At 32.7% G+C, this 72,089-nt stretch overlaps 2 protein-coding genes and 1 long non-coding RNA gene across 3 annotated transcripts in view; 1 reads left to right on the forward strand and 2 right to left on the reverse strand.

The window, feature by feature from the left end:
* Positions 1–38,341: 38,341 nt before the first annotated feature.
* On the reverse strand, positions 38,342–39,442 carry LOC130589803 (uncharacterized). Its single transcript, XM_057391390.1, has one exon. The coding sequence runs from the start codon at positions 39,440–39,442 to the stop codon at positions 38,342–38,344; it is 1,101 nt and encodes a 366-aa protein (XP_057247373.1).
* An 18,152-nt stretch (positions 39,443–57,594) lies between these two features.
* Positions 57,595–59,476, reverse strand: LOC125497761 (uncharacterized). Its single transcript, XR_007274712.2, has 3 exons — positions 59,233–59,476; positions 58,636–58,731; positions 57,595–58,047 (listed from the first exon to the last, which is right to left on the reverse strand). It is a non-coding gene; the product is annotated as an uncharacterized LOC125497761 (long non-coding RNA).
* Positions 59,477–71,686: 12,210 nt separating this feature from the next.
* The window catches only part of LOC130590395 (protein FAR1-RELATED SEQUENCE 5-like), a 2,998-nt gene continuing 2,595 nt past the window's right edge, over positions 71,687–72,089 (forward strand). Inside the window, exon 1 of the mRNA XM_057392728.1 lies at positions 71,687–72,089. This exon is cut by the window's right edge and continues 208 nt beyond it. The gene's annotated coding sequence lies outside the window, so the exon portion shown is untranslated.

Below are 72,089 nucleotides of genomic sequence, written 5' to 3' on the forward strand. Positions count from 1 at the left end.
ATAACAACTAGCATCACTCAAATGATTTAAGGGAATTAGACTCCTAAACATAATAGGAGCCCTATATCATTCAACAACGAAAAAAAAATTATAAAGCAAATGATGTGTATGTGGATAGTAAAATAAATTACAAGTCTCAAAACACCCGAATCTGACTTGTACTTGTTGAAAGATTCGATCTTTTTATGAAATAGGGCATAAAGATTGAATCTTTATCTTGAATAGGCTTTGTTGTTAGCTCGAGAACTAGAGGATCTCTCATTAACCTCTATTAGAAGATGCACACAAACCTCAATTTGTATATTCAATGCAATGCACTCGAATTGTTCAATTAAAACATACATACCAGATTTTATTACTGATATAACGTGCATATATATATTACACTACAACTAAGAAGATAAATAACAAAGGCTCCTTGTTATAGCAAAACAAGCAAAGCCACGCCCACACAAAGCTAAGCATGAATAATCTTATCTATGCTAGGACTCCTAACAACTTAACAAATCAGCCTTTATGAGAACTATATCACACGACAATCTACGATAGAAATTGAACACTGCTAAGTAAACCATAAGAACTAGCAAGACTCAAATGATTTATGGGGAATTAGACGCACAAACATAATAGGACCCATGTAATAGCCCTGTTTTTAAGAACCTTTATTTAAAAGCTAAAAGTGGACAAGACCATCATTCTTAATGGTTAAGAAAGCTTGTGGTTAAGCATTTTCATTCTTAATAGTTAAGAAAGCAAGGTTGTGGATAAGTACTATCATTTTTAGTGGTTAACAAAAAGGTTGTGGATAAGCACTAACATTCTTAGTGGTTAAGAAAGCTTGTGGATAAGGCACTATCTTTCTTAATGGTTAAGAAAGGTCAAAGAGGATAAGAACCATCATTATTATTGGCTAAAAGGTTTGGAAACCAATAGATAAGTTAGAAAGTCCTTGAGAGCCTTAAACATTAAGATTATGAAAATCGTTTGGAGATTGTTTTATCGGGTAGCGATGAACTTCCAGTTAAAGAGCCATTTGGGATTGAATCCGAGCTCGAACCCAACCAAACTGATATATGACATGCTTGGGATGTCTTAAGGTTAAAATGGTCATTTATCCCCAAGAATTACGTGCTAATAAGGTAAATTGCTTACATAGTAAAACCTGGCCAGCTAAATTACAGCTCAGACCTATCCTCAAAGAAAGCTGCTTAGCAGCTACTTAAGTGTCGATCTCTCAAAGACCTTTTTATGCATGAAACCAACACCTTAGGCTAACACCTCAAGCAAGAATCACCAAAAACTCCAAGAAACCGACCTTCTCCAGAATTTCCCTCCTCCTGGGTACCGCCAGAACAAGCTATAAAAGACTGTTCTGGTTTTCGTCTCTTTTCTCTTATTTCTTCCTCTTGGACACCCACTTTTCTTACATAGAAACTCTTTCAACATCCATACAAAGTAGTTCAAGCTTTGTTCCAATCTTTAGACCATAAAATCATATAGAAAACCTTGTGGAAAGATCACTTAAGTTGCTGTAAGTTCAACAGTTTACACCTCTTTAATATCTATAAGCTTGTTGAAACTAATCTTTAGCATTTTCTAATTTCAGGGGAAGCTGTAGGAGTAGTTAACCAAGTGGATTAAGGAATTTCGTGGCTTTAAGCATCCTTAGTTAAGGTACACACTTAGTTTGGTTTTACCCTAGAGATTTCCATACCTATAGTTAGGTGATTGTTTCTTTCTAGTGTAAAGCATGTTTATGAAATGAATTTACTTATGATGTGTATTTTATTATGTTTATATTGAGAATATTACATAAGTATAACATGCTAAGGTTCATTAGAGATGTTTATTTGACCTAAACAACACTTATACACTAAGTATTACGATTATGTTCTTAATGGAATGTGTTTAGTACATGGACTTGTGGAGTAAGTATGATGATTAAGGTGGAATTGTTATGTTATTGTTGTTGTGGAGTTGTTGTGGTGGTTGTGGTGAAGTTGTTGTGGAGTTGCTATTGTTGTTGTTGCTCTGTTGTAGTAGTGTTGTTGGGTTATTGTTGTTCTGTCATTGTGGTTGTGGTGGAGTTGCTGTGAAGCTGTTGCCTATTGTTGTTGTTGTATCGTTCTTATTGGATAGTCGTTGTTGATGATGCGAGGGAAGTCCTAATCTTAGAATTGGGAAACTGTTATAATTATTGTAGTTGGAGTTGATATGTATGAAGTCGAGTTATGAGTTATGGGAATGACTTCATTAATTTCTATTTGCGGATTCAGTTTTATTAGCATAATGGTTGCGTTAGAAGAAGATAATTAGAATAGTTAAGATTGGTTGTTGATTATTGTTATTGTTATGAGGTGATTATTGGAGGATGATTTTGGAATGGAGTATCATTCGGAATTATGAAGGAGATTATAATGTTGGAATTGTATATTGGTTAAGGATTTGAGTGCAACATAGAAATCAGTTTATTGAGGTTTATTTACGAGTCGAGCTAGCTTTATATTCTCAATATAATTGTTGGTAGCACAATTAGGTGCTTGATTTAGGTACATTGTGAGTTATTTAGTTTGTTTAGTTATATAATTTGGAATTATGATTATGAATTGGGATGCAAGTCGATGTAGCTAATATCATCGAAGTTATAGTATTAATTAAGGATTAAGGAAATTAGAATGTTAAAGGTTGATAATTTGTGAATTGGGAATTAGTTTAAGTTTGGTTATTGATTATTGATGTTATCGTGAGATGGTTGTTGGAGAATGGCTATGTAGACGTATATAATTCAAGATGATATGGGAAATCAAGTTATGATGCTTGGAGGTTTCGTATAATTGTTATAGAGTTGAGGTAACCTTTGGGTTCACAAAATATATTTAAATGCTCCCGTGGGCGTTATATTGAATTTTGGATATCATATATCGTTTGTGGTAATGGCCATGATTATAGATACATCTCTGTGAGTTAGTTGTGAATTGCTATTGGATTGTTATAAAAGTATCATTTTGTTCAATTATCGAAATCGTTCGAAAATACTATATTTCTCAAAATATGATTTGGTATGATAATGAGGAAATGATTCAGATATGAGTTAAGACCAGATAAGGTCGAATATGGTGTTATGTTATGAGTATTGAGGATTCAAGTATGAATCATTAAATATCTTATTTTATAAATATGAAAGTGAGGCATGAATAGGCACCCCGAGTTAGGGCGGGTAGAGTCCCTAGCTGTTGCCTTCCAGGAGGGCGAATTCCTGGCGTTATAGGACATGTCCGGGTAAGTCTTGCAAGCATAACAATAAAAGGCTGGGTGACGACCCTCAATAGTTTGGAGACAGCTGGTACTGCGTGGTCCCCTCTCCACTCGCGTTCATGCCAAACGATCTGATTTTGTGAAAATATATCAACTAAGTTGAGTGTGATTATCTGTACTATAACTATGTGTTAGTTTTCAAAATACACCTAAACTTGTATTTTCTATTACACAGTTGTACTCAGCTTTGCTGATGGTGTTGTCATTTCTGTGGCCTGTCACTTGGTGGGTGGCAGAGTCAAACATTGTTGTCAGGTTTGGTGTTGTAGCTCAGGATTCTGAAGTGAAGCAAGATAAAGATGTCGTCGTAGCTTATGAATTGAGTTTGTATTTTAGATAGTCAATTATGGAATAGTCTCTGATATATTTCATTGTATATAATATTTGGGAATCTAGTTGAGATTTTTTTTTTTTTTTTAAGGATTTTGTTTTGTAGGCCAATAACCCACAGGTTCAGGATGGTTTTGTAGGTTATGTTTCCGCTGCGAGTAAATGTTTAATTCGAGGTTTATTAAGCATTAATTGTGATTAGTGAATCATAAGTTTGTTTACCTAACAGCTCGGGAAAACGGGCTGTTACAACCCATGTATCATTTAACAACTAAAAAAAAATTATAAAGCAAATGATGTGTTTGTGGATAGTAAAATCAATAATAAGTCTCAAAACACCTGAATCTCACCTGTACTTGTTGAATGACTCGATCTTTATATGAGATAGGGCATCAAGATTGAACCTTTATCTTGAATATGCTTTGTTGTTAGCTCGCGAACTAGAGGATCTCTCATTAATCTCTATTAGGACATGTACACAAACCTCAATCTGTATATTCAATGCAATGCACTCGAATGTTTAAATTAAAACACACATACCAGACCTTATTACTGATAGAACATGCATATATATCTTACACAACGACCAAGAAGATAAATAACAAATATTCATAGATAACAAATGATGTGTTTATGGATAGTAAAATCAATAACAAGTCTCAAAATACCCGAATCTCACTTGTACTTGTTGAAAGATTCGATCTTTATATGAAATAGGGCATAAAGATTGGATCTTTATCTTGAATAGGCTTTGTTGTTAGCTCGAGAACTAGACGATCTCTCATTAACCTCTATTAGAAGATGCACACAAACCTCAATTTGTATATTCAATGCAATGCACTCGAATTGTTCAATTACACCATACATACCAGATTTTATTACTGATATAACGTGCATATATATATATTACACTACTACCAAGAAGATAAATAACAAAGACTCCTTGTTATAGCAAAACAAGCAAAGCCACGCCTACACAAAGCTAAGCATGAATAGTCTTATCTATGCTAGGACTTCTAACAACTTAACAAATCAGCCTTTATTAGAACTATATCCAGGGCCGGTTAAGTGGCTGTGCAACCAGCCCAGCCGCACAGGGCCTCCAAATTAGTAGGGCCTCCAGATTATCTTCAGCTAATATAACTAAATTGGTGTATAATAGAAACAAAGTTGTGTTGCAGCATAGTGGTAGAGCGTCTTATTGCAGTTCACTGTTTTTAACATGTCCCATGTTCAAATCCCAACAGGGCTGTTTTAAGATACTTTTGTTAGCTAGCTTCCTTCTTCAATATTAATGCAAAATTAAAGGTTTCTCCTTTATAATTGGTTTATTCCCAATATGTGATTACATTGGTTTTGTGAAAAGTAAAATTACATAATATTATACTCAGATTATATATTTCATCTTTCATATATTTTCTACTTTCTTAGTTCATTTTTACTTACATCATTTTTCATTTTTTAAAATTGTAATTATTTGCATAATGTTTTTTTTCTCCCAATAATATGAGTTTCATTTTTTCTTTTGTATATCTCTCTCTTCTCCTTAAAACATGTTCTCAAACTCAATAAAGCAAGATTTAATAAAATAGGAAGTGATAGTTTTTTTTAAAATATTTTTTAGGGCCCCTCTTATAGTTTTAAAATAATATTTGCACGGGACCCCCAATTTGTTTAGGACGGCCCTAACTATATCACACCACAATCTACGATAGAAATTTAAGACTCCTAAGTAAACCATAACAACTAGCAAGCTAAGACTCAAATGATTTATGGGGAATCAGAGTCATAAACATAATAGGACCCCTATATCATTCAACAACTAAAAAAAAAAATTCTAAAGCAAATGATGTGTTTGTGGATAGTAAAATCAGTAATCAGTCTCAAAACACCCGAATCTCACCTGTACTTGTTGAAAGATTCGATCTTTATATGAGATAGGGCATAAAGATTGAATCTTTATCTTGAATAGGCTTTGTTGTTAGCTCGAGAACTAGACGATCTCTCATTAACCTCTATTAGGAGATGAACACAAACCTCAATTTGTATATTGAATGCAATGCAATCGAAATGTTCAATTAAAACACACATACCGGATTTTATTAATGATTGAACGTGCATATATATATTACACTACTACTAAGAAGATAAATAACAAAGACTCCTACCTATAGCTAAACAAGTAAAGCCACGCCTACACAAAGGTAAGCATGAATAGTCTTATCTATGCTAGGTCTCGTAACAACTTAACAAATTAGCCTTTATAAGAACTATGTCACACGACAATCTAAGATAGAAATTGAATACTCCTAAGTAAACCAAAACAACTAACAAGACTCAAATGATTTAAGGGAATTAGACTCCTAATCATAATAGGACCCTTATATCATTCAATAACAAAAAAAAAGAATTATAAAGCAAATGATGTGTATGTGGATAGTAAAATAAATAACAAGTCTCAAAACACCCTAATCTCACTTGTACTTATTGAAAGATTCGATCTTTATATGAAATAGGGCATAAAGATTGAACCTTTATCTTGAATATGCTTTGTTGTTAGCTCGAGAACTAGAGGATCTCTCATTAATCTCTATTAGGAGATGCACACAAACCTCAATTTGTATATTCAATGCAATGCACTCGAATGTTTAAATTAAAATACACATACCGGATCTTATTACTGATAGAACGTGCATATATATATTACACAACGACTAAGAAGATAAATAACAAAGACTCCTAGTTATAGCTAAACAAGCAAAGCCATGCCTACACAAAGATAAGCATGAATAGTCTTATCCAAGCTAAGATTCGTAACAACTTAACAAATCTGCCTTTATGAAAATTATATCACACGACAATCTAAGATAGAAATTTAAGACTCCTCAGAAAACTCAAACAACTAGCAAGACTCAAATAATTTAAGGGAATAAGATTCATAAACATAATAGGACCCCTATATCATTCAACAACTAAAAAAAATATTATAAAGCAAATGATGTGTTTGTGGATAGTAAAATAAATAACAAGTCTCAAAATACCCGAATCTCACTTGTACTTGTTGAAAGATTCGATCTTTATATGAAATAGGGCATAAAGATTGAATCTTTATATTGAATATGCTTTGTTGTTAGCTCGAGAACTAGAGGATCTCTCATTAACCTCTATTAGGAGATGCACACAAACCTCAATTTGTATATTCAATGCAATGCACTCGAATTGTTCAATTAAAACACACATACCGAATTTATTACTGATAGAATGTGCATATATATATATATATATATATATTACTCAACTACTAAGAAATGCTAAACAAGCAAAGCCATGCTGAAACAAAAATCAGCATGAATACTTTTATCTAAGCTAGGACTCCAAACAACTTAATAAATCAGCCATTATGTGAACTATATCACACGACAACCTAAGCTAGAAACTTAAGACTCCTTAGTAAACCATTACATCTAGCAAGACTCAAATAATTTAAGGAAATTAGACTCATAAACATAATAGAACCCCTATATTATTCAATAACTAAAAAAAATAATTATAAAGCAAATGATGTGTTTGTGGAAAGGAAAATCAATAACAAGTCTCAAAACACCCGAATTTCACTTGTACTTGTTAAAAGATTCGATCTTTATATGAAATAGGGCATAAATATTGAATCTTTATCTTCAATAGGCTTTGTTGTTAACTCGAGAACTAGAGGATCTCTCATTAACCTCTATTAGGAGATGCACACAAACCTCAATTTGTATATTAAATACGATGCACTCGAATTGTTAAATTAAAACACACATACGTAACTTTATTACTAATAGAACGTGCATATATATATATATATATATATATATATATATATATATATAAATATATATATATATATATATATATATATAATATATATATATATATAATATAATATATATATATATATTATATATATATATATATATATATATATTACTCAACTACTAAGAAGATAAATAAAAATATTCATAGAAATGCTAAACCAGCAAAGCCATGCCAAAATAAAGATCCGCATGAATAGTCTTATCAAAGCTAGGACTCCTAATAACTTAATAAATGAGGCATTATGATAACCATATAACACGACAACCTAAGATAGACATTTAGGACTCCTAAGTAAACCATAACAACTAGCAAGACTCAAATGATTTAAGCGAATTAGACTCATAAACATAATAGGACCCCTATGTCATTCAACAACTAAAAGAAATATTATAAAGCAAATGATGTGTATGTTGATAGTAAAACAAATAACAAGTCTCAAAACAACCGAATCTTACTTGTACTTGTTGAAAGATTCGTTCTTTATATGAAATAGGGCATAAAGATTGAATGTTTATCTTGAATATGCTTTGTTGTTAGCTCGAGAACTAGAGGATCTCTCATTAACCTCTATTAGAAGATGCACACAAACCTCAATTTGTACATTCAATGCAATGCACTCGAATTGTTCAATTACACCATACATACCAGATTTATTACTGATAACATTAACTGTGCATAATTATATATATGTACACTAACTACCAAGAAGATAAATAACAAAGACTCCTTGTTATCGCAAAACAAGCAAAGCCACGCCTACACAAAGCTAAGCATGAATAGTCGTATCTATGCTAGGACTTCTAACAACTTAACAAATTAGCCTTTATGAGAACTATATCACACGACAATCTACGATAGAAATTGAAGACTCCTAAGTAAACCATAACAACTAGCAAGCTATTACTCAAATGATTTATGGGGAATCAGACTCATAAACATAATGGGACCCCTATATCATTCAACAACTAAAAAAAAATTTCTAAAGGAAATGATGTGTTTGTGGATAGTAAAATCAATAATTAGTCTCAAAACACCCGATCTCACCTGTACTTGTTGAAAGATTCGATCTTTATATGAGATCGGGCATAAAGATTGAATCTTTATCTTGATAGGCTTTTTGTGTAGCTCGAGAACTAGACGATCTCTCATTCACCTCTATTAGGAGATGAATACAAACCTCAATTTGTATATTGAATGCAATGCACTCGAAATGTTCAATTAAAACACACATACCGGATTTTATTAATGATAGAACGTGCATATATATATTACACTACTACTAAGAACATAAATAACAAAGACTCCTACCTATAGCTAAACAAGTAAAGCCACGCCTACACAAAGTAAGCAGATAGTCTTATCATGCTAGTCTCGTAACAACTTAACAAATTAGCTTTATAAGAACTATGTCACACGACAATCTAAGATAGAAATTGAAGACTCCTAAGTAAACCAAAACAACTAACAAGACGCAAATGATTTAAGGGAATTAGACTCCTAACCATAAGAGGACCCTTATATCATTCAGCAACTAAAAAAAAGAATTATAAAGCAAAGATGTGTATGTGGATAGTAAAATAAATAACAAGTCTCAAAACACCCTAATCTCACTTGTACTTATTGAAAGATTCGATCTTTATATGAAATCGGGCATATAGATTGAACCTTTATCTTGAATATGCTTTGTTGTTAGCTCGAGAACTAGAGGATCTCTCATTAATCTCTATTAGGAGATGCACACAAACCTCAATTTGTATATGCAATGCAATGCACTCGGATTGTTCAAATTAAAACACACATACCGGATCTTATTACTGATAGAACGTGCATATATATCTTACACAACGACTAAGAAGATAAATAACAAAAACTCCACTACAAAAAAAATTGGCTATAGAGGCACATCATTTGGCCGACTTGCCTCTAAAACCCCCTTTTACCATCACATAAACATGGTTGCCTCTAATTATATGGTTTTTAGTGTCAAGTATATTCTGGTGCCTCTAAAGATACATTTTAGCATCAGACGAATGTTGGTTGCCTCTAAAACCATGTTTTTAGCATCACATGAATATTGGTTGTCTCTAAATCCATATTTTTAGCATCACATGAATTTAATTGTCTCTAAACCATTTTTTTTAGCATCACTGTAGTTAGTTGTCTCTAAAGCCATGTATTTAGCGTCACATGACTTTAGTTGTCTCTAAAGCTATTTTTTCAGCATCAACTGTAGTTAGTTGTCTCTAAAGCCATGTATTTAGCGTCACATGAATTTAGTTGTCTCTAAAGCCATTTTTTCAGCATCAACTGTAGTTAGTTGTCTCTAAAGCCATGTATTTAGCGTCACATGAATTTAGTTGTCTCTAAAGCCATTTTTTCAGCATCAACTGTAGTTAGTTGTCTATAAAGCCATGTATTTAACGTCACATGAATTTAGTTGTCTCGATAGCCATTTTTTTAGCATCACATAGATTATTGTTGCATCTAAATATTTTTTAGTGTCAATTGAATTGTCGTTAGTGGTGTCAAAAACTGATCTGACTGCTAGGTCAACCTGATATTGACCTGATTTGAACCTGGTCGACCTGTGAGGGTCAGTCTCTAGACATGATCGAAACCTAACCTGATTACCCAGACCTGACCGTAGTGGTGTCAGAAACAGATCTGACCGCTGGTCAACCTGATTCTGACATGACTTGAACTTGGTTCGACCTGTGAGGGTCAGTCCTCAAACCTGACCTATTTTCATTTTCTTTATGAGGATCCACCCCTTGCGTATTTATTTTGGTTATTTGGATCAAAAGCAATATAATATTTGGTTTAGGTTTTCAGCATTCATGACTAGTTAGTGTATGTTTCTTTTATAAAAAAGGTATGAGAAAAAATATCTCAATTATAACTACTTTTTAAAAAATCATAACTAAAAAATTAATAAGATAATTATCGAGCTCCTCATGAGTTAATCAAGTTGAGTTGGGTCTTGCTTGACTCCACTCGTTTTGCATTTAAGTCAAGTGAACTTGAGCTACTTGTGAGCATCTAAACTCGATTAGCCCGTAATTCAAGTCCGATATGTCTACACTACTAGATAAAGAGTGTTTTCTCAAAGCTTTTCCTCAATATTCTGGACGGAAAAAAGTGTTGAGAAATTGATTCTCAACGCAATGTAAAAGCGTCGAGATTTCACGCGTGGAGAATTCTCGCCGCGTCTAGTTATGACTTGTGACACTGTTTTGTGTTGAGTTTCTCGACGCTTTTATGCGTCTCGAAATGTGCTCTAGACACATTCCAGCGTCAAGATTATTTTACCTCCACAAATAAATTTTTTGAGCCAAAAGAGCTCTCAACACGAAAAAGTGTCGAGATTTTAACCTAGCTAGAAAATACATCTACAAACAGTAGAATGCATGAGTTTATAATCAATAATAATTATAATAATAATTACTGTTTAATTGGATATGGATCAAAGATAATATATTATAATTAAGCGATTCAATAAAAAATATTTAGGTAGAAATGACTAGTATAGAATAATATTAATTATTAAATACACTAAAATATTATGTTTCATCACAAATAAAATAAGTGAATTAGATAATGTCTACTATCAACTTCCTTAAACCTTACAAAAAAAAACCATAACAAAAGAAATATATCTTTTACAAGGCCTTTTCAAATCATTAATAGCTTTACGAGTTGTATTAATTTGATGGATCCTTGGCTTCTTTTCCTTCACCATCATCTTGAACCTTGAAAAAAAAAACAGAATAATGACATAAGTAATCTTTCCTAATTGGTTGGTGGAACTCATTAAACTGTATTAAAGTATGTTCTTTGCTACAGTTAAAAAATGTTCTCTGTTGTCCAAAGAAAAAATGACTCCATTAAAGTAGTTAATAACTGCTGCATAATATGCTCTCTGCAACAGTTAAAAGATGTTCTCTGTTGTCCAACAACATATTATGAAGATAGCAAAAGCACACTTAAATACATTAACTGATCTTATAGTCATGAAAACACAACCAAAGAGCGGAGGAGAACACCCACAAGGATTGCAAACAACAAGGACTCAAAACTTCAACATAGATTATCTCCATGCTCGTACTTTCAGTTATCTTCTCAGAAATTTTTTGCTCTAAAATCCCGATGAACCAGCCTAAGGTCCATTCTTATGGCTCACTTAGGCCTGTTAAATCAGCAAGAATAGCAGAGCAAGCAACAAGAACTCAAGAGCATGAAGAAGAAAATGTGGAGTCAACAATGCCCAACACTAATAATTATGCACTGTTAAATCAACAGAACTGCTGCCAATATCTTGTATATAAGTGAGTATTCAGGAAAAAGCAACTGGATGATGATCATCGCTACCCACAATTAGCTTTGTTCAGCAGCAGCAATCAGCAACTTACTCTAGCCTAGACAACTCTTCTTTGACCTCGCATACAAGCCAAAATTGTTCAAAACGACAGGAGTTCTCTATAATATGTGAATTATGTGAGTATCATTCTGGTTGTGTGACCATCTTAGCCTAGAACAAAGAGTTAAGATGTTCCTTTCCAAAAGCATTCACTATTCCAATCAGACTTATTCACCATCATCACTAATTCCCCAGGAAAGCACTAATCTTAGCCTAGAAAAAGGAGTATAGTAATATCAAATGCTCAACTACAAACTAGTATAGTATATATCACAAAGGAACTCGTTGAGAGTCCAAAAGTTTTGTTCAAAAACTATACCAATTTCAGTGCTTCTTATCACAATTCTTGATTGAAAATGACCCTGCATAAGTAGAATCTACTCTGTTTAGGCTCAAAATTTTATGTGCAATTAGCAGTAAGAAAATTACCAAGTAATATATATATCACAGTTTAGAATATGCTTTATATCCTTGGAGGTGTTTATAACCAATATCCATAATACTGGTTCTATTTGCAGCATTTCTTGATTGAACATGAACCCAGGATCACCATCCAAAAGTTTAGTCAGTAAACACTACAGTGCCAAAGGAGAAATAGCTTAAAACACTCCATGATGGCTATTACAGTTACTGGAGAAGTTTGTTTACTATTATATTTGATTAGCCTTGCTGAACTAGAATTATATGTTCATTAAATCAATTGAAAAATCAAAGTGCTTGGATGTTAGATAAGGTAAGCTTTATTGAAGAATCTTTGATTCACTAGATGCCATATTTTGTGTCATAAGTAACAGAAATCCAGAAGCGGAAGGGCCAAACTAATCAAGTCCATCAAGCAGTGAGTCATCAATTTCCCTAAAAGTAAGTGCTATTTTGGTTTAAAAAGATTATAAAGGAATACCAGGAGAGGAGGAAGTCTTCACAAGTCACAATGTCCACCTAATTTTATAATCTTTCTTTCTTTTGATAAGTACTAAAGGATATAACAAAGAGACCAAGGGAAGTACTTAAAAATGAGATTTAATTCCCTATAGTCTAACAACATTCAACCAACGGCCACAAAAACGAGATTCAATTCGTAGCTCCTCTCTGTATACCATGGCAACAATCAGTCAACCAGATCATTAGAAAAGTCTGCAACTTGATATATCTCCATAACACTTTTGGTCCCATTAACTCATATAGTTTCTCTCAGCAGAGTAACTGGAAAAATCGGCCCTCACAATCCCCACACCAGAAAAATTGGAAGGAGGGAACTGACAGCGATCCAGCATTTTTTGGCAGGAAATAATCATATCAACCAAATTAACTCTGTAGATTACATGCTTTGAAGGCTTTTCTAGCATATGACCTTGTGCAAACAATGAAAAATATCAAAGTAGGAGTTGAAGATGATACATAATCTATGTAATTTAATTTGACTATTGATAATGGTACTCCATTGCAGTTGATCATTAAAAAAGAAGCAAAGATTAGCTAAAGGTGGGGTGAAAGAGTAAAACAAGAGACTATGATTAGTCAAGAGTCAAGACAGTGTGGAAACAATCATCATTACACTAGTAATTAGTAAAGACAGATAAATCTTCTCAGGAGAATGTAGAGGCTTTAAACGACAAACAAATGATTAAGATTATTATGGAAAGATTTAGATGACATATTCTGTTTAATTAGTACTTAGAACTAAGCATGGATCAACTTAACTAAATCAGCAGGAAATAATTCAAATCAAGTAGATAATACCCTGAGAGCAGAGCAGCTGGACACAATTCAAATCAAGTAATGGATTCTTTCTAATGCACAAAAACAGTGAGCCAGCATCTCACACTCATACTTCAACAACTTAAAAGTCACTGAAACATGTTGATAATGAGAAGCTTAAATAACATTTTGATTGCTCTAAGTATGATGATATAAGAGACGACCATTATATATCTTGATGCTTTGAACTTGAAGTTCTATTTTCCTTACCTATCAAAACATTACAAAATCAAACAAGAGCTACAAATTAGAGAGCAAGTATAAGATATTCCTAGTTCTTATGGGTTGTTGAAGGTTAAAATCAAAAAATAGATAAGACTAGAATCAGTTAATGGAGATGATGCAAATTCAGACAAAAACAGATCGTAGTTACAGCAAATTTTCGAAAGAAATTTAGAACCCAAAACAAAATTTGAACTCAAGAAACTCGAATCATTGAACGAAATCTAAAAAATCCAAATAAATTCAATAGAATTCCCCAAACTTCTAAAAAAAAAATCGAATTCCCTAGATCTGGAATATTAAACCCTAAATTCAAACGAAAAGCCCCAAACCCCTGTAAAATCGAAGCAAAACGAAAACCTATAAATCGAATAAATTTGTACAACAAAAAAACAGAAATTCAAACGAAAAGCCTGAAAAATCGAGAATTCAAACCAATAAAATCCCCATAAAATAATCAACAAACAAATCGAACGAAATTACAAAATTAAAAAACTTACAGGAGGAACGACGTTCGTCGCTGCTTGGAGATGAGAGAGAAAAAAGGGGGTGAGTTGAGATAGAGATTGAGAGAGACGAGGAACAGAGAGAGAGAGAGGGGAACCGGATGAGCTGAGAGTGGATGATGAGGGAAAGAAAGGAGTTCTAGAAAGTTAGTGAAAATAAAGCGCTTAAACTCTTTTCACCAAAAAAAAACAACGCTTAAACTCCCGCTTGTTTTCACCAAAAAAAAAAAAAACTCCCCCTTGTTTTTTTTAAATGACGGTTAAATATTATTAAAGACGTCTAATAATTTCAGCTCTTATCAGATTAGATCAGGCAAAGAGAACGTATCCATAGTTTTTGACCCAGATATGTTCGATATATTGTTTCTAAGAAACTTTATGTAGTCATTACTAAAGATATATATTTAGATAACTTATTCAGAATTTATGCAATCATCATTACCCGTACCCATAGGGTTCGATAGGGTATGGGTAGGGTCTAAGGTCCTTAATGAGTATAGTGTAATTTTTTTCCGAAATATAATAAACCTTCAATATACATCACAAAATATCATTTCTATATAGATTTTTTTGCAAAACTACGATCGAAAAGTGAGAGTTAGATTGAGAATTGAGAAAGTAGAGCGGCAAATTTTGTTTCTACGAAAGTATATAGAAGATTAGAAGTTTAGAGTTTTTCATATATTAGTTTATATTAGAACTAAAAATGATATATTTTGAAATTAAATGGTAAATGTTACAATTGAAGGTGTATCTTTTCGAAATAAAGTTGTTAATATTTACAACAAAATCATTAATGAAAAAACAAATTCCTCTTTGAACATCATATGTACACCTTTTAATTTGCTTTTCATAGTTTTCACGATTTTCACATGATCTTCTTCCTATATATTGAAAATTTTTAAAAATATACATATATAATTTTTTAACTGAGTATGTGGGTAAGGTTTTGGTAGGGTCTGGGTATGAGAGGAGTGGACCCTTACCCTTACTCTACCCGATAGCTATTTGACCCATACCCTACCCATAGTCATAACTCATACCCATAGGGTAAAAAAAATCAAGACCCATACCCTTAAATTAGGGTAAGGTAGGGTAGGGTAGGGTTTGGACAGGGTCCAGGGTAAACAACCATCTCTAATAGAGAGCAAGCTGAATGACGTGGCTTTGTTTTCCGTAATTTCTTTTTCTTTTTCTTTTACTTCTTATTTCTCTTTTTCATTTTATTTTTGTTTTTATTCTTTTATTTCCCTTATTCCCTTTTAATAAGAATTTCTCACTCTTGTCTCATCTTTTACAGCTTTCCCTTTGATTTCATGCTTTAGTTCATTTTTTCTTTGTTCTTTCAATTACTTGTCTTTTAAGTCATGTTTTGCTTTTAGTTTCCTCAATTCATGTTAGATTTAGTTTCAATTTCATGCTCTAGCTTTCAATTTCCATTAATTGCTAGTTTAATCGTTCTTTTGCTTGTTCATCTCAATTTCTAGGATAATCCTAGGATATTCTCTTTTGAATATGAATTTTAGCCATGAGTGAGTAGCTTCCTTTGCTAGAGGAAGTAAAAGAATCAAAGTATTGCAATGATTGCATGATGAGTACTTGATAAGAGTTAATTGATTGATTGTGACATTTGATTTCCAATATTCATAAGGATATGAGTAATCAACCTAAAATTAGGTCTAAATTGGATTATTACTACTATGTTTAGCAAGGGATTGTGAATCTAGAAGTCCATACTTGATTGATTTGAATTGAAACCTCTAAATCTACGACACTCATAGCGGGATACACATTACCTCACATTTTCACTCGCTTTCTCTCACCTCACATACATATCAAAATACTCACCCTCACACCGACACTATTCTCTCTTTCAATCTCTTTCTTTCACCTCACCTTCACTCCTCCCTTCGTTGCCCTTCATCTCTCTCACTTCACCGTCTCCTTCATTGCGATTTCGGTAAGTTCTTTTTCTCCAATTTGGTGCATCTCAACTTTTTTTTTTCTTCGAATTTTCTGGATTAAGTTCGAAATTTGGGATCTTAAATTATGTGGGTTTGGGGCTTTGAATTTTGAGGGGTTTTGTGGTAAAATTCTGCTTCGAGTTAGTTCGAATTTTGGCATTGACTACTTCGAATTTTCTGGATTATATTCAATTTACATTATGTTATACAGGATGTGGGTTCATATTTGAGTTTTATTTGGATAATCTGATATGTTTACGATTCGCTATTAACAGTGGCGATCATCTGCAACTAACAATTGGGTTGGTGTAAATTTTCTTATATGATATAAATTTTCCTGATCTAATATGAATTCTTCTTATTATACTTCATTGGTTTTAAAGTTATAATTAGTCGAATCCGATGTGATTCGATTTGATTTTTTCGTATCTAAACTGAATATTATTACACTCTCCGTCCCATAATTTTTAGTGCATTTGAGTTATTGACACTATTCACATGCAGAGATAATCTTCTATATATTGATCAACATATAAAAGTAAATAGAGTCATGTGGGGTCTTGTTTGAATTGTCTTAATGAGTATAATATTAATATCCAATTGCAATAATTTTTACAAATATGTAATCACATATATTTATAACATAAAATGTGCGTTGAGAAGCGTATGAACCGTGAAATGCACAAAAAATTATGGAATAGAGGGAGCATCAAATTTCAAATTTTCTAATCTTAGGTAGTTTGATCAATTTTGATCTAATCATTTTCAAAATAAGCATTATAGTGCTTATATACGTTGAAAAGAATGCACCCTTAGGTTGCGTTTGTTCAACTTAATAATAACAACTTGTACATTTTTCTTTTATAACAATAATAATATTATTATTACATAATAATAATGATGATAATAATAAGTAATAATTATTATTATGATAAGTAATAATAATAATAAGGAAGAGTCCCAAATAAATTCAAATTTAGATTATTGTTGTACAACTGAAATTTCAAAAACACTTTTTTAAAAAAAGGAAATTTCATAAACACTTCGTTTGAGAATTGAAAGAAAAACCCTAGTCCCTCATTTCATTTCCCCCCAATTCCCAGCCAAGCCGTCTTCTCAATTGTCCTTCATTCTCTCTCTTTGACTCTCGGCGACGGCGTGAAATCTCGTCACTAACGCAAAAACTCAAGGTATTCTTTCTCTCTCCTCTATTTCCCCCAAATTCAAAACCCTAATCCTTCATTTCCCTCACCAATTTCTCGTGTTTATAGGTGAATCGATCGAAGTGTTTCTCTTCCCTTACTCCTGCAGCGACGGCAGTGGTGATGGGGATGGTTCGGCGGTGATCGACCGAGTGGCGTCGCATCTAAATTGTCAGTCTACAATGAAATTATCATCAGCCGCCACTACGTGGTCGTTTTATCAGTCCGGTCTCTCGCCGGAGACCCATACAGCACTTCGCAGCCCCTGTTCCCCCCTCTCTCTCTCTCTCTCATGTTATGATATAGTTTCTCCTGTTCGTCGATGTTCGTCAGGTTGTTGCCATTCGCTGCTTTGCCGGCGAATGCCTCCGCCTCCACGCCGAAGCTCCACTGATGTGCACTGAAGTTTCGAAAATCTCCCTCGACCCCTCTGTTTCTCGGTTCTTCTCTGTCTTCGCTGCTCCTAGTAGAGCAGAGGTAAATTTCCTCTTTTATTTTTTTTTTTTTTTTTTGAAAGAGGAAATTTCTTTAAAAAAAAAAAGGTAAATTTCCTCTTTGTTCTTAATTCAAACCCTTTTCTTTGTAATTCAAGACCAAGTTGTTTGTGTTGTTGTATAGTTGTTGTTCTTGTTATTGTTGCTGTCGTTTATGGAACCGTGCTCTACTATGTCATTTTCTTGTTGTTGTGGTGGTTATTGTTAGATTATATTGTTGTTCTGTTATTGTTGTAGGGTTTTTATGAGCGTTTCAGTTGGATCTCCTTCTGAAACTGCTATGTTTTCTGATTATAAGCCTTCTTCCGCTTTTCTTTTTCCTGGTCAGGTGAAGTTTATTCACTCTTTTCATTTCGAAATTTCATTTTTGTTGGGTATCATTTGATGATGTTCTGAAATAAGGAATTTGATGAACTAATGTGGCTTGAAAGTTGTTTTTAATCTCATCATGAAAAGCGAAAAAAACTAATATTTTTTTTTGTTACATTGGCTTCGAATCTGTTGGTAAATGTTGATGTTTGAGATTTGTGGAATATTTTGGCTTTTATTACTAATTTTTTCCACGACAAGCTGCTGCTAATTGATTGTTGATTGTTCTGTTGCGGCCATTGCTCACTGCTTCTATTTTTTTGCTTATTTATTTGTTCCTGCAGTCACATTCAGCTCTTTGTCCCTTCTTAAACGGCTATCCTTTTGTTTAGATTATCGATTTAGCCCATCGAAGCTGTTTAGATGATTAATTTTCGCGCAGCTGCAAATTGTTAAGGTTAGTACCTCTCAGTTGACTTTAGTTCTCTAAGTTTGCTGTGTGATTTTGGTATAGAGTATAAAAATAGGTTTCCACTGTTAGATTATGTGGTATAGAGTTATGCTTATCTTATATGCATTTATGATTTTAAATTTTTTTGATCTTATCTTTGGGTAACAAATGTTTTTTCTTTTTTCAATCTTTTGGTGCAGTTATGTGTTCATGGTGTCATATTGGAGCTGTCAAATTAAGGAAAATAAGGTGGTTTGTGGATGATGTGTTTGTAAATGATGTGTTTGTGGATAGGAAAATATATTAGGACCCCTATATCATTCACCAACCAAAAAAAGAATTATAAAGTAAATGATGTGTTTGTGGATAGGAAAATAAATAACAAGTCTAAAACACCCGAATCTCACTTGTCCTTGTTGAAAGATTCGATCTTTATATGAAATAGGGCATAAAGATTGAATCTTTATCTTGAATAGGCTTTGTTGTTAGCTCGAGAACTAGAGGATCTCTCATTAACCTCTATTAGGAGATACACACAAACCTCAATTTGTATATTCAATGCAATGCACTCGAATTGTTAATTTAAAACACACATACCGAATTTTATTACTGATAGAATGTGTATATATATATATATATATATATATATATATACTACACAACTACTAAAAAGATAAATAACAAATATTCGTAGATATGCTAAACAAGCAAAGCCATGTGGAAACAAAGATCCACATGAATAGTCTTATCTAAGCTAGGACTCCTAACAACCTAATAAATCATCCATTATGAGAAGTATATCACACGACAACCTAATATAGAAATTTAAGACTCCTAAGTAAACCCATAAACAACTAGCAAGACTCAAAACACCCGAATCTCATTTGTACTTGTGGAAAGATTCGATTTTTATATGAAATAGGGCATAACTATTGAATCTTTATCTTGAATAGGCTTTGTTGTTAGCTTGAGAACTAGAGGATCTCTCATTAACCTCTATTAGGAGATGCACACAAACCTCAATTTGTATATTGAATGCAATGCACTCGAATGTTTAAATTAAAACACACGTACCAGATCTTATTACTGATTGAACGTGCATATATATCTTATACAATGACTAAGAAGATAAATAACAAAGACTTGATGAGTGCTTATTGTTGTATATTTATACCCTCTTATATGATGTTTTTAGTGTCGTCTGTTAAGTTATCTTGGCTAAATATTATACTTTTGTAATAGTTTGGGTTTGGTCACTTGTTTATTATTTTAGTGCTTAAAAGATGTATTTATATCTATTTTATTTATCAAGTGATGACCCATTTATACTAAAGGTCTAAAGATGTGTTTAATTCGTGTTTTATGAAATGTGCAGGGGGTTGTCGTATTTTGGCCATATCTCACTCATGCGGAGTCGAAACGAGACGATTTGAGTGGCTATGGAAAGCTGAGTTCGAGCCCTACAACTTTGTGTGAAATAGAAAAGAGCTAAATCAATCATATAGTGGGTCGAAATTGCAGTACAATGTAGCAGCCCTTATTTGTGTAAAATAAACAACCTTTGGGCTTGACCCACAGAACAGACTGAGCAAAGAGTATTAGGGCTTGCTAATCAATCCCATAAAAGAAAGCAGCAGCAAGGAGAATGGGGGGCGAAAGGTGACAGATTTCGCACAACACAAACACGAGTTTTAGGTTTAGCCGCATAGTTAGTTTCTCTGTTTCTATCTTGAACTGTTCGAGCTTTCTCTTTGCCGGCGGAGTGACAACGGCGGCGAAGTCAAGTGAACTTGAGCTACTTGTGAGCATCTAAACTCGATTAGCCCGTAATTCAAGTCCGATATGTCTACACTACTAGATAAAGAGTGTTTTCTCAAAGCTTTTCCTCAATATTCTGGACGGAAAAAAGTGTTGAGAAATTGATTCTCAACGCAATGTAAAAGCGTCGAGATTTCACGCGTGGAGAATTCTCGCCGCGTCTAGTTATGACTTGTGACACTGTTTTGTGTTGAGTTTCTCGACGCTTTTATGCGTCTCGAAATGTGCTCTAGACACATTCCAGCGTCAAGATTATTTTACCTCCACAAATAAATTTTTGGAGCCAAAAGAGCTCTCAACACGAAAAAGTGTCGAGATTTTAACCTAGCTAGAAAATACATCTACAAACAGTAGAATGCATGAGTTTATAATCAATAATAATTATAATAATAATTACTGTTTAATTGGATATGGATCAAAGATAATATATTATAATTAAGCGATTCAATAAAAAATATTTAGGTAGAAATGACTAGTATAGAATAATATTAATTATTAAATACACTAAAATATTATGTTTCATCACAAATAAAATAAGTGAATTAGATAATGTCTACTATCAACTTCCTTAAACCTTACAAAAAAAAACCATAACAAAAGAAATATATCTTTTACAAGGCCTTTTTAAATCATTAATAGCTTTACGAGTTGTATTAATTTGATGGATCCTTGGCTTCTTTTCCTTCACCATCATCTTGAACCTTGAAAAAAAAAACAGAATAATGACATAAGTAATCTTTCCTAATTGGTTGGTGGAACTCATTAAACTGTATTAAAGTATGTTCTTTGCTACAGTTAAAAAATGTTCTCTGTTGTCCAAAGAAAAAATGACTCCATTAAAGTAGTTAATAACTGCTGCATAATATGCTCTCTGCAACAGTTAAAAGATGTTCTCTGTTGTCCAACAACACTATTATGAAGATAGCAAAAGCACACTTAAATACATTAACTGATCTTATAGTCATGAAAACACAACCAAAGAGCGGAGGAGAACACCCACAAGGATTGCAAACAACAAGGACTCAAAACTTCAACATAGATTATCTCCATGCTCGTACTTTCAGTTATCTTCTCAGAAATTTTTTGCTCTAAAATCCCGATGAACCAGCCTAAGGTCCATTCTTATGGCTCACTTAGGCCTGTTAAATCAGCAAGAATAGCAGAGCAAGCAACAAGAACTCAAGAGCATGAAGAAGAAAATGTGGAGTCAACAATGCCCAACACTAATAATTATGCACTGTTAAATCAACAGAACTGCTGCCAATATCTTGTATATAAGTGAGTATTCAGGAAAAAGCAACTGGATGATGATCATCGCTACCCACAATTAGCTTTGTTCAGCAGCAGCAATCAGCAACTTACTCTAGCCTAGACAACTCTTCTTTGACCTCGCATACAAGCCAAAATTGTTCAAAACGACAGGAGTTCTCTATAATATGTGAATTATGTGAGTATCATTCTGGTTGTGTGACCATCTTAGCCTAGAACAAAGAGTTAAGATGTTCCTTTCCAAAAGCATTCACTATTCCAATCAGACTTATTCACCATCATCACTAATTCCCCAGGAAAGCACTAATCTTAGCCTAGAAAAAGGAGTATAGTAATATCAAATGCTCAACTACAAACTAGTATAGTATATATCACAAAGGAACTCGTTGAGAGTCCAAAAGTTTTGTTCAAAAACTATACCAATTTCAGTGCTTCTTATCACAATTCTTGATTGAAAATGACCCTGCATAAGTAGAATCTACTCTGTTTAGGCTCAAAATTTTATGTGCAATTAGCAGTAAGAAAATTACCAAGTAATATATATATCACAGTTTAGAATATGCTTTATATCCTTGGAGGTGTTTATAACCAATATCCATAATACTGGTTCTATTTGCAGCATTTCTTGATTGAACATGAACCCAGGATCACCATCCAAAAGTTTAGTCAGTAAACACTACAGTGCCAAAGGAGAAATAGCTTAAAACACTCCATGATGGCTATTACAGTTACTGGAGAAGTTTGTTGACTATTATATTTGATTAGCCTTACTCAACTAGAATTATATGTTCATTAAATCAATTGAAAAATCAAAGTGCTTGGATGTTAGATAAGGTAAGCTTTATTGAAGAATCTTTGATTCACTAGATGCCATATTTTGTGTCATAAGTAACAGAAATCCAGAAGCGGAAGGGCCAAACTAATCAAGTCCATCAAGCAGTGAGTCATCAATTTCCCTAAAAGTAAGTGCTATTTTGGTTTAAAAAGATTATAAAGGAATACCAGGACAGGAGGAAGTCTTCACAAGTCACAATGTCCACCTAATTTTATAATCTTTCTTTCTTTTGATAAGTACTAAAGGATATAACAAAGAGACCAAGGGGAAGTACTTAAAAATGAGATTTAATTCCCTATAGTCTAACAACATTCAACCAACGGCCACAAAAACGAGATTCAATTCGTAGCTCCTCTCTGTATACCATGGCAACAATCAGTCAACCAGATCATTAGAAAAGTCTGCAACTTGATATATCTCCATAACACTTTTGGTCCCATTAACTCATATAGTTTCTCTCAGCAGAGTAACTGGAAAAATCGGCCCTCACAATCCCCACACCAGAAAAATTGGAAGGAGGGAACTGACAGCGATCCAGCATTTTTTGGCAGGAAATAATCATATCAACCAAATTAACTCTGTAGATTACATGCTTTGAAGGCTTTTCTAGCATATGACCTTGTGCAAACAATGAAAAATATCAAAGTAGGAGTTGAAGATGATACATAATCTATGTAATTTAATTTGACTATTGATAATGGTACTCCATTGCAGTTGATCATTAAAAAAGAAGCAAAGATTAGCTAAAGGTGGGGTGAAAGAGTAAAACAAGAGACTATGATTAGTCAAGAGTCAAGACAGTGTGGAAACAATCATCATTACACTAGTAATTAGTAAAGACAGATAAATCTTCTCAGGAGAATGTAGAGGCTTTAAACGACAAACAAATGATTAAGATTATTATGGAAAGATTTAGATGACATATTCTGTTTAATTAGTACTTAGAACTAAGCATGGATCAACTTAACTAAATCAGCAGGAAATAATTCAAATCAAGTAGATAATACCCTGAGAGCAGAGCAGCTGGACACAATTCAAATCAAGTAATGGATTCTTTCTAATGCACAAAAACAGTGAGCCAGCATCTCACACTCATACTTCAACAACTTAAAAGTCACTGAAACATGTTGATAATGAGAAGCTTAAATAACATTTTGATTGCTCTAAGTATGATGATATAAGAGACGACCATTATATATCTTGATGCTTTGAACTTGAAGTTCTATTTTCCTTACCTATCAAAACATTACAAAATCAAACAAGAGCTACAAATTAGAGAGCAAGTATAAGATATTCCTAGTTCTTATGGGTTGTTGAAGGTTAAAATCAAAAAATAGATAAGACTAGAATCAGTTAATGGAGATGATGCAAATTCAGACAAAAACAGATCGTAGTTACAGCAAATTTTCGAAAGAAATTTAGAACCCAAAACAAAATTTGAACTCAAGAAACTCGAATCATTGAACGAAATCTAAAAAATCCAAATAAATTCAATAGAATTCCCCAAACTTCTAAAAAAAAAATCGAATTCCCTAGATCTGGAATATTAAACCCTAAATTCAAACGAAAAGCCCCAAACCCCTGTAAAATCGAAGCAAAACGAAAACCTATAAATCGAATAAATTTGTACAACAAACAAACAGAAATTCAAACGAAAAGCCTGAAAAATCGAGAATTCAAACCAATAAAATCCCCATAAAATAATCAACAAACAAATCGAACGAAATTACAAAATTAATAAACTTACAGGAGGAACGACGTTCGTCGCTGCTTGGAGATGAGAGAGAAAAAAGGAGGTGAGTTGAGATAGAGATTGAGAGAGACGAGGAACAGAGAGGAGAGAGAGGGGAACCGGATGAGCTGAGAGTGGATGATGAGGGAAAGAAAGGAGTTCTAGAAAGTTAGTGAAAATAAAGCGCTTAAACTCTTTTCACCAAAAAAAAAACAACGCTTAAACTCCCGCTTGTTTTCACAAAAAAAAAAAAAAACTCCCCCTTGTTTTTTTAAATGACGGTTAAATATTATTAAAGACGTCTAATAATTTCAGCTCTTATCAGATTAGATCAGGCAAAGAGAACGTATCCATAGTTTTTGACCCAGATATGTTCGATATATTGTTTCTAAGAAACTTTATGTAGTCATTACTAAAGATATATATTTAGATAACTTATTCAGAATTTATGCAATCATCATTACCCGTACCCATAGGGTTCGATAGGGTATGGGTAGGGTCTAAGGTCCTTAATGAGTATAGTGTAATTTTTTTCCGAAATATAATAAACCTTCAATATACATCACAAAATATCATTTCTATATAGATTTTTTTGCAAAACTACGATCGAAAAGTGAGAGTTAGATTGAGAATTGAGAAAGTAGAGCGGCAAATTTTGTTTCTACGAAAGTATATAGAAGATTAGAAGTTTAGAGTTTTTCATATATTAGTTTATATTAGAACTAAAAATGATATATTTTGAAATTAAATGGTAAATGTTACAATTGAAGGTGTATCTTTTCGAAATAAAGTTGTTAATATTTACAACAAAATCATTAATGAAAAAACAAATTCCTCTTTGAACATCATATGTACACCTTTTAATTTGCTTTTCATAGTTTTCACGATTTTCACATGATCTTCTTCCTATATATTGAAAATTTTTAAAAATATACATATATAATTTTTTAACTGAGTATGTGGGTAAGGTTTTGGTAGGGTCTGGGTATGAGAGGAGTGGACCCTTACCCTTACTCTACCCGATAGCTATTTGACCCATACCCTACCCATAGTCATAACTCATACCCATAGGGTAAAAAAAATCAAGACCCATACCCTTAAATTAGGGTAAGGTAGGGTAGGGTAGGGTTTGGACAGGGTCCAGGGTAAACAACCATCTCTAATAGAGAGCAAGCTGAATGACGTGGCTTTGTTTTCCGTAATTTCTTTTTCTTTTTCTTTTACTTCTTATTTCTCTTTTTCATTTTATTTTTGTTTTATTCTTTTATTTCCCTTATTCCCTTTTAATAAGAATTTCTCACTCTTGTCTCATCTTTTACAGCTTTCCCTTTGATTTCATGCTTTAGTTCATTTTTTCTTTGTTCTTTCAATTACTTGTCTTTTAAGTCATGTTTTGCTTTTAGTTTCCTCAATTCATGTTAGATTTAGTTTCAATTTCATGCTCTAGCTTTCAATTTCCATTAATTGCTAGTTTAATCGTTCTTTTGCTTGTTCATCTCAATTTCTAGGATAATCCTAGGATATTCTCTTTTGAATATGAATTTTAGCCATGAGTGAGTAGCTTCCTTTGCTAGAGGAAGTAAAAGAAATCAAAGTATTGCAATGATTGCATGATGAGTACTTGATAAGAGTTAATTGATTGATTGTGACATTTGATTTCCAATATTCATAAGGATATGAGTAATCAACCTAAAATTAGGTCTAAATTGGATTATTACTACTATGTTTAGCAAGGGATTGTGAATCTAGAAGTCCATACTTGATTGATTTGAATTGAAACCTCTAAATCTATGACACTCATAGCGGGATACACCTCATTACCTCACATTTTCACTCGCTTTCTCTCACCTCACATACATATCAAAATAGTCACCCTCACACCGACACTATTCTCTCTTTCAATCTCTTTCTTTCACCTCACCTTCACTCCTCCCTTCGTTGCCCTTCATCTCTCTCACTTCACCGTCTCCTTCATTGCGATTTCGGTAAGTTCTTTTTCTCCAATTTGGTGCATCTCAACTTTTTTTTTTCTTCGAATTTTCAGGATTAAGTTCGAAATTTGGGATCTTAAATTATGTGGGTTTGGGGCTTTGAATTTTGAGGGGTTTTGTGGTAAAATTCTGCTTCGAGTTAGTTCGAATTTTGGCATTGACTACTTCGAATTTTCTGGATTATATTCAATTTACATTATGTTATACAGGATGTGGGTTCATATTTGAGTTTTATTTGGATAATCTGATATGTTTACGATTCGCTATTAACAGTGGCGATCATCTGCAACTAACAATTGGGTTGGTGTAAATTTTCTTATATGATATAAATTTTCCTGATTTAATATGAATTCTTCTTATTATACTTCATTGGTTTTAAAGTTATAATTAGTCGAATCCAATGTGATTCGATTTGATTTTTTCGTATCTAAACTGAATATTATTACACTCTCCGTCCCATAATTTTTAGTGCATTTGAGTTATTGACACTATTCACATGCAGAGATAATCTTCTATATATTGATCAACATATAAAAGTAAATAGAGTCATGTGGGGTCTTGTTTGAATTGTCTTAATGAGTATAATATTAATATCCAATTGCAATAATTTTTACAAATATGTAATCACATATATTTATAACATAAAATGTGCGTTGAGAAGCGTATGAACCGTGAAATGCACAAAAAATTATGGAATAGAGGGAGCATCAAATTTCAAATTTTCTAATCTTAGGTAGTTTGATCAATTTTGATCTAATCATTTTCAAAATAAGCATTATAGTGCTTATATACGTTGAAAAGAATGCACCCTTAGGTTGCGTTTGTTCAACTTAATAATAACAACTTGTACATTTTTCTTTTATAACAATAATAATATTATTATTACATAATAATAATGATGATAATAATAAGTAATAATTATTATTATGATAAGTAATAATAATAATAAGGAAGAGTCCCAAATAAATTCAAATTTAGATTATTGTTGTACAACTGAAATTTCAAAAACACTTTTTTAAAAAAAGGAAATTTCATAAACACTTCGTTTGAGAATTGAAAGAAAAACCCTAGTCCCTCATTTCATTTCCCCCCAATTCCCAGCCAAGCCGTCTTCTCAATTGTCCTTCATTCTCTCTCTTTGACTCTCGGCGACGGCGTGAAATCTCGTCACTAACGCAAAAACTCAAGGTATTCTTTCTCTCTCCTCTATTTCCCCCAAATTCAAAACCCTAATCCTTCATTTCCCTCACCAATTTCTCGTGTTTATAGGTGAATCGATCGAAGTGTTTCTCTTCCCTTACTCCTGCAGCGACGGCAGTGGTGATGGGGATGGTCGGCGGTGATCGACCGAGTGGCGTCGCATCGAAATTGTCAGTCTACAATGAATTATCATCAGCCGCCACTACGTGGTCGTTTTATCAGTCCGGTCTCTCGCCGGAGACCCATACAGCACTTCGCAGCCCCTGTTCCCCCCTCTCTCTCTCTCTCTCTCATGTTATGGTATAGTTTCTCCTGTTCGTCGATGTTCGTCAGGTTGTTGCCATTCGCTGCTTCGCCGGCGAATGCCTCCGCCTCCACGCCGAAGCTCCACTGATGTGCACTGAAGTTTCGAAAATCTCCCTCGACCCCTCTGTTTCTCGGTTCTTCTCTGTCTTCGCTGCTCCTAGTAGAGCAGAGGTAAATTTCCTCTTTTTTTTTTTTTTTTTTTTTGAAAGAGGAAATTTCTTTAAAAAAAAAAAGGTAAATTTCCTCTTTGTTCTTAATTCAAACCCTTTTCTTTGTAATTCAAGACCAAGTTGTTTGTGTTGTTGTATAGTTGTTGTTCTTGTTATTGTTGCTGTCGTTTATGGAACCGTGCTCTACTATGTCATTTTCTTGTTGTTGTGGTGGTTATTGTTAGATTATATTGTTGTTCTGTTATTGTTGTAGGGTTTTTATGAGCGTTTCAGTTGGATCTCCTTCTGAAACTGCTATGTTTTCTGATTATAAGCCTTCTTCCGCTTTTCTTTTTCCTGGTCAGGTGAAGTTTATTCACTCTTTTCATTTCGAAATTTCATTTTTGTTGGGTATCATTTGATGATGTTCTGAAATAAGGAATTTGATGAACTAATGTGGCTTGAAAGTTGTTTTTAATCTCATCATGAAAAGCGAAATAACTAATTTTTTTTTTTGTTACATTGGCTTCGAATCTGTTTGTAAATGTTGATGTTTGAGATTTGTGGAATATTTTGGCTTTTATTACTAATTTTTTCCACGACAAGCTGCTGCTAATTGATTGTTGATTGTTCTGTTGCGGCCATTGCTCACTGCTTCTATTTTTTTGCTTATTTATTTGTTCCTGCAGTCACATTCAGCTCTTTGTCCCTTCTTAAACGGCTATCCTTTTGTTTAGATTATCGATTTAGCCCATCGAAGATGTTTAGATGATTAATTTTCGCGCAGCTGCAAATTGTTAAGGTTAGTACCTCTCAGTTGACTTTAGTTCTCTAAGTTTGCTGTGTGATTTTGGTATAGAGTATAAAAATAGGTTTCCACTGTTAGATTATGTGGTATAGAGTTATGCTTATCTTATATGCATTTATGATTTTAAATTTTTTTGATCTTATCTTTGGGTAACAAATGTTTTTTCTTTTTTTCAATCTTTTGGTGCAGTTATGTGTTCATGGTGTCATATAGGAGCTGTCAAATTAAGGAAAATAAGGTGGTTTGTGGATGATGTGTTTGTAAATGATGTGTTTGTGGATAGGAAAATATATTAGGACCCCTATATCATTCACCAACCAAAAAAAGAATTATAAAGTAAATGATGTGTTTGTGGATAGGAAAATAAATAACAAGTCTAAAAACACCCGAATCTCACTTGTCCTTGTTGAAAGATTCGATCTTTATATGAAATAGGGCATAAAGATTGAATCTTTATCTTGAATAGGCTTTGTTGTTAGCTCGAGAACTAGAGGATCTCTCATTAACCTCTATTAGGAGATACACACAAACCTCAATTTGTATATTCAATGCAATGCACTCGAATTGTTAAATTAAAACACACATACCGAATTTTATTACTGATAGAATGTGCATATATATATATATATATATATATATATATATATATATATAATATATATAACTACACAACTACTAAAAAGATAAATATCAAATATTCGTAGATATGCTAAACAAGCAAAGCCATGTGGAAACAAAGATCCACATGAATAGTCTTATCTAAGCTAGGACTCCTAACAACCTAATAAATCATCCATTATGAGAAGTATATCACACGACAACCTAATATAGAAATTTAAGACTCCTAAGTAAACCATAACAACTAGCAAGACTCAAAACACCCGAATCTCATTTGTACTTGTGGAAAGATTCGATTTTTATATGAAATAGGGCATAACTATTGAATCTTTATCTTGAATAGGCTTTGTTGTTAGCTTGAGAACTAGAGGATCTCTCATTAACCTCTATTAGGAGATGCACACAAACCTCAATTTGTATATTGAATGCAATGCACTCGAATGTTTAAATTAAAACACACGTACCAGATCTTATTACTGATTGAACGTGCATATATATCTTATACAAAGACTAAGAAGATAAATAACAAAGACTTGATGAGTGCTTATTGTTGTATATTTATACCCTCTAATATGATGTTTTTAGTGTCGTCTGTTAAGTTATCTTGGCTAAATATTATACTTTTGTAATAGTTTGGGTTTGGTCACTTGTTTATTATTTTAGTGCTGAAAAGATGTATTTATATCTATTTTATTTATCAAGTGATGACCCATTTATACTAAAGGTCTAAAGATGTGTTTAATTCGTGTTTTATGAAATGTGCAGGGGTATTGTCGTATTTTGGCCATATCTCACTCATGCGAAGTCGAAACGAGACGATTTGAGTGGCTATGGAAAGCTGAGTTCGAGCCCTACAACTTTGTGTGGATAGAAAAGAGCTAAATCAATCATGTAGTGGGTCGAAATTGCAGTACAATGTAGCAGCCCTTATTTGTGTAAAATAAACAACCTTTGGGCTTGACCCACAGAACAGACTGAGCAAAGAGTATTAGGGCTTGCTAATCAATCCCATAAAAGAAGAAGCAGCAGCAAGGAGAATGGGGGCGAAAGGTGACAGATTTCGCACAACACAAACACGAGTTTTAGGTTTAGCCGCATAGTTAGTTTCTCTGTTTCTATCTTGAACTGTTCGAGCTTTCTCTTTGCCGGCGGAGTGACAACGGCGGCGAAGTGTCGTTTGATTGCATTGTTTTTAATTAGTTTCTCTTAAACAAATTCTGGTAATCTTGTTCCTTTTGCTCAGTTTAATTTCTTTAGTTTTGCTGTAATAGCTTTGCCGTTTTATTTCAACTCTATAAAGTAGTATTATGTCTTGATACTTCTTCTGAATTATATATAGCATTTGCAGTTTTACTTATCTTTCTTCGTTGATTAGATTACTGCACTTGGTTTATTTGTTACCTGTTCTGCATCCAAACGTATTAGATGAGAATGAATGTTATGCAATCCAACTTTATTAATTTATAATACCAATCAAATTCATTGCTTAAGTTAGTGGTATCATGGTTTTGTCTTAGTTTGACTTTGATTTGTTTACTGCTTTTGCTGTTGTCATTGCTGCGTGCTTTGCGTCCTAATATTAGTAAGATTTTACATTTATCTACTTGGTCTTAGTTGTAGTTCATTATATTAGTTTACAATATTCTAGATTCTTGAAATTTCATTAATCATTCTCGTCTAACCTTATAATTGAGTGGGTAATACGAATTAATAACAATATCCTTGTGGGTTCGACCCGTATTTGCTCGTATACTACTTTAGTACACCGTGCACTTGCGGTATTAGTTTTTATTCATACAAGTTTTTTGGCGCCGTTGCCGGGGATGTCTAATATTGAGTTCTATTACTCATTTGATATTATTAGGCCTGGTTTTTTTTTTCCAGTTCATATGTTTATTAGTAGTAGTCGTAGTTAGTATGCTTCACTAGTGTTCGATTTCATCATTACATGATGTAGTTTAGTTTTTAGTGTCTTTTGTAGGTAGTTAGTTATATTGTCACTTAGAATTTTTCTTTATTAGTTAGTTTATTTTAGTAGGTTGAGTTCTAGTTTTTGTCAAGATTTATAATTTATTTTCTAAAGGGATTCCATAATGACATTAAATTCTTTTCCACAATATGATGGTGAAGTATTTTGGAAATATTTTGAGAGGCTTAGAAATGTCATTGTCATGGTGGTCATAACTTGGAAAAATGGGAAGTATGCCAATTGATTTATGAGGGTCTTAATGGTGAATATAGAGCCACGGTAGAATCAATATGTGAAGGAAAATTTCTGTCAAAAACCTTAGATGAAGGATGGACATTCTTTGAATGGTTAGCTCAAGAAACGTATGAGTGGGAAAATGCTATGAATAATGGGGCTCTAGCTACTTCTTTATCATATTGCTCATCTTGTTATGCTTATGATCATAATATCAATAATTGTCCTTACTATTACTACAACAATATAATGCTAGTTATCATACTTCTACATAGAGTAAAGGGGCGTACACTCACTCTGTAATAAATACCTCTCCGTCATTTAGCCATGAAAACTAGCCTAGAAGAGTCATACCCCTCTAATGAGTCACAAATCTCACCTAGTAACAATATGGATGAAAGGTTAAATTCTCTTGAAAATTTGATTCAGGTCCTAGCTAAAGACACAGAGAAGTTGAATGAGGTAATGAATAATGAAAATGAAGACAAAAGAACTAGTGAATTTGACCAATGTTATGTGGGTGATGAGTCTAGTTCTTTGCCTACTCCTTATTTTTCAGATTACTTATTAGAACCTATACAGATTAATGAACATCAAGTATATCCTATTTCTAATGAGACTTGTTTAATGAAAAATGTGGAAGAAAATATTAAGTTAGACCAAGTTGAGTCATTTGTTTTTGAGGATTCTGTAGTGAATGAAACTTTAAAGATGGAGACTAGTATTGAGGTAAAGAATGATTTCCTTATTATGAATAAGCAAATTAATGAAAACTAGCTTAAAAGTTTCTATACTACATGTATCACTCTTGACGATAAAGAGGATAATATTGGTGATGCTATAGAAGATGTTGAGCAGAATGAGTTGATTGACTCTGAGCGTGATGATTTAAGTAGTAGGGATGATTGGAATTTGGTGAACCTCCTAAATCTTCCACTTTGAAGAATACCCTAAGTTTAAAGCTAGTGATTTAAAGTATGCTGAACCAAATTCTGTACAAGAAGCTAAGCTAATGCCTGCTCACATTCTGTGATGATTCCTCCATCTTATTTTAGCCCCCTCCAATATTCCTTTAAGCCTCTCAAGTATTGTATGTTCAGACTTGATGTTCTTAAACTCCTAGAACATAAATTTAGCTCAAAGAAAGAACCTGCATTTAGATCATTTGAGAGACTAATGCATGATAATAAAGATTATATACGTGCTCTAGGTAATTTTGAATGTTCAACGCCTACTAATCATCCTGCTGTCCAGAATGTTACTAACCACTATGACTATCTTATGATAATCAGGAGAACTCATCTTCATAATTATTACTATGATTATTCAAAAGCCTTTGATAAACTGATCAGAACATTGACTGTGATTTCTATGTCTGTTATATCATGTTCTTATTGTCACTTTTCTGAGTTATGTTCACAGGCTTTTGATAAGCTTCTTCGAGCGTTAACAGCGTATGAGTTGGCATAATATTTGGCATCTGAGGTCATAATCACCTAGCAAGAATATGACGATTTAGTAAGAAGTTTCAGAGTGAATCATTACAGGGGCAACAGTTTAATTAAAGAATATTTTGAGTTTCCTGAAGGGAACATAGACGAAAACATAGCATGTTTGCTCAATATCATGACTGATTCTTCATGTGTAGTTTCTTGGATACATCTCAGCATCAAAACCGGGTATATTCGTTCTTTGCTTAAGTTTTCTTTACTTTATTTATGTTCTACTATGAATAAAGTCTATGACTACTTTGTGTGTTTTGTGTTCTATGTTCTGTTTTTCGCTCTACATTTATGGCTTACATTGAGGCCAATGTAAGAAATAAGTGTGGGGGAGTGGCCACTATTTACCAAATTTTGAAATTTTTGCTTAATATGACTGGATATGCTGGAAGATAGAAATTTTTGCTCTGTTTGTGATAATATCATCTGGGATCATCTTGGATTTTGTTGGTTATGCTTGCTGGAAATTATATAGATGATCTACAGGTTATATAAACATTATGATTTGTCAATTTTATGGGGAAGTGCTGTCGAAATTTCTGCAAAATAGGCCTCCATATTACTTTGTCTTAGCATAATTTAACATGTACTTATGGATGCCTGGTGTTGCTGTCTTTTATTACTAGTGTTATGCAATTTCATTATACTTTACCCATTAGAAATATGAGTGCAAATAGCAAGTTAGCCACCTCTCCACCTCTTTAAAGGACTAACTAATAAGATAGTTGACAATAGACTCTAACCTTACAAAAAATTTCTTAAATTCTGTTTACTTAAATTATCAATCAAAAAAAAAAAAAAAATGTTTTTGAAGTTATGAACTCGAAGACTTTATCTCTAGCAACTCCTAAATATACCTTAATAATGCTATGCTCATATGTAATCTAGCACACTATTTTTATTGGCTTAGATGCGGGGTATGGAGGAAAGCTTTTATAATTTAATCTACTTAACTAGTACCTCTTACTTTCCTTGGTGACTTTTTCACTGCTCTTGGTTACTGGAGAATTACTTGACTTTGTTAAAGAAATGAGAGAACAATGGTAAAACAAAAAAATGGATTAGTAATCCCTAAAGGTGAGACGTTGAACCATTGTAAAACCAGAGTGATATTAATCAGTTCTTGAAATAAAAGAACTTGTTGGAAAAGCAAATTAAAAATCCTAAAAAGCAAAGCAAAAAGCAAAGTATCGAGTACTCCTTTGAGACCAATGGGTGGCAACTGCAATGTCATATGAAAAGGAACGATCCTTGTACTGGTACTAAGTGCTAATGTACAGGAAGGTAAGGGAGAATCAACTGGAACAATAATCAAGTCCGACTAAAGTACCTCATATTCGAATGTCAATACACTTGCACTTGAGCACCTAGATTACATGTGGGATCAAACTAATTATAAAATGTTTCTTGAGTGTAATAGCTCCATTGTGTTCATAACTTACTAACCTAACGAAAACGTTTTCATGACTAACTTGTGATTTCTGAAATTAAAGTATTTTAGTCTATTGTCATGCTTATTGGTTTACTCCCTCCGTCTCTTTTTATTTGCTACATTTTGCCATTTAGAGGTGTCTCAATTTATTTGCTACATTTGCCAACATTACTACAAATGATAATAAAACAAATATCCAAAAGTTCAGCCCAAAAAATTAGCCCACTTAATCAATTTCCCTAAACCTACCCAACCCACCTAACTCAATTTATTACCCCACTTCCTCCATTTAAACCCACCCCAACCCCCCTATAACTACTCCCTCCAAAACCCTAATCTCATAACTTCCGTCATTTTCTTCTCTCCCTTCTGACTCTCTCTCTCCTTCTGACTGTCACTTTCCTCTCTCTTCTTCTTCTTCAAACCCTCAGATCTAGGGTTTTTTACTCCAAAATTGTTGAAAAAAACAGTAGATTAATTATCTACTCTTTTCTGCGATCATTATAAACCTAGATTTTGTCATTTTGGAGTGATTTCAGAAACGAGTCCCCTGTTTCTTCGGTATTTTTGAGTGATTTTGGGTATTTCATGGATGAGTTTACTCCGAAATCAAAGAAACGGCTCTTTGATTTGATGGACGAGTTAGATGCGGAGGCTAAAAATTCTAGGGTTGCAAAAAAATCGTTGGATTTTGGTTCGTTTTGTTGGTCTTGTGGCGCGCCTTCAAGAAAACCACCAGATCTTGAATTTGGTGGTGTATTTGAGGGCAAAAAACCTGAAAAATTGGAAGATCCACCTCCGGAAGGCTTTAAATCATGGCGAGCTTACCTCTCTTGGTATAAAAACCATCTCGAAATGGTTTCGGAGAGTCCCCTTTCAAATTTTGACTCAGATCGGTCCACTCCTTAACTTAAATCTTTGTTTTTAAAATTTTAGGAAGTTTTTTTAACTTGCTTTGCCTGTGGGGTTGCGTTTGATTAGATTGCATGTTTAGGTTTTTGTGTTTTTTTCATGTTTTAGCCTCGATTTGTTTATACGCATGTTGTTTATGCCTCGATCTGTTTATAAACTTGTTTATTTTGCCTTGATTTGTTTAATTTCTGTTTATTTTGCTTGATTTGTTTAATTTCTGTTTATTTTGCCTTGAGTTGTTCTGTTTATATGATATTTTCACTTGATCTGTTAAAACATGTTAATTTAAGCCTTGAGTTGTTTGTTTATATGATATTTTCCTTGATCTGTTATATATGTTGATTTTAGCCTCATTAGTCTGTTTATATGATATTTTCACTTGATCTGTTAAAACATGTTAATTTAAGCCTTGAGTTGTTCTGTTTATATGATATTTTGCCTTGATCTGTTTATATTGTTGATTTTAGCCTTCATTAGTGTTGTTTATATGATATTTTCACTTGATCTGTTAAAACATGTTATTTAAGCCTTGAGTTGTTCTGTTTATATGATATTTTGCCTTGATCTGTATATATATGTTGATTTTAGCCTTCATTAGGTCTGTTTATATGATATTTTCACTTGATCTGTTAAAACATGTTATTTAAGCCTTGAGTTGTTCTGTTTATATGATATTTTGCCTTGATCTGTATATATATGTTGATTTTAGCCTCATTAGTCTGTTTATATGATATTTTCACTTGATCTGTTAAAACATGTTATTTAAGCCTTAGTTGTTCTGTTTATATGATATTTTGCCTTGATTGTATATATATGTTGATTTTACCTTCATTAGGTCTGTTTATATGATATTTAGCCTTGATTTGTTAAAACATGTTCATTTTACCTTGATTGTTCTGTTTATATGATATTTTGCCTTGATTTGTTAAAACATGTTCATTTTACCTTGATTGTTCTGTATATGATATTTTGCCTTGATTTGTTAAAACATGTTCATTTTACCTTGATTGTTCTGTTTATATGATATTTTGCCTTGATTTGTTAAAACATGTTCATTTTAGCCTTCATTGTTCTGTTTATATGATATTTTGCCTTGATTTGTTAAAACATGTTCATTTTACCTTGATTGTTTGTTTATATGATATTTTGCCTTGATTTGTTAAAACATGTTCATTTACCTTGAATTGTTCTGTTTATATGATATTTAGCCTTGATTTGTTAAAACATGTTCATTTAGCCTTGATTGTTCTGTTTATATGATATTTGCCTTGATTTGTTAAAACATGTTCATTTACCTTGAATTGTTCTGTTTATATGATATTTAGCCTTGATTTGTTAAAACATGTTCATTTTATCCTTGAATTGTTCTGTTTATATGATATTTGCCTTGATTTGTTAAAACATGTTCATTTTATCCTTGATTGTTCTGTTTATATGATATTTTGCCTTGATTTGTTAAAACATGTTCATTTACCTTGAATTGTTCTGTTTATATGATATTTAGCCTTGATTTGTTAAAACATGTTCATTTATCCTTGAATTGTTCTGTTTATATGATATTTTGCCTTGATTTGTTAAAACATGTTCATTTAACCTTAATTGTTCTGTTTATATGATATTTGCCTTGATTTGTTAAAACATGTTCATTTAACCTTGAATTGTTCTGTTTATATGATATTTGCCTTGATTTGTTAAAACTGTCATTTAACCTAATTGTTCTGTTATATGATATTTGCCTTGATTTGTTAAAACTGTTCATTGAAGCCATAATTGTTCTGTTATATGATATTTTGCCTTGATTTGTTAAAACTTGTGCATTTGACCCTTGATTGTTCTGTTTATATGATATTTTGTTATATATATGTTCATTTGCCTTTATTTGTGTGTGTGTTGGTGTGATCCTCTATGATGAAATAGGATGTTACATCCAAATAGTTACTCCATTTTGCATTTAATCAGTGGTAAAATGAATAGAATTGTAGTATAAAGAATTGATGAGGCATTTGTGTTATATTTTGGTTTTTGTTTGGCTGTCCAATTTGTTTTAATGACATATACAAAGTTTACATGAGAGGTGCACTATGTTCCTCAATGATGAATGAGGTCAGATGATTTATACTAAGGACATTATGCCTTTTAAGACCAGTATACTCATGTTGCCACCAATTTTTTGTGCTCTTCTTTTCAACTTTTCCTCTGTTTTAATAGCATGTGTTGAGTAATATGGATGAGTGGGGACTCCCTGAGAGGAACTTAAATCATGCCTTGATCTGTGTTTTATTGAAATTGGCCTTCATTATCATTTTGTCTTAAATATGATCGAGAAAAAAATGAAATCTAATTGAAGTTTTTGTGAAACAATGTTCAATTTGATTTTCTTTTTTTCTCGATCATTTGTTTGATACAATGATACCCTGTTTTTTGTTGTTAACCTCACATGAACTTTTTTTTTTACTAACTGTTTTTTGCACTACAGTTTTTGTAAACCTAACTAAACTTGAACTTTTATTTTTACTAACTGTTTTTTTATGGATGATATATCAAGTGTTTTATTTTTTTAACTTAACATAACCCAACATGTTTACATATTATAAATGTAAGATTTAGTACAAAATGTTTTTAACTACATATACAAAATGTTTAACAACCTATATATGTTGTATTTTACTTACAAAATGTTCTTGCACTCTAATGCCCAAAAAAATTGGCCTTCAAATGCCCATTGCTTGCTGTTTTTGCTTTATATTATCCCAAAACCATCATCTGAATCTTCATCCCCATAGTTTGCTTCTTCTTGATCATCTTCAAGATGACCTTCTTCTGCCCATTTTCTGCTCTCTTCTACTAATTGTGGGCTAATGACAATACTTGTTGGTAACTCACCCCTCCTCTCAAGTGATTTCTTCCCCATATGTGGTATGTGGTAATTGTTGTTGCCCTTAACTATTAGAGTCTCCTTCATCACTTGTTGTAGAGTTAACCAAATGTGATTGCATAGCTTAGGATCATAGTTGTCAAATGCCTTTTGCACTGCCTTCACCAACTGTTTCACACTCCTAGGTGCTATTTGATCTTTTAAGGTTTGAATTGCATTAAAAAAACCAAGATCTAACACATTCATATCTGGTGACTGTGCTGGCTGATTGATTAATCTGATATCAAAACCATCTTTTTGTGCTTCCATCATGAACTGCTCATCATTACTTGCTATGTGTGGCCTTGCATTGTCTTGGACAATCCATATTTGCTTGCATCCATTATCTGGCCACTTGTTCCTTATAGATGGCAGTATGTGATTTATGAGTTTCTCCCTTATGACATCTTTTGTGATGCTTAATTGAGCTTTGGTTTCAATCACCCCAGCATCTCTGTTACAACTTGACCTCTTTGCTGCCACCTCTTCTATGAATGGGAAGATAGGCATCTTCCCATCAAAACTGACCTCTCCACTTAGTGCTATGTGTGGCCTTGCTAGTGCAGCTATGAACATCACTTTGACAATGAACCTCTTGCTTTTGCATCTTCTATATGGCTCTGTTTCACCAGGAGCTAGGTAGTACCTTTGAGAAATTTTGCTCATGCAAAACCATTTCTCATCCACATGCACCAAATTATACATGTTGCTGAATTTTGGTATTGTTTGGATAGTGTTTGGTATGATAGAACCCAAACACCACAAAACCCTTGCAATTTTATGTGCTGGAGTCAGGTGTGGTTTTATGGCATTAGTTTGTTTTTTGATTGCTCCCCTTTTCACCAATCTGTGCAATGTAGACCTGTGTATGCCTAGGGATGCTGCTGTAGCTCTTATAGTAGTCCTCTTTCTTAGAGGAATTGCCATTAACCTTTGAGGATCTAATTGAATTCTTTTTCTTCCTACCCTCCCTGTTTTTCTGTGATTCACATCTATTCTTGCATCTTCTTGAAGTTGTTGTCTTAACTTCTTCCATTTCTTCCAATTGTCCACCTTGAAGTATTCAATTCAATGGCAATTTTTTTGATAGCCCCTTGAGGTATAGTGAATATGCCATTAAATTTTGTGTAAGCTACTTGTTGTAGCCTGTTTGCAACATGACATCTTGAGTTGTTGTTTAAAAAATGTGTGCTGTTGACCACTATTTCTGGCTGTTGCTGTTCTTCATGTTGTTCATGTTCTTCATGTTCTTCATGTTCTTCCTCTGATTCACTATCTGTCCAATCATATTCTGAGACGTGTACATCTGAATCATCATCTAACCATTCAGCCACCAACTCTTCTTCATCATTCCCATGTTCCATTGCTGAGAAGTTATTTTCTTCTTCTTCACTTGATGTTGCTGGTGCTCTGTTAAGATCAAAGGCCTCTTGTTGTGGTTGAACTTGTAAGTCTGGTAATGGTTGTGGTTCTGGTTCTGGTTCTGGTTCTGGCAGTGGGTCATTCAGATCAAAAGTTGGGTAAGTTGGTGGTGAATTAAGAGCTGATGGGGATGGTGTTGAAGTGTTATCAGTAGAACTGTCTAGGGGGGCCATAGCTAAGCTATGGATGCCAGACATGTTCAAGCTGAGAAAGCTTCCACACTTTCCTCAAGTGAAGCTATGAAATCAGAAATGGCTTGTATAAAACTCTATGATGATTTTGCTCTGAGAGTTAATCTACCCAAACCCCCCCCCCAAGGAAATGGCTACTGCTGGGTGGTTTTTATGGTGGTTTAAGCTGCTGGTTGGTGTCTTTGATGGTGGTGGTGGCTGGCTGCTGCTTGGTCTGTTTGGTTATGTTGATGGAAGTGGTGAAAATAATAAATGCAAGTGTAAAAGTGGTTGTGTATATATAGTCCAGAATTTGTTAGGATTTTTTTCATGTTTTTAGGGGGAAAATTCAATTCCCCCTTAAGTTCGAATTTTTTGGTAAAATTTCAATACCTGTTATGTAATCTACCTTTAAAATTTTGGAGGGAAAATTTTTGTTCCCTTTGGTTGTATAATTGTAACAGAATAGTTTAGTTGTATTGGTTGTATAAAAATTTTGGAGGGAAATGAAATCCCTCTTTCTATATAATTGGCGCCTTCCTTAAAAAAAATGTGGGCCAACTCTTTTTTTTGCCTTCTAATCTGATTTTTCACAACTTAATTAACCACAATTATTTTTCTTCAAAACACCCACTGCACACCCACTGTACACCCACTGTACAGTGGTCCCCCCCCTTTTCCTTGGTCTTTGTGATAAAGTGTTTGTAGCAAATAAAAAGAGACAGAGGGAGTAGTTTATTTGAGGTTGGGTAGTTTACTAATGACTTGTTTTATGTGATACACTTGGTTTAATAACATTATTTTGCTCGAGGTCGACCAAAAGCTAAGTGAGGGGGAATTTGATGAGTGCTTATTGTTGTATATTTATACCCTCTAATATGATGTTTTTAGTGTCGTCTGTTAAGTTATCTTGGCTAAATATTATACTTTTGTAATAGTTTGGGTTTGGTCACTTGTTTATTATTTTAGTGCTGAAAAGATGTATTTATATCTATTTTATTTATCAAGTGATGACCCATTTATACTAAAGGTCTAAAGATGTGTTTAATTCGTGTTTTATGAAATGTGCAGAGGTATTGTCGTATTTTGGCCATATCTCACTCATGCGGAGTCGAAACGAGACGATTTGAGTGGCTATGGAAAGCTGAGTTCGAGCCCTACAACTTTGTGTGAGATAGAAAAGAGCTAAATCAATCATGTAGTGGGTCGAAATTGCAGTACAATGTAGCAGCCCTTATTTGTGTAAAATAAACAACCTTTGGGCTTGACCCACAGAACAGACTGAGCAAAGAGTATTAGGGCTTGCTAATCAATCCCATAAAAGAAGAAGCAGCAGCAAGGAGAATGGGGGGCGAAAGGTGACAGATTTCGCACAACACAAACACGAGTTTTAGGTTTAGCCGCATAGTTAGTTTCTCTGTTTCTATCTTGAACTGTTCGAGCTTTCTCTTTGCCGGCGGAGTGACAACGGCGGCGAAGTGTCGTTTGATTGCATTGTTTTTAATTAGTTTCTCTTAAACAAATTCTGGTAATCTTGTTCCTTTTGCTCAGTTTAATTTCTTTAGTTTTGCTGTAATAGCTTTGCCTTTTATTTCAACTCTATAATAGTAGTATTATGTCTTGATACTTCTTCTGAATTATATATAGCATTTGCAGTTTTACTTATCTTTCTTCGTTGATTAGATTACTGCACTTGGTTTATTTGTTACCTGTTCTGCATCCAAACGTATTAGATGAGAATGAATGTTATGCAATTCCAACTTTATTAATTTATAATACCAATCAAATTCATTGCTTAAGTTAGTGGTATCATGGTTTTGTCTTAGTTTGACTTTGATTTGTTTACTGCTTTTGCTGTTGTCATTGCTGCGTGCTTTGCGTCCTAATATTAGTAAGATTTTACATTTATCTACTTGGTCTTAGTTGTAGTTCATTATATTAGTTTACAATATTCTAGATTCTTGAAATTTCATTAATCATTCTCGTCTAACCTTATAATTGAGTGGGTAATACGAATTAATAACAATATCCTTGTAGGTTCGACCCGTATTTGCTCGTATACTACTTTAGTACACCGTGCACTTGCGGTATTAGTTTTTATTCATACAAGACTCCTAGGTATAACTAAACAAGCAAAGCCACGCCTACACAAAGATAAGCATGTATAGTCTTATCCAAGCTAAGACTCGTAAAAACTTAACAAATCAACCTTTACGAGAACTATATCACACGACAATCAAAGATAGAAATTTAAGACTCCTATGTAAACCAAAACAACTAGCAAGACTCAAATAATTTAAGGGAATTAGACTCATAAATATATTAGGACCCCTATATCATTCACCAACTAAAAAAAGAATTATAAAGTAAATGATGTGTTTGTGGATAGTAAAATCATCAACAACTCTTAAAACACCCGAATCTCAGTTGTACTTGTTGAAAGATTCGATCTTTATATGAAATAGGGCATAAAGATTGAATATTTATTTATCTTGAATAGGCTTTGTTGTTAGCTTGAGAACTAGAGGATCTCTCATTAACCTCTATTAGAAGATGCACACAAACCTCAATTTGTATATTCAATGCAATGCACTCGAATGTTTAAATTAAAACACACGTACCAGATCTTATTAAAGATAGAACGTGCATATATATCTTACACAAAGACGAAGAAGATAAATAACAAAGACCCCTTGGTATAGCTAAACAAGCAAAGCCACGCCTACACAAAGATAAGAAAGTATAGACTTATCCAAGCTAAGACTCGTAAAAACTTAACAGATCAACCTTTACGAGAACTATATCACACGACAATCAAAGATAGAAATTTAAGACTCCTATGTAAACCAAAACAACTAGCAAGACTCAAATAATTTAAGGGAATTAGACTCATAAATATATTAGGACCCCTATATCATTCAACAACCAAAAAAAGAATTATAAAGCAAATGATGTGTTTGTGGATAGTAAAATCAATAACAAGTCTTAAAACACCCGAATCTCACTTGTACTTGTTGAAAGATTCGATCTTTATATGAAATAGGGCATAAAGATTGAATATTTATATTGAATAGGCTTTGTTGTTAGCTCGAGAACTAGAGGATCTCTCATTAACCTCTATTAGTAGATGCACACAAACCTCAATTTGTATATTTAATGCAATGCACTCGAATGTTTAAATTAAAACACACGTACCAGATCTTATTAATGATAGAACGTCCATATATATCTTACACAAAGACTAAGAAGATAAATAACAAAGACTCCTAGGTATAGTTAAACAAGCAAAGCCACGCCTACACAAAGATAAGCATGTATAGTCTTATCCAAGCTAAGACTCGTAAAAACTTAACAAATCAACGTTTACGAGAACTATATCACACGACAATCAAAGATAGAAATTTAAGACTCCTATGTAAACCAAAACAACTAGCAAGACTCAAATAATTTAAGGGAATTAGACTCATAAATATATTAGGACCCCTATATCATTCACCAACCAAAAAAAGAATTATAAAGTAAATGATGTGTTTGTGGATAGGAAAATAAATAACAAGTCTAAAAACACCCGAATCTCACTTGTCCTTGTTGAAAGATTCGATCTTTATATGAAATATGGCATAAAGATTGAATCTTTATCTTGAATAGGCTTTGTTGTTAGCTCGAGAACTAGAGGATCTCTCATTAACCTCTATTAGGAGATGCACACAAACCTCAATTTGTATATTCAATGCAATGCACTCGAATTCTTAAATTAAAACACACATACCGAATTTTATTACTGATAGAATGTGCATATATATATATTTATATATATATATATTTATATATATATATATATATATATACTACACAACTACTAAAAAGATAAATAACAAATATTCGTAGATATGCTAAACAAGCAAAGCCATGTGGAAACAAAGATCCACATGAATAGTCTTATCTAAGCTAGCACTCCTAACAACCTAATAAATCAGCCATTATGAGAAGTATATCACACGACAACCTAATATAGAAATTTAAGACTCCTAAGTAAACCATAACAACTAGCAAGACTCAAAACACCCGAATCTCATTTGTACTTGTTGAAAGATTCGATTTTTATATGAAATAGGGCATAACTATTGAATCTTTATCTTGAATAGGCTTTGTTGTTAGCTTGAGAACTAGAGGATCTCTCATTAACCTCTATTAGGAGATGCACACAAACCTCAATTTGTATATTGAATGCAATGCACTCGAATGTTTAAATTAAAACACACGTACCAGATCATATTACTGATTGAACGTGCATATATATCTTATACAAAGACTAAGAAGATAAATAACAAAGACTCCTAGGTATAGATAACCAAGCAAAGCCACGCCTACACAAAGATAAGCATGTATAGTCTTATCCAAGCTAAGACTCGTAAAAACTTAACAAATCAACCTTTACGAGAACTATATCACATGACAATCAAAGATAGAAATTTAAGACTCCTATGTAAACCAAAACAACTAGCAAGACTCAAATAATTTAAGGGAATTAGACTCATAAATATATTAGGACCCCTATATCATTCACCAACTAAAAAAAGAATTATAAAGTAAATGATGTGTTTGTGGATAGTAAAATCATCAACAAGTCTTAAAACACCCGAATCTCAGTTGTACTTATTGAAAGATTCGATCTTTATATGAAATAGGGCATAAAGATTGAATATTTATCTTGAATAGGCTTTGTTGTTAGCTTGAGAACTACAGGATCTCTCATGAACCTCTATTAGAAGATGCACACAAACCTCAATTTGTATATTCAATGCAATGCACTCGAATGTTTAAATTAAAACACAACTACTAAGAAGCTAAATAACAAAGACTTCTAGCTTTGCTAAACAGGCAAAGCCACGCCTAACAAAGATAAGCATGACTAGTCTATTCTAAGCTAGGACTCTTAACAACTTACCAAATCAGCCTTTATGAGAACTATATCACACGACTATCTAAGATAGAAATTGAAGACTCCTAGGTAAACCAAAAGAACTAGCAAGACTCAAATGATTTAAGGGAAGTATACTTATAAACATAATAAGACCCCTATATCATTCAACAACTAAAAACAAGAATTATTTAGCAAATGATGTGTATGTGGATAGTAAAATAAAATACAAGTCTCAAAACACCCGTATCTCAGATGTACTTGTTTAAATATTCGATCTTTATATGTAATACGGCATAAAGATTGAATCTTTATCTTGAAATGGCTTTGTTGTTAGCTCGAGAACTAGAGGATCTCTCATTAACCTCTATTAGGAGATGCACACAAACCTCAATTTGTATATTCAATGTAATGCACTCGAATTGTTCAATTAAAACACACATACCGGATTTTATTACTGATAAAACGTGCATATATATATTACACCACTACTAAGAATAAAATAACAATGACCTCTAGCTATGCTAAACAAGCAAAGCCAAGCCTAAACAAAGGTAAGCATGAATAGTCTTATGTAAGCTAGGACTCCTAACAACATAACAAATCAGCCATTATGAGAACTATATCACACGACAATCTAAGATAGAAATTCAAGACTCCAAAGTAAACCAAAACATCTAGCAACACACAAATGATTTAAGGGAATAAGACTCATAAACATAATAGGACCCCTATATTATTCAACAACTAAAAAAAAGAATTATAAAGCAAATGATGTGTATGTGGATAGTAAAATAAATAACAAGTCTCAAAACACCCGACTCTCACTTATACTTAATGAAAGATTCAATTTTGTATATGAAATAGGGCTTAAAGATTGAATCTTTATCTTGAATAGGCTTTGTTGTTAGCTCGATAACTAGAGGATCTCTCATTAACCTCTATAAGGAGATGCACACAAACCTCAATTTGTATATTCAATGCAATGCACTCCAATTGTTAAACTAAAACGCACATACTGGATTTTATTACAGATAGAACGTGCATATATATTGTACACCACTACTAAGAAGATAAATAACAAAGACTTCTAGCCATGCTAAACAAGCAAAGCCACGCCTAAACAATGATAAGCATGAATAGTCTTATCTAAGCTAGGACTCTAACAACTTACGAAATCAGCCTTTATGAGAACTATATCACACGACAATCTAAGATAGAAATTGAAGACTCCTAAGTAAACCAAAACAACTAGCAAGACTCAAATGATTTAAGAGAATTATACTCATAAACATAATAGGACCCCTATATCATTCAACAACTAAGAAAAAAGAATTATAAAGCAAATGATGTGTATGTGGATAGTATAATAAAATACAAGTCTCAAAACACCCGAATCTCATATGTACTTGTTTAAATATTTGTTCTTTATATGAAATACGGCATAAAGATTGAATCTTTATCTTGAAAAGGCTTTGTTGTTAGCTCGAGAACTAGCGGATCTCTCAATAGCATCTATTAGGAGATGCACACAAACCTCGATTTGTATATTCAATACAATGCACTTGAATTGTTAAATTAAAACACACATACCGAATTTCATTACTGATAGAACGTGCATATATAATTATATATATATTACACAACTATTAAGAAGATAAATAACAAAGAGTCCTAGCTATGCTAAACAAGCAAAGCCACGCCTAAACAAGGATAAGCATGAATAGTCTTGTCTGAGCTATGGCTCCTAACAACTTAACAAATCAGCCATTATAAGAGCTATATCACAGGACAACCTAAGATAGAAATTGAAGACTCGTAAGGAAACCAAAACAACTAGCAAGACTCTAATGATTTAAGGGAATTATACTCATAAACATAATAGGACCCCTACATCATTCAACAACTAATAAAAAAGAATTACAAAGCAAATGATGTGTATGTGGATAGTAAAATGAATAACAAGTCTCAAAATAACCGAATCTCACTTGTACTTGTTGAAAGATTCGATCTTTATATGAAATAGGGCATAAAGATTGAATCTTTCAACAAGTACAAGTGAGATTCGGGTGTTTTGAGACTTGTTATTCATTTTACTATCCACATAGGCTTTGTTGTTTGCTCGAAAACTAGAGGATCTCTCATTAACCTCTATTAGGAGATGCACCCAAACCTCAATTTGTATATTCAATGCAATGCACTCGAATTCTTCAATTAAAACACACATACCAAATTTTATTACTAATAGAATGTGTAAATATATGTAATATACAACTACTAACAAGATAAATAAAAAAGACTCCTAGCTATGCTAAACAAGCAAATCCATGCCGAAACAAAGATAAGCATGAATAGTCTTATCTCAGCTAGGATTCTTAACAACTTAATAAATCAGCCTTTATGAGAACTATATTACACGACAATCTAAGATAGAAATGGAAGACTCCTAAGTAAACCATAACAACTAGCAACACTCAAATGATTGAAGGGGAATTAGACTCATAAAGATAATAGGACCCCTATATCATTCAACAGCTAAAAAAAAAGAATTATAAAGCAAATGATGTGTTTGTGGATAGTAAAATCAATAATAAGTCACAAAACACCCGAATCTCACTTGTACTTGTTGAAAGATTTGATTTTTATATGAAATAGGGCATAAGGATTGGATCTTTATCTTGAATAGGTTTTGTTGTTAGCTTGAGAACTAGAGATTCTCTCATTAACCTCTATTAAGAGATGCACACAAACCTCAATTTGTATATTCAATGCAATGCACTCGAATTGTTAAATTAAAACACACATACCGGATTTTATTACTGATAGAACGTGCATATATATATTACACAACTACTAAGAAGAAAAAAAAAATATTCCTAGCTATGCTAAATAAGCAAAGCCACGCCTAAACAAATATAAGCATGAATAGTCATATGTAAGCTAGGACTCCTAACAACTTAACAAATTAGCCATTATGAGAACTATATCACACGACAATCTAAGATAGAAATTGAAGACTCATAAGTAAACCAAAACAACTAGCAAGACTCAAATGATTTAAGGGAATTAGACTCATAAACATAATAGGACCCCTATATCAATCAACAACTAAAAAAAAAAAGAATTATAAAGCAAATGATGTGTTTGTAGATAGAAAAAACAATAACAAGTGTCAAAACAACTGAATCTCACTTGTACTTGTTGAAAGATTCGATCTTTATATGAAACTTGTGATAAAGATTGAATCTTTATCTTGAATAGGCTTTGTTATATATTAGCTCGAGAACTATAGGGTCTCTCATTAACCTCTATTTAGGAGATGCACACAATCCTCAATTTGTATATTCAATGCAATGCACTCGAATTGTTAAATTAAAACACACATACCGGATTTTTATTACTTATAGAACGTGCATATATATATATTGCACCAGTCTAAAGAAGAAAAAATAACAAAGACTCCTAGCTATGCTAAACAAGCTAAGCCATGCCTAAAGAAAGATAAGCATGAATAGTCTTATCTAATCTAGGACTCCTAACAACTTAACAAATCAGCCTTTGTGAGAACTATATCACACGACAATCTAAGATATAAATTGAAGACTCCTAAGTAAACCAAAAAATCTAGCAACACAAAAATGATTTAAAGGAATAAGACTCATAAACATAATAGGACCCCTATATCATTCAACAACTAATAAAAAAGAATTTTAAAGCAAATGATGTGTATGTGGATAGTAAAATAAATAACAAGTCTCAAAACACCCGACTCTCACTTATACTTGTTGAAAGATTCGATTTTGTATATGAAATAGGGCTTAAAGATTGAATCTTTATCTTGAATAGGCTTTGTTGTTAGCTCGATAACTAGAGAATCTCTCATTAACCTCTATAAGGAGATGCACACAAACCTCAATTTGTATATTCAATGCAATGCACTCCAATTGTTAAACTAAAACGCACATACTGGATTTTATTACAGATAGAACGTGCATATATATAGTACACAACTACTAAGAAGATATATAACAAAGACTCATGGCTATGCTAAACAAGCAAAGCCACGCCTAAACAAAGATAAGCATGAATAGTCTTATCTAAGATAGGACTCCTAACAACTTAACAAATCAGCCATTATGAGAACTATATCACACGACAACCTAAGATAGAAATTTAAGACTCCTAACTAAACCAAAATCTAGCAACACACAAATGATTTAAGGGAATAAGGCTCATAAACATAATAGGACCCCTATATCATTCAACAACTAAAAAAAAAGAATTATAAAGCAAATGATGTGTATGTGGATAGTAAAATAAATAATAAGTCTCAAAACACCCGACTCTCACTTATACTTATTGAAAGATTCGATTTTGTATATGAAATAGGGCTTAAAGATTGAATCTTTATCTTGAATAGGCTTTGTTGTTAGCTCGATAACTAGACGATCTCTCTTTAACCTCTATAAGGAGATGCACACAAACCTCAATTTGTATATTCAATGCAATGCACTCCAATTGTTAAACTAAAACGCACATACTGGATTTTATTACAGATAGAACGTGCATATATATAGTACAAAACTACTAAGAAGATATATAACAAAGACTCCTGGCTATGCTAAACAAGCAGAGCCACGCCGAAACAAAGATAAGCATGAATAGTCATATCTAAGCTAGGACTCCTAACAACCTAACAAATTAGCCATTATGAGAACTATATCACATAACAATCTAAGATAGAAAATGAAGACTCCTTAGTGAACCATAATAACTAGCAAGACTCAACTAGTTTAAGGGAATTAGACTCACAAACATAATAGGACCCCTATATCATTCAACAACTAAAAAAAAAAGAATTATAAAGCAAATGATGTGTTTGTGGATAGTAAAATAATTAACAAGTCTCAAAACACCGGAATCTCACTTGTACTTGTTAAAAGATTCAATCTTTATATGAAATAGGGCATAAAGATAGAATCTTTATCTTAAATAGGCTTTGTTGTTAGCTCAAGAACTAGAGAATCTCTCATTAACCTCTGTAAGGAGATGCACACAAACCTCAATTTGTATATTCAATGCAATGCACTCGAATTGTTAAATTAAAATACACATACCGGATTTTATTACTGATAGAACGTGCATATATATATTACACAACTACTAAGAAGATAAAAAAAAATTATTCCTAGCTATGCTAAACAAGCAAAGCCACGCCTAAACAAAGATAAGCATGAATAGTTATATGTAAGCTAGGACTCCTAACAACTTAATGATAAGTGCGTTTCTAACGCACTTTATGACCTCCTTTTGGCTTGTTTTAGCTCCCTTTTCCTCCTTTTCTTCCTTCTTTCTCCTCACTTGTCCCTTCTATTTCATTCACGTGATCATACTTGGTCATAGTGACATGTTGCTAGATTTTCGATCTATTTCGATCGAATTTCTAGCACATATGCTTTCACCATGTTTGTTCGTGTTTCTATTGCAGGTATTGCCCTCTTCGGGGTCGAGAAATGCGAGACATGGCATAAGGGATTGAGCTAGAGGCTGAAAGGTAGTCTGTGAGGTGCGCTTGGTATGCCCCGCACACGATGGTGCGCCCGCACAAGCCACTGGTGCGCCCGCACCATCGACCAATTCTGGAGCACAAAACAGACTACATTGGTGCGCCCGCACCTTACATTTGGTGCGCCCGCACCTTCATCTGGTGCGCCCGCACCTTCATCTGGTGCGCCCGCACCTTTTGACGAAGAGAGTCCACCCTGAGGCAGAAGACTCAGGTGCGCCCGCACCTGAAGTCTGGTGCGCCCGCACCTGAGCAAGGTGCGCCCGCACCTCCTTTTGGTGCGCCCGCACCTCACGATCCGGAAAAAAACAATCGATCATTAAACCCTCTTTTCGAGAGGAGTTGGGGAGTTACGCTTTATTCTATCTTTCACACAACTTTCTAGGGTTTTGTATTAGAGAGAAAACACTGGAGTTTTCATTGGTAATTGAGATTAGAGATCATAGTTTTGTGATTCGATTTACATTAAGGTACCTTTTATTCAATTCAATTCAAAGTTTTAGTTTTTATTTCATTCTCTTGGTGTTGTTTATGTTCTCATATTATTTAAGATCTTCATTTTCTGAGTTTAATAATTGCGATTTCTATTAGTTTATTCATTTCTTAATCATGTTTAATCTTATATTAGTCATAGATTCATTGTTTAATTGCTTTAATTCCATGATTAGTGAGTAATTTCATAATCTAGGGTTAGGGTGAAAGTATGAATTAGGGTTTAAATATGTTGTTGATGTGATTGTGATTATTTAGAGAAAATTATGCATTGATCTTGGTGTTTTGAGACCTTAGGATAGGTATTGATCACATCTATACTTTGGTAATTTGATTTCAAACGTTCTTAAACCGGATTTTGAACTCTTTTATCATCCCCAAGAATCAACTAATTTCTATACCAAGATATTGGTGGAAATTAAGGGGATCCTTCATTAGGGGTTTTCCAAACTTATCGAATCGCTTAATAATTAACTAAAGACCATTCGAGAGAGGATTTAGTTGATTGATTGAGTGATTACTCTTGAGGACCATTCGAGAAGGACTCAAGTAATTTAGAGGAAACTAAACCTTGCATAATCGTCTCTGTTGCTTCGCAATCGCATTAACAATCATCATCCGTTTTATTCATACTGTACCTTAACTCTAGTGTCTTTTATTTGATAATTAAACTCGTGATATTTGCTTGTTCGAGCTGTTAGATAGTCTTAATTGTTACCAAACATCTTTCAAACCCCAAATACCTTTCAATTAGGTAGTCTAGACTATATAGACTCTAATCAATCCCATTTTCCCTGTGGATCGACCCTTGACTTGCCCTTACTATTCTCTTAGTGATTGCTTGTTAGGACTATAAATATTGTTTGGAAAGCGGTTCTTAGTGCCTTAACGACACACTAAAAGCCTCTTACCACTTAACAAATCAGCCATTATGAGAACTATATCACACGACAACCTAAGATAGAAATTGAAGACTCCTAAGTAAACAAAAACAACTAGCAAGACTCAAATGATTTAAGGGAATTAGACTCATAAACATAATAGGACCCAATATCATTCAACAACTAAAAAAAAGAATTATAAAGCAATGTGTTTGTGGATAGTAAAATCAATAACAAGTCTCAAAAAACAACCGAATCTGACTTGTACTTGTTGAAAGATTCGATCTTTATATGAAACCGAGGATAAAGATTGAATTTTTATCTTGAATAGGCTTTGTTATTAGCTCGAGAACTATAGGATCTCTGATTAACCTCTATTAGGAGATGCACACAAACCTCAATTTGTATATTCAATGCAATGCACTGGAATTGTTAAATTAAAACACACGTACCGGATTTTTATTACTTATAGAACGTGCATATATGTATTGCACCAGTCAAAAGAAGAAAAAATAACAAAGACTCCTAGGCATGCTCAACAAGCTAAGCCATGCCTAAAGAAAGATAATCATGAATAATCTTATCTAAGCTAGGACTCCTAACAACTTAACAAATCAACCTTTGTGAGAACTATATCACATGACAATCTAAGATTGAAATTGAAGACTCCTAAGTAAACCAAAACAATTAGCAACACTCAAATGATTTAAGGGAATTAGACTCATAAATATAATAGGACCCCTATATCATTCAACAACTAAAAAAAAGAATTATAAAGCAAATGATGTGTATGTGGATAGTTAAATAAATAACAAGTCTCAAAACACCTGACTCTCACTTATACTTGTTGAAAGATTCGATCTGTATATGAAACAGGGCTTAAAGATTGAATCTTCATCTTGAATAGGCTTTGTTCTTAGCTCGAGAACTAGAGGATCTCTCATTAACCTCTATAAGGAGATGCACACAAACCTCAATTTGTATATTCAATTCAATGCACTCGAATTGTTAAATTAAAACACACATACTGTATTTTATTACAGATAAAACGTGGATATATATAGTACACAACTACTAGGAAGATATAAAACAAAGACTCCTTGTTATGCTAAACAAGCAGAGCCACGCCGAAACAAAGATAAGCATGAATAGTCTTATCTAAGCTAGGACTCCTAACAACTTAACAAATTAGTCGTTATGAATACTATATCACACAACAATCTAAGATAGAAATTGAAGACTCCTAAGTAAACCATAATAACTAGCAAGACTCAAATAATTTAAGGGAATTAGACACATAAACATAATAGGACCCCTATATCATTCAACAACTGAAAAAAACAATTATAAAGCAAATGATGTGTTTGTGGATAGTAAAATAACTAACAAGTCTCAAAACACCTGAATCTCACTTGTACTTGTTGAATGACTCGATCTTTATATGAAATAGGGCATAAAGATAGAATCTTTTTCTTAAATAGGCTTTGTTGTTAGCTCAAGAACTAGAGAATCTCTCATTAACCTCTATAAGGAGATGCACACAATACTCAATTTGTATATTCAATGCAATGCACTTGAATTGTTAAATTAAAATACACATACCGGATTTTATTACTTATAGAACGTGCATATATATATTACACATCTACTAAGAAGATAAAAAAAATTATTCCTAGGTATGCTAAACAAGCAAAGCCACGCCTAAACAAAGATACGCATGAATAGTCATATGTAGGCTAGGACTCCTAACAACTTAACAAATCAGCCATTATGAGAACTATATCACATGACAATCTAAGATAGAAATTGAAGACTCCTAAGTAAACCAAAACAACTAGCAAGACTCAAATGATTTAAGGGAATTAGACTCATAAACATAATAGGACCCCAATATCATTCAACAACAAAAAAAAAGAATTAGAAAGCAAATGATGTGTATGTGGATAGTAAAATCAATAACAAGTCTCAAAACAACCGAATCTCACTTGTAACTGTTGAAAGATTCGATCTTTATATGAAACCGAGGATAAAGATTGAATCTTTATCTTGAATAGGCTTTGTTATTAGCTCGAGAACTATAGGATCTCTCATTAACCTCTATTAGGAGATGCACACAAACCTCAATTTGTATATTCAATGCAATGCACTCGAATTGTTAAATTAAAACACACATACCGGATTTTTATTACTTATAGAACGTGCATATATATATTGCACCAGTCCAAAGAAGAAAAAATAACAAAGACTCCTAGGTATGCTAAACAAGCTAAGCCATGCCTAAAGAAAGATAATCATGAATAATCTCATCTAAGCTAGGACTCCTAACAACTTAACAAATCAACCTTTGTTAGAACTATATCACACGACAATCTAAGATTGAAATTGAAGACTCCTAAGTAAACCAAAACATCTAGCAACACACAAATGATTTAAGGGAATTAGACTCGTAAATATAATAGGACCCCTATATCATTTAACAACAAAAAAAAAAGAATTATAAAGCAAATGATGTGTATGTGGATAGTTAAATAAATAACAAGTCTCAAAACACCTGACTCTCACTTATACTTGTTGAAAGATTCGATTTGTATATGAAATAGGGCTTAAAGATTGAATCTTCATCTTGAATAGGCTTTGTTCTTAGCTCGAGAACTAGAGTATCTCTCATTAACCTCTATAAGGAGATGCACACAAACCTCAATTTGTATATTCAATGCAATGCACTCGAATTGTTAAATTAAAACACACATACTGGATTTTATTACAGATAAAACGTGGATATATATAGTACACAACTACTAAAAGATATATAACAAAGACTCCTGCTATGCTAAACAAGCAGAGCCACGCCGAAACAAAGATAAGCATGAATAGTCTTATCTAAGCTAGGACTCCTAACAACTTAACAAATTAGCCGTTATGAGAACTATATCACACAACAATACATGATAGAAATTGAAGACTCCTAAGTAAACCATAATAACTAGCAAGACTCAAATAATTTAAGGGATTTAGACTCATAAACATAATAGGACCCCTATATCATTCAACAACTGAAAAAAAACAATTATAAAGCAAATGATATGTTTGTGGATAGTAAAATAAATAACAAGTCTCAAAACACCCGAATCTCACTTGTACTTGTTGAATGATTCGATCTTTATATGAAATAGGGCATAAAGATTGAATCTTTATATTAAATAGGCTTTGTTGTTAGCTCGAGAACTAGAGAACCTCTCATTAACCTCTATAAGGAGATGCACACAAACCTCAATTTGTATATTCAATGTAATGCACTTGAATTGTTAAATTAAAACACATATACCGGATTTTATTACTGATAGAACATGTATATATATATTACACCACTACTAAGAAGATAAATAACAAAGACTTCAAGCTATACTAAACAAGCAAAGCCACGCCTAAACAAAGATAAGCATGAATAGTCTTGTCTAAGCTAGGACTCTTAACAACTTACCAAATCAGCCTTTATGAGAACTATACACACGACAACCTAAGATAGAAATTGAAGACTCCTAAGTAAACCAAAACAACTAGCACGACTCAAATGATTTCAGGGAATTATACTCATAAACACAATAGGACCCCTATATCATTCAACAACTAAAAAAAAGAGAATTATAAAGCAAATGATGTGTATGTGGATAGTATAATCAAATACAAGTCTCAAAACACCCGAATCTCACATGTACTTGTTTAAATGTTCGTTCTTTATATGAAATATGGCATAAAGATTGAATCTTTATCTTGAAAAGGCTTTGTTGTTAGCTCGAGAACTAGAGGATCTCTCATTAACCTCTATTAGTAGATGCACCCAAACCTCAATTTGTATATTCAATGCAATGCACTCGAATGGTTCAATTAAAACACACATACCGATGTTCTTACTGAGAGAACGTGTATATATATGTAATATACAACTACTAAGAAGATAAATAACAAAGACTCCTCGCTATGCTAAGCAAGCAATGCCATGCCAAAACAAAGGTAAGCATGAATTGTCTTATCTAAGCTAGGATTCCTAACAACTTAACAAATCAGCCTTTATGAGAACTATATCACACGACAATCTAAGATAGAAATTGAAGACTCCTAAGTAAACCATAACAACTAGCAAGACTTAAATGATTTAAGGGAATTAGACTCATAAACATAATAGGACCCCTATATAATTCAACAACTAAAAAAAAGAATTATAAAGCAAATGATGTGGTTGTGGATAGTAAAATAAATAACAAGTCTCAAAACACCCGAATCTCACTTGTACTTATTGAAAGATTCGATCTTTATATGAAATAGGGCATAAAGATTGAATCTTTATATTAAATAGGCTTTGTTGTTAGCTCGAGAACTAGAGGATCTCTCATTAACCTTTATTAGGAGATCCACACAAACCTCAATTTGTATATTCAATGCAATACACTCGAATCGCTAAATTAAAACACACATACCGGATTTCATTACTGATAGAACGTGCATATATATATATTACACAACTTCTAAGAAGATAAATAACAAAGAGTCCTAGCTATGCTAAATAAGCAAAGCCACGCCTAAACAAGGATAAGCATGAATAGTCTTGTCTAAGCTATGAATCCTAACAACTTAACAAATCAGTCATTATCAGAAGTATATCACACAACAACCTAAGATAGAAATTGAAGACTCCTAAGTAAACCAAAACAACTAGCAAGGCTCAAATGATTTAAGGGAATTAGACTCATAAACATAATAGGACCCCTACATCATTCAACAATTAAAAAAAAGAATTACAATGCAATTGATGTTAATGTGGATAGTAAAATGAATAACAAGTCTCAAAATAACCGAATCTCACTTGTAGTTGTTGAAAGATTCGATCTTTATATGAAATAAGGCATAAAGATTGAATCTTTATCTTGATTAGGCTTTGTTGTTAGCTCGAAAACTAGAGGATCTCTCATTAACCTCTATTAGTAGATGCACCCAAACCTCAATTTGTATATTCAATGCAATGCACTCGAATGGTTCAATTAAAACACACATACCGGATGTTCTTACTGATAGAACGTGTATATATATGTAATATACAACTACTAAGAAGATAAATAAAAAGACTCCTCGCTATGCTAAACAAGCAATGCCATGCCAAAACAATGGTAAGCATGAATTGTCTTATCTAAGCTAGGATTCCTAACAACATAATAAACCAGCCTTTATGAGAACTATATCACACGACAATCTAAGATAGAAATTGAAGACTCCTAAGTAAACCATAACAACTAGCAAGACTAAAATGATTTAAGGGGAATTAGACTTAGGGCTGGCAAACAGATCAGGTCGTGTCGTGTTCGTATTCGGATCATATCTAAACGGGTCAGCTACCCCCCAACCCTAACCTGATCCATTTATTATTCGGGTCAATTACTTGAAACCTAACCTGATCTGTTTTTTTTCGGGTTGACCTGACCTGATCTGTTTGACCCGTTTTTTTTTTGCAACATAATATAAAACCGGGTTAACTGAACCTGTTTTGACCTGAAATTTTCAGGTTGACCCGAACCTCTTAACCCGGTTGTAACCTACTTACAACCTGATTTTATAAACCTGTCAAACCATGATCATTGAGCATTCAAAATCTAAATTCAAATTACATCCCACATTAATTTTTACAGACAACCCAAAATAAATTAAAGAAAGTTCAAAGTTCACAACCAATAGCAAAGTTCAAAGTTTTAAGTTCTAAAACTAACAACATAATCCAAAGTTCTTGACATGCATAATCAACTAATCAAGACAAATTCTCATTTCTTAGAACTACTTCCATTAAAACCGGAGCTCATTGCCGGACTCGGGATTGGTGTATCGTCCATCGTATGATTAGCTAATCAAAGATTCAAGCATGAGTTAAATGAAATAAGTAATTAACTAAAATAAATAAGTTAATAATCTGAGGATCCTCTGGTTAATGAGAACATCCAAATTAGTAGTTCGTGGGAGAAGAGCGTCTTCAAAATACATATCCAAGTAATCTTTGTTAACCACACTTGCTTCTTAGTCCAGAATTCATCAAAGTCCTAAAGCACAAGACACGAAGACATAAGTTAGAGGATACCAAACTGAAATTACATACTTAGATAACAAAGTCACAGATTAGCATTTGATGTTCTGGAATTTAGGATTGATTACTTGTATTTACAGAATATATAATACTTCAAATATATAAATAGAAATTAGCTTATACTTAGATAATAAGATAAATAAACTATAATTAGCTTATACTTAGATAATAAAGTCACAAATTAGCATTTGATGTTCTGAAATCTAGGATTAATTACTTGTATTTACAGAATATATAATAACAAATCTAAGAAAGTTCTCTTCACAAATCAACGTTTACTACAGGCACAATACAAAATAACAACTACTACACATAATCACAGGCAATAATTAAACTTGTCACTAAGAACTCAACCAACAAAATTATAAACATCCATGAACTCTAGATACAAAACTTAAGCCGTATTTGAGTTTGTAGCCAAACAAATCATTTGAAAGAAAGCAATTCTTGTCAGGTCTTTAAGAGAGTGCACAAATCGAAATTTTACTTTTCACAATAGTCACAAACTCACAATTCATCCTTGGGCTAAAATTCTGGTATATACCTAGCACATGTGTGCAGTAACACAAATAATAGTCGATCGAAATGTAACACCAGTGCATGTCATTGAAATGATGATACCTCTTAGGCTCTTACGCTTCTGCATATGTACATATACACATATTAAAAATGTACTAAGTCCCCATAGAAAGCTAACTTAAACAACATTCATTTTATAGAATCTAACAAGAAATTCAGAGGATAACTCCACTAATCTGCAAAGTTGAAACCTTAATCTACTATCTTAAAAAAATAAGCAAAATCCATTCACAAAATTTTTACAACATCAAACAAAACAAACAAATAGATATAAAAATGTAAAAAAAAAAACCAAAATTATTTTAAAATTTGCAAAAATTTTACTCGAAAATTATCTAAGTAATTACTCAAAAATTAGTCATAAAATTACTATAAAATTAGTCATATAATTAGTCGAGAATCAACATGTAATTAGTTCGAAAATAAACACGGACTTACTTCATAAATAAACATGTAATTAGTTCGAGAAAAAATATGTAATTACTTCAAAAATAAACATCTAATTACTTCAAAAACAAACATGCAATTATTGAAAATGAAATCAACAATGAAGGAAAATTACCTCAACGTTTGTCTGAATTGTTGTACAATCTTCTCGTAATTTTATTTTGATTTTTCGATTTTGATTTTTATTTTTTCTGATTTTTTTGAGAGAAGAGAGAAGAGAGAGAGAGTGAGTTCGAAGTTGAAAGTGAAACAGTGAAATGAGAGAGTTAGAGAAAGCGGCGAGCATCAACCTAATCTAAATGAATTTTAGGGTTTATTTTAGGGTTGGGCTTAAAGTTTGTTAGTAGGTATTTGGGCCTAATTAAAATTCTGGTATTTATTTTTCGATTTTTTTTGGCTTTTATATTTTCAGGTCAATTCAGGTTGGTTTCGTGTTAGAAAATTCAACCTTAACCTAACCCATTTAACTTTCAGGTCGTGTTCGTGTCGACCCATTTAACTTTTCGTGTCGAAAATCTCAACCCTAACCCGGTTTTTTCAGGTCGTGTTCGTGTCGTGTTATCGTGTCGTGTCAGCTTTTGCCAGCCCTAATTAGACTCATAAACATAATAGGACCCCTATATCATTCAACAACTAAAAAAAAGAATTATAAAGCAAATGATGTGTTTGTGGATAGTAAAATAAATAACAAGTCTCAAAACACCCGAATCTCACTTGTACTTGTTGAAAGATTCGATCTTTATATGAAATAGGGCATAAAGATTGAATCTTTATTTAAATAGGCTTTGGTTAGCTCGAGAACTAGAGGATCTCTCATTAACCTCTATTAGGAGATGCACACAAACCTCAATTGTATATTCAATGCAATGCACTCGAATTATTAAATTAAAAAACACATACTAGATTTTATTACTGATAGAACGTGCATATATATATACACAACTACTAAGAAGATAAATAACAAAGACTCCTAGCTATGCTAAACAAGCAACGCAACACCTAAACAAAGATAAGCATGAATAGTCTTATCTAAGCTAGGACTCCTAACAACTTAACAAATCAGTTGTTTTTTGTGAGAGTTATATCACAGGACAATCTAAGATAGAAATTGAAAACTCCTAAGTAAACCAAAACAACTAGAAACACTCAAAAGATTTAAGGGAATTAGACTATAAACATAATAGGACCCCTATATCATTCAACAACTAAAAAAAAGAATTATAAAGCAAATGATGTGTTTGTGGATAGTAAAATAAATAACAAGTCTCAAAACACCCGAATCTCACTTTATACTTGTTGAAAGATTCGATCTTTATATGAAATAGGGCATAAAGATTGAATCTTTATATTTAATAGGCTTTGTTGTTAGCTCGAGAACTAGAGGATCTCTCATTAACCTTATTAGGAGATGCACACAAACCTCAATTTGTATATTCAATGAATGCACTAGAATTGTTAAATTAAAACACACACACTTGATTTTATTACTGATAGAACGTGCATATATATATTACACAACTACTAAGAAGATAAATAACAAAGACTCCTAGCTATGCTAAACAAGCAAAGCCAAGCCTAAACAAAGATAAGCATGAATAGTCTTATCTAAGCTAGGACTCCTAACAACTTAACAAATCAGCCTTTGTGAGAACTATATCACAAGACAACATAAGATAGAAATTGAAAACTCCTAAGTAAACCAAAACAACTAGAAAAACTCAAATGATTTAAGGGAATTAGACTCATAAACATAATAGGACCCCTATATCATTCAACAACTAAAAAAAAGAATTATAAAGCAAATGATGTGTTATGGATAGTAAAATAAATAACAAGTCTCAAAAACCCGAATCTCACTTGTACTTGTTGAAAGATTCGATCTTTTATGAAATAGGGCATAAAGATTGAATCTTTATTTGAATTAGGCTTTGTTGTTAGCTCGAGAACTAGAGGATCTCTCATTAACCTCTATTAGAGATGCAACAAACCTCAATTTGTATATTCAATGCAATGCACTCGAATTGTTTAATTAAAACATACATACCGATTTTATTACTGATAGAACGTGTATATATATATATTATACAACTACTAAGAAGATAAATAACAAAGACTCCTAGCTATGCTAAACAAGCAAAGCCACGACTAAACAAAGATAAGCATGAATAGTCTTATCTAAGCTAGGACTCCTAACAACTTAATAAATCAGCCTTTGTGAGAACTATATCACAAGACAATCTAAGATAGAAATTGAAACTCCTAAGTAAACCAAAACAACTAGAAAACTCAAATATTTAAGGGAATTAGACTCATAAACATAATAGGACCCCTATATCATTCAACAACGAAAAAAAAAGAATTATAAAGCAAATGATGTGTTTGTGGATAGTAAAATAAATAACAAGTCTCAAAACACCCGAATCTCACTTGTACTTGTTGAAAGATTCGATCTTTATATGAAATAGGGCATAAAGATTGAATCTTTATTTAATAGGCTTTGTTTAGCTCGAGAACTAGAGGATCTCTCATTAACCTCTATTAGGAGATGCACACAAACCTCAATTTGTATATTCAATGCAATGCACTCGAATTTTAAATTAAAAACACATACCAGATTTTATTACTGATAGAACGTGCATATATAGTACACAACTACTAAGAAGATAAATAACAAAGACTCCTAGCTATGCTAAACAAGCAAGCAACACTAAACAAAGATAAGCATGAATAGTCTTATCTAAGCTAGGACTCCTAACAACTTAACAAATAGTTGTTTGAGAACTATATCACAACGAATCTAAGATAGAAATTGAAACTCCTAAGTAAACCAAAACAACTAGCAACACAAATGATTTAAGGGAATTAGACTCATAAACATAATAGGACCCTATATCATTCAACAACTAAAAAAAAGAATTATAAAGCAAATGATGTGTTGTGGATAGTAAAATAATAAACAAATCTCAAAACACCGGAATCTCACTTGTACTTGTTAAAAGATTCGATCTTATATGAATAGGGCTTAAAGATTGAATCTTTATCTTGAATAGGCTTTGGTTAGCTCGAGAACTAGAGGATCTCTCATTAACCTCTATTAGGAGATGCACACAAACCTCAATTTGTATATTCAATGCAATGCACTCGAATTGTTAAATTAAAAAACATACGATTTTATTACTGATAGAACGTGCATATATATATTCACCATCAAAGAAGATAAATAACAAAAACTCCTAGCTATGCTAAACAAGCAAAGCCACGCCTAAAAAAAGATAAGCATGAATAGTCTTATCTAAGCTAGGACTCCTAACAACTTAACAAATCAGCCTTTGTGAGAACTATATCACACGACAATCTAAGATAGAAATTGAAACTCCTAAGTAAACCAAAACAACTAGAAAACCTAAACAATTTAAGGGAATTAGACTCATAAACATAATAGGACACCTATATCATTCAACAATAAAAAGAATTATAAAGCAAATGATGTGTATGTGGATAGTAAAATAAATAACAAGTCTTCAAAACACCCGAATCTCACTTTATACTTGTTGAAAGATTCGATCTTTATATGAAATAGGGCATAAAGATTGAATCTTTATATTTAATAGGCTTTGGTTAGCTCGAGAACTAGAGGATCTCTCATTAACCTCTATTAGGAGATGCACACAAACCTCAATTTGTATATTCAATGCAATGCACTCGAATTGTTAAATTAAAATACACACATACTAGATTTTATTACTGATAGAACGTGCATATATATATACACAATACTAAGATAAATAAAAAGATCCTACGTATGCTAAACAAGCAAAGCCACGCTAAACAAAGATAAGCATGAATAGTCTTATCTAAGCTAGGACTCCTAACAACTTAACAAATCAGCCTTTGAGAACTTATCACACGAAAGATCTAGATAGAAATTGAAACTCCTAAGTAAACCATAAACATAGCAAGACTCAAAAATTTAAGGGAATTAGACTCATAAACATAATAGGACCCCTATATCATTCAACAATAAAAAAAGAATTATAAAGCAAATGATGTGTTTGTGGATAGTAAAATAAATAACAAGTCTCAAAACACCCGAATCTCACTTGTACTTTTGAAAGATTCGATCTTTATATGAAATAGGGCATAAAGATTGAATCTTTATATTGAATAGGCTTTGTTGTTAGCTCGAGAACTAGAGGATAACTCATTAACCTTATTAGGAGATCACACAAACCTCAATTTGTATATTCAATGCAATGCACTCGAATGTAAATTAAAACACACATACCGATTTATTACTGATAGAACGTGCATATATATATATACACAACTCTAAGAAGATAAATAACAAAGATCCTAGCTATGCTAAAAAGCAAAGCCACGCTAAACAAAGATAAGCATGAATAGTCTTATCTAAGCTAGATCCTAACAACTTAACAAATCAGTCTTATAGAGTAATATCACAACAACAACCTAAGATAGAAATTAAAAATTCCTAAGTAAACAAAACAATTAGAAACTCAAATGATTTAAGGGAATTAGACTCATAAACATAATAGGACCCCTATATCATTCAACAATAAAAAAAAGAATTATAAAGCAATTGATGTTATGTGGATAGTAAAATAAATAACAAGTCTCAAAAAACCGAATCTCACTTGTACTTGTTGAAAGATTCGATCTTTATATGAAATAGGGCATAAAGATTGAATCTTTATCTTGATTAGGCTTTGTTGTTAGCTCGAGAACTAGAGGATCTCTCATTAACCTCTATTAGAGATGCACCAAACCTCAATTTGTATGTTCAATGCAATGCACTCGAATGTTAAATTAAAACACACATACGATTTATTACTGATAGAACGTGCATATATATATAATACAACTACTAAGTAGATAAATAAAAAGACTCCTAGCTATGCTAAACAAGCAAAGCCATGCCAAACAAGTAAGCATGAATGTCTTATCTAAGCTAGGATCCTAACAACATAAAAACAGCCTTTTGAGAACATAACACACGACAATCTAAGATAGAAATTGAAGACACCTAAGTAAACCATAACAACTAGAAAGACTTAAATGATTTAAGGGAATTAGACTCATAAACATAATAGGACCCCTATATCATTCAACAACTAAAAAAAAGAATTATAAAGCAAATGATGTGTTTGTGGATAGTAAAATAAATAACAAGTCTCAAAACACCCGAATCTCACTTGTACTTGTTGAAAGATTCGATCTTTTATAAATAGGGAATAAAGATTGAATCTTTACTTAATAGGCTTTGGAGTTAGCTCGAGAACTAGAGGATCTCTCATTAACCTCTATTAGGAGATGCACACAAACCTCAATTTGTATATTCAATGCAATGCACTCGAATGTTAATTACAACATCCGATTGTTTTATTATGATAGAACGTGATATATATTAATATACAACTACTAAGAAGATAAATAAAAAGACTCCTGCTATGCTAAACAAGCAAGCCACCAAAAAAGTAAGCATGAATTTCTTATCTAAGCTAGGATCCTAACAACATAATAAACAGCCTTTATGAGAACTATATCACACGACAATCTAAGATAGAAATTGAAGACTCCTAAGTAAACCAAAACAACTAGACACAACAAATGATTTAAGGGAATTAGACTCATAAACATAAAGGACCCTATATCATTCAACAACTAAAAAAAAGAATTATAAAGCAAATGATGTGTATGTGGATAGTAAAATAGATAATAAGTCTCAAAAACACCCGACTCTCACTTATACTTGTTGAAAGATTCGATCTTTATATGAAATAGGGCATAAAGATTGAATCTTTATCTTAAATAGGCTTTGTTGTTAGCTCGAGAACTAGAGGATCTCTCATTAACCTTATTAGGAGATCACACAAACCTCAATTTGTATATTCAATGGAAATCACTCGAATTATTACATTAAACACACACATGGATTTTATTACTGATAGAACGTGCATATATATATACACAACTACTAAGAAGATAAATGACAAGACTCCTAGCTATGCTAAACAAGCAACGCAATGCCTAAACAAAGATAAGCATGAATAGTCTTATCTAAGCTAGGACTCCTAACAACATAACAAATCAGCCTTTGTGAGAACTATATGACACGACAATATAGGATAGAAATTGAAGACTCCTAAGTAAACCAAAACAACTAGCAACACACAAATGATTTAAGGGAATTAGACTCATAAACATAATAGGACCCCTACATCATTCAACCACTTAAAAAAAAGAATTACAAAGCAAATGATGTGTATGTGGATAGTAAAATGAATAACAAGTCTCGAAACCCGATTCTCACTTGTACTTGTTGAAAGATTCGATCTTTATATGAAATAGGCATCACCAGTTGAATCTTTATATATAATAGGCTTTGTTGTTAGCTCGAAACTAGAGGATCTCTCATTATCCTCTATTAGTAGATGCACCAAACCTCAATTTGTATATTCAATGCAATGCACTCGAATTGTTCAATTAAAACACACATACCGGATGTTATTACTGATAGAACGTGTATATATCTGTAATATACAACTACTAAGAAGATAAATAACAAAGACTCCTAGCTATGTTAAACAAGCAACGCAACGCCTAAACAAAGATAAGCATGAATAGTTTTATCTAATATAGGACTCCTAACAACTTAAAAATTAGCCTTTATGAGAACTATATCACACGACAATCTAAGATAAAAATTGAAGACTCCTAAGTAAACCAAAAACTAGCAAGACTCAAATAATTTAAGGGAATTAAACTCATAAACATAATAGGACCCCTATATCATTCAACAACTAAAAAAAAAGAATTATAAAGCAAATGATGTGTTTGTGGATAGTAAAATAATTAACAAGTCTCAAAACACCGGAATCTCACTTGTACTTGTTAAAAGATTCGATCTATATGAAATAGGGCATAAAGATTGAATCTTTATCTTAATAGGCTTTGGAGTTAGCTCGAGAACTAGAGGATCTCTCATTAACCTCTATTAGGAGATGCACACCAACCACAATTTATATATTCAATGCTATGCACTCGAATTATTAAATTAAAAAACACATACTAGATTTTATTACTGATAGAACGTTCATATATATATATAGAAGATAAATAACAAGACTCCTAGCTATGCTAAACAAGCAACGCAACACCTAAACAAAGATAAGCATGAATAGTCTTATCTAGGCTAGGACTCCTAACAACTTAACAAATTAGTTGTTATGAGAACTATATCACACGAAGATCTAAGATAGAAATTGAAGACTCCTAAGTAAACCAAAACAACTAGCAACACACAAATGATTTAAGGGAATTAGACTCATAAGCATAACAGGACACCTATATCATTCAACAACTAAAAAAAAGAATTATATAGCAAATGATGTGTATGTGGATAGTAAAATAGATAATAAGTCTCAAAACACCCGACTCTCACTTATACTTGTTGAAAGATTCGATCTGTATATGAAATAGGGCTTAAAGATTGAATCTTTATCTTGAATAGGCTTTGGAGTTAGCTCGAGAACTAGAGGATCTCTCATTAACCTCTATTTGGAGATGCACACAAACCTCAATTTGTATATTCAATGCAATGCACTCGAATTGTTAAATTAAAATACGCATACCGGATTTTATTACTAATAGAACGTGCATATATATATTGCACCAGTCCAAAGAAGAAAAGATAACAAAGACTCCTAGCTATGCTAAACAAGCTAAGCCATGCCTAAAGAAAGATAAGCATGAATAGTCTTATCTAAGCTAGGACTCCTAACAACTTAACAAATCAGCCTTTGTGAGAACTATATGACACGACAATCTAAGATAGAAATTGAAGACTCCTAAGTAAACCAAAACAACTAGCAACACACAAATGATTTAAGGGAATTAGACTCATAACATAATAGGACACCTATATCATTGAACAAGTAAAAATAGAATTATAAAGCAAATGATGTGTATGTGGATAGTAAAATAAATAACAAGTCTCAAAACACCCGACTCTCACTTATACTTGTTGAAAGATTCGATCTGTATATGAAATAGGGCTTAAAGATTGAATCTTATCTTGAATAGGCTTTGGAGTTAGCTCGAGAACTATAGGATCTCTCATTAACCTCTATTAGGAGATGCACACAAACCTCAATTTGTATATTCAATGCAATGCACTCGAAATGTTAAATTAAAAAACACATACTGGATTTTATTACTGATAGAACGTGCATAGATATAGTACACAAGTACTAAGATAAATAATAAAGAGTCCTCGCTATGCTAAACAAGCAAAGCCACGCCTAAACAATGATAAGCATGAATAGTCTTATCTAAGCTAGGATTCCTAACAACTTAACAAATTAGCCGTTATGAGAACTATATCACACGAAAATCTAAGATAGAAATTGAAGACTCCTAAGTAAACCATAATAACTAGCAAGACTCAAATAATTTAAGGGAATTAGACTCATAAACATAATAGGACCCCTATATCATTCAACAACTGAAAAAAAGAATTATAAAGCAAATGATGTGTTTGGGGTTAGTAAAATAAAAAACAAGTCTCAAAACACCCGAATATCACTTGTACTTGTTGAAAGTTTCGATCATTATATGAAATAAGCCATAAAGATTGAATCTTTATCTTAAATAGGCTTTGGAGTTAGCTCGAGAACTAGAGGATCTGTCATTTACCTCTATTAGGAGATGCAGACAATCCTCAATTTGTATATTCAATGCAATGCACTCGAATTATTAAATTAAAAAACACATACTAGATTTTATTACTGATAGAACGTGCATATATATAGTACACAACTACTAAGAAGATAAATAACAAAGACTCCTAGCTATGCTAAACAAGCAACGCAACGCCTAAACAAAGATAAGCATGAATAGTCTTATCTAAGCTAGGACTCCTAACAACTTAACAAATTAGCCGTTATGAGAACTATATCACACGAAAATCTAAGATAGAAATTGAAGACTCCTAAGTAAACCATAATAACTAGCAAGACTCAAATAATTAAAGGGAATTAGACTCATAAACATAATAGGACCCTTATATCATTCAGCAACTGAAAAAAAAGAATTATAAAGCAAATGATGTGTTTGGGGATAGTAAAATAAATTACAAGTCTCAAAACACCCGAATCTCACTTGTACTTGTTGAAAGATTCGATCTTTATATGAAATAGGGCATAAAGATTGAATCTTTATCTTAAATAGGCTTTGTTGTTAACTCGAGAACTAGAGGATCTCTCATTAACCTTTATTAGGAGATCCACACAAACCTCAATTTGTATATTCAATGCAATACACTCGAATTATTAAATTAAAACACACATACTAAATTTTATTACTGATAGAACGTGCATATATATAGTACACAACTACTAAGAAGATAAATAACAAAGACTCCTAGCTATGCTAAACAAGCAACACAACGCCTAAACAAAGATAAGCATGAATAGTCTTATCTAAGCTAGGACTCCTAACAACATAACAAATCAGCCTTTGTGAGAACTATATGACACGACAATCTAAGATAGAAATTGAAGACTCCTAAGTAAACCAAAACAACTAGCAACACACAAATGATTTAAGGGAATTAGACTCATAAAAATAATAGGACCCCTATATCATTCAACAACTAAAAAAAAGAATTATAAAGCAAATGATGTGTATGTGGATAGTAAAATAAATAACAAGTCTCAAAACACCCGACTCTCACTTATACTTGTTGAATGATTCGATATGTATATGAAATAGGGCTTAAAGATTGAATCTTTATCTTGAATAGGCTTTGGTGTTAGCTCGAGAACTAGAGGATCTCTCATTAACCTCTATTTGGAGATGCACACAAACCTCAATTTGTATATTCAATGCAATGCACTCGAATTGTTAAATTAAAATACGCATACCGGATTTTATTACTAATAGAACGTGCATATATATATTGCACCAGTCCAAAGAAGAAAAAATAACAAATACTCCTAGCTATGCTAAACAAGCTAAGGCATGCCTAAAGAAAGATAAACATGAATAGTCTTATCTAAGCTAGGACTCCAAACAACTTAACAAATCAGCTTTTGTGAGAACTATATGACACGACAATCTAAGATAGAAATTGAAGACTCCTAAGTAAACCAAAACAACTAGCAACACACAAATGATTTAAGGGAATTAGACTCATAAGCATAATAGGACACCTATATCATTGAACAACTAAAAAAAGAATTATAAAGCAAATGATGTGTATGTGGATAGTAAAATAAATAACAAGTCTCAAAACACCCGACTCTCACTTATACTTGTTGAAAGATTCGATCTGTATATGAAATAGGGCTTAAAGATTGAATCTTTATCTTGAATAGGCTTTGGAGTTAGCTCGAGAACTAGAGGATCTCTCATTAACCTCTATTAGGAGATGCACACAAACCTCAATTTGTATATTCAATGCAATGCACTCGAAATGTTAAATTAAAAAACACATACTGGATTTTATTACTGATAGAACGTGCATATATATAGTACACAACTACTAAGATAAATAATAGAGAACGTATTGTGTCGGACTCGTCCGACACCACACTCTCATCGGACGAGCAACATAAACGCAATGCGCGCGACTTATTAAAGACCGAAAAAATAAAAATAAAACAAAAAAAACACTTTCATCCCCTTCATCCGCTTCATCCGCCATTGTTCAAGAACGAAAACATATCTAACAGATCCACTTTCTCACTACAAATCTTGTTCCACTACTGAAATCTAGTTTGTTACAAATTGAACAAGAATGTCAACCGAAGATTCGAATTCACAAATCGCAAGTTCGTTACAAATTGATCTGAGCAATGAGAATACTCACAGAGATCTCACATTACAAATGAACTAAACAATGAAAACCGTAACACAGATATCACATCAGAAAAAAAAAGAAAGAAATTACATGAAGAATCAGCTGAATACAAGACAAAGTAACAGGTGTATGTCTAAATTTAATTTTCAATTGCATTTACTCATTTTCAGTTTAATTTTGATTGTATCAGTTAGTATGATAAAATTACTTTACATTGCAACAAAAGTCTATTTTTCACTCATTAACTTGTTTTTCAGTCAGACTTATTTAGTTTTCAGTTAGACTTATTAAGTTTTCAGTTAGACTTATTAAGTGTTCAGTTAGAGTACTTTAGTTTTCAGTTAATATAGTTTTCAGTTAGACTTATTATTTTCAGTTAACTTATTAAGTTTCAGTTAGATACTTTAGTTTCAGTTAATATACTTTTAGTTAGACTTATTTAGTTTCAGTTGACTTATTAAGTGTTCAGTTAGAGTATTAATTTCAGTTAATATTTCAGTTAGACTTATTTTGTTTCAGTTAGACTTATTTAGTTTCAGTTAGACTTATTAAGTGTTCAGTTAGAGTAATTTAGTTTTCAGTTGACTTATTAACTCTTCAGTTAGATATTTACACTTCAGTTAGACTTATTTACTCTTCGTTAGACTTATTACTCTTCAGTTAGACTGATTCATTAGACTTTAGTTTCATTAGACTAATTTAGTTTTCAGTTAGACTTATTATCTAGTTAGACTTTTTACACTTCAGTTAGACTTATTTTTTTCAGTTAGACTTATTTCTCTTCAGTTAGACTATTCAGTTAGACTAATTTAGTTTTCAGTTAGACTTATTTAGTTTTAGTTAGACTTATATTCTTCAGTTAGACTTATTTCTCTTCAGTTAGACTGATTCAGTTAACTATTTAGTTTTCAGTTAGACTTATTTAGTTTTCAGTTAGACTTATTTTTTTCACTTAGACTTATTTACTCTTTAGTTAGACTGATTCAGTTAGACTTATTTAGTTTTCAGTTAGACTTATTAACTCTTCAGTTAGACTTATTTGCTCTTCAGTTAGACTTATTTGCTCTTCAGTTAGACAGATTCAGTTAGACTTATTTAGTTTTCAGTTACACTTATTTTCTTTTCAGTCGGTCCTTAATTTATTTCATTTAGTATAATTATTCTTTCATTTGATACTATTATAATCATTCTCAGCTACACTTGTTTAGCTTTTAGTTAGTGCTTTTGTTCTTTAAGATAGTGTCCTTATTTTTTGTCAATGAACTCAACAGCTGAACATGAATATCTCAAGTACATCAATGACGAAAATATCAGTAGCAGTTTTATAGGGAAACATGTTACAGATCACAAAGATGGTTGCAACTTGTATCAAGCACACTGAAGAGCATTAGGATTTAGTATTAGGAAACAAACTCTAAGGAGGAGGAGAATTGATAATTCAATATACGAATTCTACTTGGTTTGCTCAAAGGAAGGAGGCTCAAAATCAACAAACAAAATAACAGAACCAAAAGAAAAAGACACACAACAAGAAAAAGCTGTTCAGATACCAGATGTTGAGCAGCCAACCAAGGAAAGAAAGGAAAGAGTAGTCAATGAAACAAGAACAGCATGCAAAGCCATGGTCAGATTTAAGCAAGAAAAACCTGGTCAAGACTTTGTTGTAGTACCTCATGAGTTGCAGCACAACCATGAGTTGGTAATACAACAAGAAATACATCATCTGAAATCAGAAAGGAAGATAATTGAACAAAAAGGACAACTAATACAAACAATGGTTGAATCTGGAATAAAGCCAATGCATGCATACAACTTTTTGTGTCATGAGGCTGGATCAGAAGAAGTAGTGGGCCACACAAAAAGGGACCATCTAAACTATATCACACAGTACAGAACAAGATTGGTTGAAGGAAAAGATATGCAGAGCGTGTTGGACTTACTTCAGCAAAGAGCGGATGATGATCCTGCATTCTTCTACAGGCTGAAATTTGGGGAACATAACAACATTGTCAGCTACTTTTGGCGAGATTCAATGATGTTGGAGGACTTCAAAGCATATGGAGATGTTATGATATTTGACACAACATATA

Source organism: Beta vulgaris, chromosome 1, assembly GCF_026745355.1.
Source record: "Beta vulgaris subsp. vulgaris cultivar EL10 chromosome 1, EL10.2, whole genome shotgun sequence".
NCBI classification, from domain to species: domain Eukaryota; kingdom Viridiplantae; phylum Streptophyta; class Magnoliopsida; order Caryophyllales; family Amaranthaceae; genus Beta; species Beta vulgaris.

What these genes read in the sequence shown, in the direction of transcription:
- LOC130589803 (XM_057391390.1), bottom strand. Translation starts at nt 39,442, where the DNA reads ATGGCAATTCCTCTAAGAAAGAGGACTACTATAAGAGCTACAGCAGCA.